The 72,089-nt window shown below is 36.1% G+C and overlaps 3 protein-coding genes and 1 pseudogene across 3 annotated transcripts; 3 read left to right on the top strand and 1 right to left on the bottom strand.

The window, feature by feature from the left end:
• Positions 1-14,716: 14,716 nt before the first annotated feature.
• Positions 14,717-15,671, top strand: LOC147912586 (olfactory receptor 5AN6-like). Its single transcript, XM_087423249.1, is given in 2 exon segments — positions 14,717-14,788; positions 14,790-15,671. Coding segments are annotated over 2 exon segments (945 nt in total). The 5' UTR covers positions 14,717-14,725.
• A 12,139-nt stretch (positions 15,672-27,810) lies between these two features.
• LOC101398134 (olfactory receptor 5B3-like) lies at positions 27,811-28,758 on the bottom strand. The gene has a single exon (XM_014793176.2). It carries the CDS (start codon positions 28,753-28,755, stop codon positions 27,811-27,813), a length of 945 nt encoding a protein of 314 aa, XP_014648662.1. The 5' UTR covers positions 28,756-28,758.
• A 14,087-nt stretch (positions 28,759-42,845) lies between these two features.
• On the top strand, positions 42,846-43,799 carry LOC101401693 (olfactory receptor 5B12-like). The gene has a single exon (XM_014793177.2). The coding sequence runs from the start codon at positions 42,846-42,848 to the stop codon at positions 43,797-43,799; it is 954 nt and encodes a 317-aa protein (XP_014648663.2).
• A 12,198-nt stretch (positions 43,800-55,997) lies between these two features.
• On the top strand, positions 55,998-56,923 carry LOC101401958 (olfactory receptor 5B12-like; annotated as a pseudogene).
• Positions 56,924-72,089: the final 15,166 nt, after the last annotated feature.

Genomic DNA, 72,089 nt, shown 5'->3' with positions numbered 1-72,089 from the left:
TTGAAAGAAATCCATGATGACATAAAGAAATGGAAAGATATCCCATGCACGTGGATTGGAAGAAAAAACATAGTTAAAATGTCTATATTACCTAAAGCAATCTACAGATTCAATGAAATCCCAATCAGAATCCCAATGACATTCTTCACAGAAATAGAAAAAAGAATACTAAAATTTATATGGGGCAATAAAAGACCCCGAATAGCTAAAGAAATCCTAAAGAAAAAGAACAAAGCAGGAGGCATCACAATCCCTGACTTCAAAACATACTACAAAGCAATAGTAATCAAAACAGCATGGTACTGGTACAAAAACAGACACACAGATCAATGGAACAGAATTGAAAGCCCAGAAATAAAACCACACATACACGGACAGCTAATTTTCGACAAAGGTGCTAAGAACATGCAATGGAGAAAGGAAAGTCTCTTCAATAAATGGTGTTGGGAAAACTGGACAGCCACATGCAAAAGAATGAAAGTGGACCATGTGCTATCGCCATTCACAAAAATTAACTCAAAATGGATCAAAGACCTGAAGGTGAGACCTGAAACTATAAAACTCATAGAAGAAAATATAGGCAACACACTGTTTGACATTGGTCATAAAGGAATCTTTTCGGATGACATGCCTATCCAGACTAGGGAAATTAAACAAAAAATAAACAAGTGGGACTTTATCAGATTAAAGAGCTTTTATAAGACAAATGAAACCAGAATCAAGATGAACAGCAACCAACCAGCTGGGAGAGAATACTTGCAAAACATACATCTGACAAGGGGTTGATCTCCATAGTATATAAAGAACTCACACAATTGAACAACAAAAAAACAAACAACCCGATCAAAAAATGGGCAGAGGAAATGAACAGACATTTCTCCAAGGAAGATATACAGATGGCCAATAGGCACATGAAAAGATGCTCAACACCACTAATCATCAGGGAAATGCAAATCAAAACAACACTAAGATACCACCTCACGCCTGTTAGAATGGCTATAATCACCAAGACAAAAAACAACAAATGTTGGAGAGGATGTGGAGAAACAGGAACCCTCATACACAGCTGGTGGGAATGCAAATTGGTGCAGCCTCTATGGAAAACGGTATGGAGATTCCTCAAAGAATTAAAAATAGAGATGCCCTATGATCCAGCCATCCCACTACTGGGAATCTATCCAATGCACCTGAAATCAACAATCCAAAGAGGCTTATGCACCCCTATGTTCATTGCAGCATTATTCACCATAGCCAAGAAGTGGAAGCAACCTAAATGTCCCTCGACTGACGATTGGATTAAGAAAATGTGGTATATATATACAATGGAATACTACTCAGCCATAAAAAAAGACAAAAGCGTCCCATTTGCAACAACATGGATGGGCCTGGAGCGTATTATGTTAAGTGAAATAAGCCAGAAAGAGAAAGACAAACACTGTATGATCTCACTCATATGTGGAATATAAACCAACACATGGACAGAGAAAACTGGACTGTGGTTTCCAGGGGCAGTGGGGGTGGGGGGTGGGCACAAGGGGTGAAGGGAGTCATATATATGGTGACGGACAAACAAAAATGTACAACCCAAAATTTCACAATGTTAGAAACCATTAAAACATCAATAAAAAAAAGAATTATAAAAAAAAAAATTTAAGATTGAAATCATATCAAGTATCTCTTCTGACCATAATGGTATGAAACTGGAAATCAATTACAAGAAGAAAACTCAAAAATCACAAATATGTGAATATTAAAAAACATGTTAGTGGACAACAAATGGGTCAAAGAAGAAATCAAAAGAGAAATCAAAAAATACGTTGAGACAAGTGAAAGAGCGAATACAACATACCAAAAATTCTGGGTTGCATCAAAAGCAATTCTAAGAGGGATGTTCATAGCAACAAATGCCTACAATAAGAAAAGAAAAAAAAAATATTTCAAACAACATAACTTTACACCTTGAGGAACTAGAAAAAGAAGAACAACCTAAGCCCAAAGTGAGTAGAAGGAAAGAAATAACAGAGATAAGAGAGAAGATAAATGAAATAGATACTAAAAAGAAAACAGAAAAGATCAATTAAACTGAGCTGTTTCCTTGAGAAGATAAATAAAACACACAAACATTTAGCTATACTTAAGAAAAATAGAGAATTCAAATAAATAAAATTAGAAATGAAATAGGAGACATTAGAACTAATACTACACAAATACAAAAGATCGTAAAAGACTACTATGAAAATTATGCACCAACAAATTAGACAACCTGGAAGAAATTTCTAGAGACGTAATACCTACCAAGACTGAGTTGTGAAGAAGTGGATAATCTGAACAGGCTGATTACTAGAAAGGAGACTGAATCAGTAATCAAAAACTCCCCAACAAAGATGGGCATGGATGTTAGCCCAGGCCCAGTCTTCCTCAGCAAAAAAAAAAGGAGGATTGGCCGATGTTAGCACAGGGCTGATCTCCTCACAGGAAAAAAAAAAAATTCCCAACAAACAAATGTCCAGGACCAGAGGGCTTCACTGGTGAATTCTACCAAACACTGAAAGAAGAATTAATACCAATTCTTCTCAAACTCCTCAAAAAAATTGAAGAGAAGGAACACATCCAAACTCATTTTATGAGGCCAGTATTACGATGATTCCAAAACTGAACAAAGACACCAGAAGAAGAGAAAAATACAGGCAATATCCATGACCTATATAGATGCAAAATTTTTCAACAAAATGTAAGGAAATCCAAATCAATAATACATCAGAAAGATCCTACATTGTGGTTAAATGGGATTTATTCCAGGGATGCAAGGATAGTTCAACATCAGCAAATCAATCAGTGTGATACACCATATTAACAAAACGAAAAATAAAATCATATGATAATCTCAATAGACAGAGTAAAAGAATTTGCTAAAATTCAACATTCTTTCCTGATGAAAACTCTCAACAAACGGGACCTCAACAAAGTAAAGGCCATATGACAAACTCACAGCTAACACAATAATCAATGGTGAAAAGCCGAAAGCTTTCCCTCTAAGATCAAGAAAAAGACAAGGATGCCGTCTCTTACAATTTATATATAACATAGTCCTTAAAGTCCTAACGAGATTGTCAGGCAAGAAAAATAAATCAAAGGCACTCAAACTGGAAAGGAAGGATTAAAATTGTCTCTTTTTATAGCTAACATGATATTATATACAGAAAACCCCAAATATTCCACCAAAAAAATAACTAACAAATGAGATAAGTAAAGTTGCAGGATACAAATCAATATACAACAATCAGTTGCATTTATATACACTAATGGCACACTATCAGAAAAATAAATTAAGAAAACAATTTCATTTGCAGTTGCATCAAAAAGAATAAAATACCAGGAAAATATATCTGAGGATGTGAAAAACTGTTCAATGAAAACTTTAAGACTTTGATGAAAGAAATTGAAGACACAAATGAATGAATATATATCTCATACTAATGGATGGGAAGAATTAATGTTATTAAAATGTCCATACTATTCAAGCCATCTACAGATTCAATACAATACTTATCAAAATTCCAATGTCATTTTTCACAGAAATAAGGAAAACAATGCTAAATTTTGTTTGAAACTACAAAAATACCCTGAATATCTGAAGAAATATGAGACAGAAGAACAACGTTGGAGACATTACACTTCCTCATTTTAAACTATATTACAAAGATGTTCTAATCAAAACAGTATGGTACTGGCATGAACTTAGACACATAGACTAATAGAACAGAATCAAGTGCCCAGAAGTAAACTTTTATATATGGTCATATATGGTCAACTAATATTTGACAAGGAAGCCAACAATACTCAATGGATAAGATAGTCTCTTCAATAAATGATGCTGGGGAAATTGGATATTCATATGCAAAGAATGAAACCAGACCTCTATCTTACCATCACTCACAAAAATTAACTCAAAATGGATTAAAGACTTAAATGTAAGACCTGAAGCCATAAAACTTCTAGAAAAAAAAAAGCAAAGTGAAAAGCTTCTTGACATTGATCTTGGCAATGATTTTTTGGATATGACACCTAAAGCAAAAGAAACAAATGACATCATACTTAAAAACTTCCACAACAAAAGAAACAATCAACAAAATGAAAAGGCAACCTATAGAATAGGACAAAATATTTGCCAACTACATGTCTGAAAAGGGGTTAATATCTAAAATATGTAAAGAACTCATACAACAACAAAAAACAAATAATCCAATTAAAAAATGGGCAAAGGACCTAAATGAAATTTTTCCAAAGAAGATATGCAAATGGCCACAAGTACAGGAAAAGGTGCTCAACATTACTAGTCATCAGAGAAATGAAAAGCAAAAACATGAGATATCACCTCATGCCTGTTAGGATGGCTATTATCAAATAGAATAGAGATATGTGTGCTGGCGAAGATATAGAGAAAAGGGAACGTTTGTGCACTGTTGTTGGTAATGTAAGTTGGTACAACCACTATGGAAAATATTGTGGCGACTCCTCAAAAAATTAAAAATAAAACTACCATATCATCCAGCAATTCCACTTCTTGGTGTATATCAAAGGAAATGAGGGCTGGCCCCATAGCCTAGTGGTTAAAGTTCCATGTGCTCCACCTCTGCTGCCCAGGTTCATGGGTTCAGATCTTGGGCACAGACCTACACCACTTGTCAGCCACACTGTGGCAGCAACCCGCATACAAAATAGAGGAAGATTGGCACAGATGTTAGCTCAGGGTGAAACTTCCCCAGCAAAAAAACAAACAAAAAAGGAAGTGAAATCATTATCTCATAGAGATATCTGCACCCCCATGTTCATTGCAGCATTATTTACAATAGGTAAGGAATAGGGCTCATGGAAACAACCTAAATGTCCATTGATGTATGAATGAATAAAGAAAATGTGATATATATTTATACAGTGGAATATTATTCAGCCATAAAAAAGAAATAAATCCTGCCATTTGCAACAACATGCATGAAACTTGAGGGCGTTACGCTAGGTGAAATAAGTCAAACAGAGAAAGACAAATACTGTATGATCTCACTTATATGTGGAATCTAAGAAAACTGAACTTATAGAAACAGAGGAGAGATTGGTGGCTGCCAGAGGTGGGAATTGGGGGGTGGGAGAAACAGGTGAACGTGGTCAAAAGGTACAAATTTCCAGTTATAAGATAAATGAGTTCTTGGGACGTAAGGTACACTGTGATGACTATAATTAACAATACTGTATTGTACATGTGAAAGTTCCTGAGAAGGTAGATTTTAAAATTTCTCATCACAAGATAAATAATTTGTAACTGTGTGAGGTGATTGATGTTAAGCAAATTTATTGTGGTAATCATTCCAAACAATTATGTTGTACACTTTAAACTTATGCAATGTAATATATCAACTACATCTTAATAAAATGGGAAAAAACAAACAAAATTTGATATCAGTCAATGTAATTAATCACTTTAATAGAATGAAAGGGAAACACACACATGGTTATCTCAAACATTAATTCAGAAAAGGTATTTGACTAACTCTCTCGTGTTTTCATGATAAAAACAACAAGAAATATAGGAATAGACGTGAACTTCCTCAAACTGATAAAGAGCATTAATGAAAAACTCACAGCTACCATCACACTCGTACCCACTAACATTATACCTGAATGTGAAAGACTGAAATTCTTCTTTGTTAGATCAGATACTAGACAAGTATGCCTGTTTTCATCACTTTTATTCAAAGTACTACTAGAAGCTCTATCTAGAGTAGTTACACAAGAATAAAATAATTACAAGGCAAACAAATTGGAAAGGAAGAAGAAAAAACATATCATTTTCAGATGATATGAACTTATATATAGAAAATTCTAAAGAATGTACAAAAAACTATTAGCTAATAAACTTATTCACCAAACAAAAATGAGTCATGCTTACATACACTAACAATAAAAAATCCAAGAAAAAAAAATAAGGAAAAATCCCTTTTACAACAGCATCTCAATGTTAAAATACACACGAATAGATTTTTTTTATTGATGTTTTAATAGTTTTTAACATTGTGAAATTTTGGGTTGTACTTTTTTGTTTGTCCATCACCATATATATGTCTCCCTTCAACCCTTGCGCCCACCCCCCACCCCCATTGTCCCTGGTAACCACAATACAGTTTTCTCTGTCCATGTGTTGGTTTATATTCCACATATGAGTAAGATAATACAGTGTTTGTCTTTCTCTTTCTGGCTTACTTCACTTAGCGTAATACACTTCAGGCCCATACATGTTGTTGCAAATGGGATGATTTTGTCTTTTTTTACAGACAACCCACCAGCTGGGAGAGAATATTTTCAAAACATACATCTGACAAGCGGTTGATCTCCATAATATATAAAGAACACACACAACTGAACAACAAAAAAACAAACAATCCGATCAAAAAACGGGCAGAGGAAGTGAACAGACATTTCTCCAAAGAAGATATACAGATGGCCAATAGGCACATGAAAAGATGTTCAACATCACTAGTCATCAGGGAAATGCAAATCAAAACAACACTAAGATATCACCTCACGCCCGTTAGAATGGCTATAATCACCAAGACAAAAAACAACAAATGTTGGAGAGGATGTGGAGAAAGAGCAACACTCATACACAGCTGGTGGGAATGCAAATTGGTGCAGCCTCTATGGAAAACGGTATGGAGATTCCTCAAAGAATTAAAAATTGAGATGCCCTATGATCCAGCCATCCCACTACTGGAAATCCATCCAATGAATCTGAAATCAACAATCCAAAGAGGCTTATGCACCCCTATGTTCATTGCAGCATTATTCACCATAACCAAGAAGTGGAAACAACCTAAGTGTCTCTCGAATGACGATTGGATCAAGAAAATGTGACATATATATACAATGGAATACTACTCAGCCATAGAAAAAGGAATAGATTTTGAGTCAAGATGATGGTGTAGGCGGACTTTGAACTCACCTCCTCCCATGGACACAGCCAACTTACAACTACTCTTGGAAAAATTACCCCTGAAAGAGAACTGAAAACTGGATAAGAGGAACCCCTACAACAAACAGCAGTCCTAATTGAGGTGGAAGAGACAGAAATTCCTTCTGCAGAGAAAAAATGCCTCCTTCCAAAGCCACAACACTTCACAGCCACCAAGGAGTAATCTAAAGGTATGCATCCCTCCCTGGAGGAGGTAGAGACCTGAGCCAGGCAGTGTTCCCGTGATAGGCATATTTTGGGCCCAGCACAATCAAGACTAGTGTCATAATATCTGGCTTTTCTGGCTACTGAAAACAAGGGGAAATACCACCAGAAAAGCTAAGATACAAAGAAACTAAAGATGGTTCTTAAAGGGCCCATGTAAAACTTCACCCATTTCAGAAAGCAATCTAAAATCACAAGAAAGAAAGGTTCAGAGTCCTTTGGTGAAAAGAGACTCATCTGATAGGCTCTGGGTGCATCTCGGTGAGAAGTGAGACTTCTCCAGGGCCTGGGACATTGGCAGTGGCCATTATTGTTACCTGGTGTGAGCATGCTGACACAGATGCTGGTAGATGCCATTGGAGTTCTCCCCGGGACCTGCTAGCCCAGGGTCCACCCCACTCACTAGAGTACTGATTTAATCCAGCTCAACCAAGGAAAACAGCCCACCATAGGGACAGGCCCCACCCAACAAGCCTTCAGGCAACTTGTGGGCCTGCTAAGCAAGCTGCCTGGATTCTCTTCAGCCTAGTGAGTGGGTCCACCTCTGTGGGGCAAGGCATGCATGAGGACTTGGTGGAGAGTGTGGGGCACTGGTAGAGTGAGTGGGGCTTCTGCCTTGGAGCACCTGGGTCCACTCCAGGGGGTTTGGGAACATGGGGCAGGACTGAGTTGACTGTGTGTGTGGACCTGTGGGCAGCAGGGCTTGTCAGCTGGAGAAGACTTGTGCTTCTCAAAGAGCCACATAGAGGATGGGACCCAGCTTCCAAAGCCTGAAACAATTGGGTGATCTCATGCCTGAGGCCAGCCCCACCTGGCTGCAATCCTCAGAGAGCTGACAAGGGCCTTAATGGCCAGAGGCTTACAGCAATTTTAAGCCCCTGAGCCTAACAACTAGACACACTGGGGGCCTACTAATTTAATAGAAAAACTGTGACAAGAATGTGCTATTAAACCTTGCAACCAACTGTGCTGGGGCTCCCCACACCCAATAAAGAGACCGAAGGGCCCAACAACTACATGCAGCTAAGCATTACAACCAGCCATCCAGGGGGATAGCTCAGCCTCCCAGGCCACCTATGGCAAGAGCAACCCTGCCACAATAGAAGGACACATGTACCCCACACAGGGGTCACTCCTGGAACATTTGGAACTTGTGATGAGCGAGAAGCACACTGCTGGGCCTCATAAGGCATCACTTATATAACCTCACCTCTCCAAGATCAGGAGACATAGATGACCCACCTAATACATAGACACGAGCACAGTGAAAGAGGCAAAATGAGGAGGCAAAGGAAAACATTCTAAGGAAGGGAACAAGATAAAACACCAGAAAAGGAGCTAAATGAAACAGAAATGAGCAGTCTACCCAATAGAGAATTTCAATAGAGTCGTAAGGATGCTCACTGATCTAAAGAGAAGAATGGATGAACTTAGTGAGAACATCAACAAAAAAATGGAAGATATAAAAAAGAATCAATCAGAAATGAAAAAATACAATACTGGAAATGAAAAACTCACTAGAGGGACTTAATAGCAGAGTAGAGCAAACAGAAGAACGCATCTGATAGCTGGACAAAAGACTAGAGGAAATCACCCAAGCTGAACAGATAAAAGAGAAAAGAATTTAAGAGGGAGGACAGTCTAAGGGACCTCTGGGACAACATCAAGCACACTAATATCCGTGTTATAGGTATTCCAGAAGGAGAAGAGAGAGACAAAGGGGCAGAGAATCTATTTGAACAAATGATAACTGAAAACTTCCCTAACCTAAGGAAGGAAACAGACATCCAGGTACGAGAAGAACAGAGAGTACCAAATAAAATAAACACAAAGAAGCACATACCAAGACACATCATAATTAAAATGTCCAGAATTAAAGATAAAGAGAGAATCCTAAAAGCTGCAAGAGAAAGATAACAAGTTACATACAAAGGAAACCCCATACGGCTATCAGCTGAGTTTTCAGCAGAAACCTTACAGGCTAGAAGAGAGTGGCACAATATAATTAAAGTGCTAAATGGAAAAAACCTACCGCCAAGAATATTCTACTCGACAAGGTTATCATTCAGAATGGAAGAAGAGATAAAGAGTTTCCCAGAGAAGCAAAAATTAAAGGAGTTTAATAACAACAAATCAGTCCTACAAGAAACGCTAAGGGGACTTATTTAAGGGAGAAAGAGAAGATCACAAATAGGAAAAATTGTCTATTTCCATGAGAAGAGGGTAATGGATACAAATGCACAAAAAAGGTGTTAGATATGATATCAAAAACATAAAATGCGGGAAGAGGGGAATAAAGAGTAGAGCTTTCACACAGAGGTCAAACTAAATAGACCATCAACTTAACATAGATTGTTATATATGCAGCAAACTATATATGAAACCCAGTGTATTCACAAACCAGAACTCTATAATAAATAAACAAAAAACTAAGAGAAAGGAACCCAAACATAATACTAAAGAAAGCGATCAAACCACAAGGAAAGAGAGCAAGAGAAGAAGAAAGGAACAGAGAAGAACTACTAAAACACCCAGAAAAAAAGTAAAAAATGAGAGTAAGTACATACTTATCAATAGCTACTTTAAAAGTCAATGGACTAAATACTCCAAGTAAAAGGCATAGGGTGGCTGATTGGATAAAACAAGACCCCTGTATATGCTGCATACAAGAGATACTTTAGACCCAAAGACACTCACAAACTGAAAGTGAAGGGATGGAAAAAGATACTCCATGCAAATGGCAACGAAAAGAAAGCTGGAGTAGAAATACTCACATCAGACAAAATAGACTTTGAAACAAAAACTGTAACAAGAGACAAAGAAGGGCACTACATAACAATAAAGGGAACAATCCAAGAAGAAGATATAACACTCGGAAATATCTATGCACCCAATGTAGGAGCACATAAGTATATAAAGCAATTATTAACAGACATAAAAGGAGAAACGTACAGTAACACAATATTAGTAGGGGACTTTAATACTCTACTTACACCAATGGATAGATCATCCAAACAGAAGATCAATAAGGAAACATTGGCCTTAAATGACACACTAGACAAGATGGACTTAGTGGATATATACAGAAAATTCCATCCAAAAACTGAAGAATACACATTCTTTTCAAATGCACATGGAACATTCTTCAATACTGATCACATATTAGTCCACAGTTCAAGTCTCCATAAACTTAAGAACATTGAAATAATACCTAGTGTCTTTTCTGACCACAACGTATGAAACTAGAGATCAACTGTAGGAAGAAAATCAGAAAAGCCACAAATATGTGGAGATTAAACAAAATGCTACTGAACAACGATTGGGTCAATGAAGAAATCGAAGGAGAAATCAAAAAATACCTGAAGACAAATGAAAACGAAAATATGACATGCCAGAATTTACAGGATACAGCAAAAGCAATTCTAAGAGGGAAGTTTATAGCAATACAGGCCTATCTCAACAAACAAGAAAAATCTCAAATAAACAATCTAACAATGCACCTAAAGGAACCGGAAAAAGAAGAACAAACCAAGTCCAAAATCAGTAGAAGAAGGGAAATAATAAAAATCAGAGCAGAAATAAACAAAATAGAGACTAAACAAACAATAAACTTGAAACCATGAAACTTCTAGAAGAAAACATAGGAAGTATGCTTTTTGACAGTCTTAGCAACATATTTTCAAGTACCATGTCTGACCGGGAAACAGAAACAATAGAAAAAATAAACAAATATTTATACATCAAACTAAAAACCTTCTGCAGAGCAAAAGATGGCATCAACAAAACAGAAAGAGAACCTAACAAGTGGGAGAAGATATTTGCAAACAATATATCTGATAAGGGTTTAACCTCCAAAATATATAGAGAACTCATACATCTCAACAACAAAAAAACTAACAACTCAATTAAAAAATGGGCAAAAGACCTGAACGGATATTTCTTCAAAGAAGATATACAGATAGCCAGCAGGCACATGGAAAGATGTTCAACATCATTAACTATCAGGGAAATGCAAATCAAAGCTACAATGAGATACCACCTCATGCATGTCAGAATGGTTTCTCCCTTGCCCGGAGACCCTGGTCTGTTTTTATGAGAGCACTCAGTTTACCAGATTTGCTCTCACTGCTGCCCTCAGGAATGTGCACAACAAGCCAGTGGCAAGATGAGAAGTGAGGGTTTAACAGTGGGAGGATGGGGTTTCTCATGCATCTGGTCAGGAGATCCTCTGGTGTGTTACTCTTAGAGGCCTCTGAGTGGACTTCCTGCGGAACTCCTGAGTGCAGTCAGCAAGAGGTATGCCTCAATAATACCTTTGATATATTTTTTCCCTTTCCTGATCTTTCTCTCTCTAGTCATGGACTACCTCTTCTCTAGTCTAGGTACTTCTAGAGAGAAACAGGTTTCCGAATGTATCCAGCAAAAGTGGGGTATCCTGGGCACTCAATCACTGTTCTATTTCCCCTGTAGGAGAGTTTTCCACTGCTGAGTTGCTTAACTTCTGCAGTGTTGCCTTGGGGAGGGTGGTGCTGCGAAAGCTCCTGTCATTGTCTCCACTGAGACCAAATTCATAATTTTCTTCTCCTCCTGTAGTGTGCTGGCATCCCCTCTCAGGAAGTGTGGGCTTCTGCAAAGTCTCTTACATTCCTGGGTGGCTTCCCAAGTCACCATCCCCAGACTTTTCTCAACCATGACCAAGATGGTTTGGGGCAGGTTCACTGGATCGTGCTGGCTCTGTAACCCATACAGAGGTCTGTCTGCCTGTTACTTGTGCACTGGTGATCATGATTCCTCCTGGTCCCTTGGCATTTCATGATGGGTACTACAACTCTCACAATGGCAGTGTTTTTCACTGTTAAGAAGCTGATATCACTGTTTACCCTGATAATTTTAAATCTCATCCATCTACTTAGGTAGATATGCAGTCTATTTCATGTGAATATTGTGACACTCAAAAACTCAAGTCAAAATTTTTGTTTCAAGGAATTCTGGGTTGGTGTTGCCCTCAAGGTATCTGACAGAAGTAACATAAATAGTTTCTGAGGGAATGCATTTTATCTCAAACATCAATGTTTCCCAGAGATAAATTTTAAGGGAACATGATTTTAAGATAAAAAAAATTACTGAGCAAACAAATAAACAAGGCACTTGAGGAAGAGTAAGCAATAACATCAAATTATGGAATGGTACTTGGAAAACCATGTATTTATATTATTAGCAAATAATAATTTCAATAAGTATGTTTAAAATGTTTAAATACAGGATATTACTCAAAGTAAGATAAAACAATAAGAGACTATCAAAGCTGACCACTTTGGTAAAGAACAATGTGGAACCTCTAGAGAGAAAAAAAAATGTTAGTATTGAAACTTGAAATTCAATGGATGAGTTAAACAGCCAATTAGCACAACTTATGATAGAGGTAATTTACTCTAAGTGAGATCTGTAAAAATTAAACAGGACACAGTAGAGAAATCCAAACAATGAATGCTAAAGTGATGTGGAAAGTAGAGCAAGAAGATTCAAGATACAACTAACTGGGGCTCCAAAGGCGTATAATAGAAATATAGAGATAATTTTCAGAGTGCTTTCATTGTTTAGCAGGCAGCACACCAGGCTTAGGTTACCATATTGAATGAATGAATATTAGAGGAAGCTGTGACTATCTCCATGAGTGCAAGAAGAACAGTATATATTGTAGCTGCTCAATAAATCTCTTTGTTGTCATGATTCTTGGTTATGATGATGATGTTGATGATGATGAATGCAATTTTCTGCTCTATTCTCAAAATTCTCCCTTCATTCAGTCTCACTGTGGACAGAACCACATCTAAGTCTTGGATGGTATACACATATCTATCTGCTACCATTTTTCCTTCCATATTGATGACAAATCTTGATTTTCTTTTCCAATTAATTTCTTCATTCCTTCAGAATTCTTTACAAAACAGTGCAGCACGAAGCAATGATTGATCTGATTTTGGGAAATGAACCCGTCTACCTTAATTCTCAGGTTATAGCCTTGTTATTCTATGGGTATTTTCTCTTTTCATTCATTTTTGGAACTAGGAGGCTGGGAAATGGTTGGGGAGAAGGAAGACGTTCTGAATGGATAAACTGACAAATATTTGTAGTTCACAGACATAGTTTATTCCGTTAATGTCACAGCCTATTTCCAGGGAAATCTCCAAAACTTCTCCTTTTACCCATCCATATACAATACGTACGCTATATTTGAAATCTATATTATACCTTTCACAGCTTCCTATTATTTTCTTTCCAGTTTGAGTTCATATGAATAAAAATGTGTTTGTATTGGGAGTTGTTCTATGATCATCTGGAGAGATGACAGCTATAGTTTCTTGAAGAGGGCATACAGTGCCTGATGCAAAAACATTCTTTTGGTTATTTACCATTTTGCCTGAAAGCTTGGTGCTTACCTCCCCTGAACTGGCTCCAAGGAGAAAAGGAGAAAGAACTTTCATAAATCCTGCCTGAGTTTCCTAATCCCCATGTCCATTCCCTAAGCATCCTAATCCTTACATGAGTTCAAGTCAATCTACTTTGTAGAAGTTTTTAACCCAGGAACCATGAATGGAGAGTAACTGATAACCTAATAAAATCATGTGCAGAAGTGGTAAGTAGTTGCAGCTTGCTGGGTAAATGGTGTATAATTTCCAACAGATTTTCAAAAGTATCACTGACCCAAAGAAGATCAAGAATCACTGTCCTAGGTAAATGAACCTGTAAGTAATTCTTATTTGAGGAAAGAAAAAAATGCACCTGCAAGGAAAGGAGGATAATTGCTCTTTCAACCTTTCTTATCTAACTTCTCAGGAGCCTTCTAAATGTCATTAAGTTGGATAACTCACAACAACTTCCAAGCTGCTTCTTGGCGTGTGACTTTTTGCACCATCTCATCGCATTATCCTTATATCTCTCCAGGCATTGGGAATGCAGAAAGACAGTTAGAGAAATGTCCATCCTCACTGATTACAGAGTCATTGAATATTAGTTGTCAAGGAGATTTTAAAGAACATGTACTTCACCATTGACATATGAGGCACAGCAAGATTCAGTGGCTTCCTCAAGCACTGAGTTAATATTAAAGTCATGCACAAGCAAATTATTCTGTTTCAACATATAGAGATTTGACAGTGTTTTCCTAGTTTAGTGTATTTTTAATTCTCCTATATTTTTAAAATCTGGAATGGAAAAACATGAAATTAAGACATTTTATGGGAGAATGTACTAATGACACCCATTTACTGCCTTTTGTCCCCAAAGAGAATGACAATACTTATTTGAGAGAAGTTTTTAATTAAGTTTGATGACTATACTTGGAAGACAACAATTAACTCAACATTCATGATTTAAGATGTGTATATAGTCAGCAGTATCACTGGAAAAGAATGAAAAGTGTTTCTTTTTGTTTTTTGAGAATGAAAACATTTCCTTCTCTCATCTTTTTCTCAGCGGATAGTACCACACAGGTCCATGGAAGAGGATAGAAATCACACTTCTGCAGCCATGTTTGTTCTCCTGGGACTGTCAGACGAAAAAAAAGGTGCAGCTTATCCTCTTTCCAATCTTCCTAGGGATCTACCTTCTGACCCTAATCTGGAACCTGGGTCTCATCATCCTAATCAGGGTGGACTCCCACCTGCACACACCTATGTACTTTTTTCTCAGTTTCCTGTCATTTACAGACATCTGCTATACTTCTTCCACCAACCCAAGAATGCTTTCAGACTTCTTAAAAGATGAGAAAACAGTTTCTTTCATTGCCTGTGCTACCCAGTATTTTCTTGCATCCTGGATGGCTCAGGCTGAGTGCTGTCTTTTGGCCGCCATGGCCTATGACAGATATGTTGCTATTGGTAGGCCTCTGCAGTACTCAGCCATCATGGCTCCTGGTTTCTGTCAGAAGATGGTTGTTGGGGCTTATGCGAGTGGTTTCCTGGGTAGCTTAGTTCTAACAGTTTTGTGCTTTCATCTCTACTATTGTGGACCCAATATCATTCCCACTTTCTTCTGTGACATAATCCAGATTATTTCCTTGTCTTGCTCCAATCCCTTCATCAGCCAAATGATTCTTTTACTGGAATCCATTTTTGTTGGATTCAGTTCCTTCCTTGTTATCTTCTTATGCTATGGTTTTATTGCAGCTTTCATGCTCAAAATATCCTCTATCAAAGGTAGTGTCAAGGTTTTCAATACCTGTGCCTCCCACCAGGAAGTTGTGACAATCTTCTATGGCACAGGCTTCTCTGTGTACCTGTCTCCTAAGTCTAACCACTCCAAAAAGCAGAACAAGGTGTTGTCAGTGTTCTATGTTATCCTCATCCCCATGTTAAACCCTCTTGTCTATAGTCTGAGGAACAAGGAGATCAAAGAGGCCCTCAAGAGGGTGATAAAGAGGGCAACACATTTATCTCAGTAAGAACAATATTTGAGCAGGTGTTATTTCCCCTGTAAGAAAGACAGGGGTAAGGATATGAAGTGAACTTTTGTAAGTTACAAGACAGCTAGGTAGAAAGAAGTGAAAACTTGGCTTCCTGGTGCCATTATATTTAGTTGCCACCACCAAGTGATCTGTCTGAGGCAGTGTCACTCACATTGAATTCAGTTTAAAAGGTCTTTTTCCATGATTAGATTCAGTTAGGTAAAACACTATGTTTCGAGAATAGAGGTTCTTAGATGTTATATGTGGAGAAATGACAATACCCAGGAACCCACACAAACAGTTCTTTCTTCTATGACTTTTAAAATGTCCTTTATTTATTTTCAATTGTTAAGCATTTATTTATGTTTTGATTAAAATAAAGCAAAGCCATGTATAAAATTAAATATGTGAAAATTAAAAGTAATTTTAAAATGAATAATTTACTATCTTCATCCCAAAGAGAGAGAGTGAGTGTGAGAGGGACACAGAAAGAGAGAGAAGGAAAGAGAGAGAAAGACAGAGAGAGAGAGAGAGAGAGGAGATGAGAGGAGAGAAGAGGGAAAAGTATTGATCTGGTCTTATTCCCAAATAACATTGTTCCCTCCATCTTACTCCTTGAGCCTCCTTGTGAAGTGAAGTGTGAAAAAGCAATGGGAGAAAGTAATGGTAGAAATAAGGGACAATTTGCAGGTCAAGAGTGGGGAGATTCTCAGAAGCTGGAAAGAAGTCAAAGTCATCAATATCTGGGCATAGGTGGCCTGGATCATGCTCAATGGTAGCTTCCCAGAGACCATGCAAGACCTCTGAAATGAAGATGTCATGGTGGGTCTAGGGAGGCAGGGTTTGAGTCTCCGAGATACGAGACACCCAGAGAGTCCAGGGCCTTAAGTTTGACCAGGGAACATCAGAGCCAGTTGACTTGAGCGTACCATGGAGACTCAGAGTCCAACCAAGAGAATTTAAAGAAAATTTAAAAATAAGTTTTTTTCAGAGAAAAGTTTAAGTACTAAGTTACATACATATTATATTAGTATTTATACAATACTTTAAACTTCATATAGTTACATTGCATAGATGTGATTTTTTCTTTTCCCATGTGAAACGGGCAAGTGAGAGATTATCCCCATTTTATAGATAGAACCTTTGGGCATATCGTGGTCTGCCATGTTCTTCCCAGTGTAGCAACAATCCATCTTGAAGCTCACAGAGTGTCATGTGTGGAACGTAAATGGTTCTTACTGACCAGAAACATGTCCTCCGCCATTGCTTGGCCATGGTTCCCCAATTCTATACTTTTGGTGTTATATTTTTAAAACCACCTTAAGAATCTGTACAATTTAAAATATTAAATTATTATAGTTCTTGCCGGGGGGGGGGTATATGAGTACTAACCTGTTATTAAGAGTCAAATTAAATAATTAGCTCATTGCCCCACCCACTCCTCTCTCTCTAGAATTAATATTAACTAAAGTAGATCAAATCAAGAGTGAAACCTTCCTAAAACATCTCTGTATCTCTAGTAATGGAAGGCTACGTGAGCTCCATCTAAAAGAAAAAAAAAAAGATGAAAGCGTTTGTGTGAATGATCTTAAGCAGATATTTTTAATGAAGGATTAGCAATGCAGCATAATATGTTGGAAAGAACTCCAATTCAGAACACATAAACTAAACCTACTATTAATAGAAGGCATGCTGTGTACTTCACGCTCTGATAAGTGCTTTATAAGCATTATCTATTTTGATTCTATGAAAAGCTACCCTATGAAGCAGCAACTATCAGTCCAATTTAATAGGTGATAATACTGTGGCTTCGAGAGGTTAATTTGCTCAAGGTCACGCAACCAGCAAGTGGAAAGCTGGAATTCCACCCAGATTGGCTGATACCAATGCCTGTGGTATTAACCACAAAAGTTATGGCTGTGTCATGATTTAGTTTTATTTTATTCCTTATTGCCTTTATTTTTCTCCCTTATGCATAGGAAATCATGCCACATTTGCCTCACAGTGCTGCTGAGATGATAGATTCAGGTCAGGTGTATGAGAAAACGTATGTATTTATCTATCTAAAATGAAAGTGTTTTGTAAAGAAGGAAGTGTCCACATATCTAATTTATTGTTATTAGGCTATATTATCCCCCAGCTGTGTCATCTTGGGAGAATTTTTTTTTTGATGTTTTAATAGTTTTTAACATTGTGAAATTTTGGGTTGTACATTTTTGTTTGTCCATCACCATATATATGACTCCCTTCACCCCTTGTGCCCACCCCCACCCCCATTGCCCCTGGTAACCACAATACAGTTTTCTCTGTCCATGTGTTGGTTTATATTCTACATATGAGTGAGATCATACTGTGTTTGTCTTTCTCCTTCTGGCCTACGTCACTTAACATAATCCCCTCCAGGTCCATCCATGTTGTTGCAAATGGGACGATTTTGACTTTTTTTATTGCTGAGTGGTATTCCATTGTATATATATACCACATTTTCTTGATCCAATCATCAGTCGAGGGACACTTAGGTTGCTTCCACTTCTTGACTATGGTGAATAATGCTGCAATGAACATAGGGGTGCATAGGCCTCTTTGGATAGTTGGTTTCAGGTTCACTGGATAGATTCCCAGTAGTGGGATGGATGGGTCATAGGGCATCTCTATTTTTAATTCTTTGAGGAATCTCCATACCGTTTTCCATAGAGGCTGCACTAGTTTGCATTCCCACCAGCTGTGTATGAGGGTGCCTGTTTCTCCACATCCTCTACAACATTTGTTGTTTTTTATCTTGGTGATTACAGCCATTCTAATAGGCATGAGGTGATATCATAGTGTTGTTTTGATTTGCATTTCCCTGATGTTGAACATCTTTTCATGTGCCTATTGGCCACCTGTATATCTTCTTTGGAGAAGTGTCTGTTCATTTCCTCTGCCCATTTTTTGATCGGGTTGTTTTTTTGTTGTTCAGTTGTTTGTGTTCTTTATATATTATGGAGATCAACCTCTTGTCAGATGTATGTTTTGCAAATATTCTCTCCCAGCTGGTGGGTTGTCTGTTCATCTTGATTCTAGTTTCGTTTGTCTTGTAGAAGCTCTTTAATCTGATAAAGTCCCACTTGTTTATTTTTTCTTTAGTTTCCCTAGTCTGAGTAGGCATGTCATCCGAAAAGATTCCTTTATGACCAATGTCAAATAGTGTATTGCCTATATTTTCTTCTATGAGTTTTATAGTTTCAGGTCTGACCTTCAGGTATTTGATCCATTTTGAGTTAATTTTTGTGAATGGCAATAGCAGATGGTCCACTTTCATTCTTTTGCATGTGGCTGTCCAGTTTTCCCAACACCACTTATTGAAGATATTTTCCTTTCTCCATTGTATGTTCTTAGCTCCTTTCTCGAAAATTAGCTCTCTGGGCTTTCAATTTCTGGGCTTTCAATTCTGTTCCATTGATCTGTGTGTCTGTTTTTGTACCAGTACCATGCTGTTTTGATTACTACTGCTTTGTAGTATGTTTTGAAGTCAGGGATTGTGATGCCTCCTGCTTTGTTCTTTTTTCTTAGGATTTCTTTAGATATTTGGGGTCTTTTGTTGCCCATATGAATTTTAGTATTCTTTTTTTCTATTTCCGTGAAGAATGTCATTGGGATTCTGATTGGGGTTACATTGAATCTGTAGATTGCTTTAGGTAATATAGACATTTTAACTATGTTTATTCTTCCAATCCATGTGCATGGGATATCTTTCCATTTCTTTATGTCATCATAGATTTCATTCAATAATGTCTTGTAGTTCTTGTTGTATAGGTCATTCACCTCCTTGGTAAGATTTATTCCTACGTATTTAATTCTTTTTGATGCAATTGTAAATGATATTGTCTTTTTGAGCTCTCTTTCTGTTAGTTCATTATTAACATACAGAAATGCAACTGATTTTCGTAGATCGATTTTGTACCCTGCAACTTTGTTGTAGTTGATTATTTCTAATAGTTTTCCAACGGATTCTTTAGGGTTTTCTATATATAAAATCATGTCATCTGCAAATAGTGAGAGTTTTCACTTCTTCGTTATCTATTTGGATTCCTTTTATTCCTTTTTCTTGCCTAAATGCTCTGGTCAAAACCTCCAATACTATGTTGAACAAGAGTGGTGAGAGTGGGCAGCCCTGCCTCGTTCCTGTTCTCAGAGGAATGGCTTTCAGTCTTTTCCCGTTGAGTATGATGTTGGCTGTGGGTTTGTCATAAATAGCCCTTATTATGTTGAGGTATTTTCCTTCTATTCTCATTTTGTTGAGAGTTTTTATCATAAATGGGTGTTGTATCTTGTCAAATGCCTTCTCTGCATCTATTGAGATGACCATGTGGTTTTTCTTCTTTGTTTTGTTGATGTGATGTATCCTGTTGATTGATTTGCAGATGTTGAACCATCCCTGGGTCCCTGGTATAAATCCCACTTGATCATGGTGTATGATCTTTTTAATGTATTGCTGTATTTGGTTTGCCAATATTTTGTTGAGGATTTTTGCATCTATGTTCATCAGTGTTATTGGTCTGTAATTTTCTTTCTTTGTATTGTCTTTGTCTGGTTTTGGTATCAGGGTGATGTTGGCCTCATAGAATGATTTAGGAAGTATTCCATCTTCCTATATTTTTTGGAATAGTTTGAGAAGGATGGGTATTAAATTTTCTTTGAATGTTTGGTAAAATTCACCGGAGAAGCCATCTGGTCCTGGACTTTTATATTTTGGGAGGTTTTTGATTACTATTTCAATCTCTTTACTTGCGATTGGTCTATTCAGATTCTCCATTTCTTCTTGGTTCAGTTTTGGGAGGTCGTATGAGTCTAAGAATTTCTCTATTTCTTCTAGATTGTCCAATTAGTTGGCATAAAATTTCTCATAGTATTCTCTTATAATCCTCTGTATTTCTGTGGTATCTGTTGTAATTTCTCCTCTTTCATTTCTAATTTTATTTACTTGAGCCTTTTCTCTTTTTTTCTTAGTAATCCTGGCTAAGCGTTTGTCGATTTTGTTTATCTTCTCAAAGAACCAACTCTTTGTTTCATTAATCCTTTCTACTGTTTTTTTGGTCTCAATTTCATTTATTTCTTCTCTTATTTTTATTATTTCTCTCCTTCTGCTGACTTTGGGCTTTGTTTGTTCTTCTTTTTCTAGTTCTGTTTGGTGTAATTTAAGGTTGCCTATTAGGGCTTTTTCTTGTTTGTTAAGGTGGGCTTGTATCGCTATGAGTTTCCCTCCAGGACTGCTTTTGCTGCATCCCATATGGTTTGGTATGGCATATTTTCATTTTCGTTTGTTTCCAGATAGTTTTTGATTTCTCCTTTAATTTCATCAATGATCCATTGGTTGTTCAGTAGCATGTTGTTTAATCTCCACATTTTTGTCACTTTCCCAGTTTTTTTCTCCTAGTTGATTTCCACTTTCATACCCTTATGGTCTGAAAAGATGCTTGTTATGATTTCAATCTTCTTAAATTTATTGAAGCTTGCTTTGTTTCCCAACATATGGTCTCTCCTTGAGAATGTTCCATGAGTGCTTCAGAAGAATGTGTAATCAGCTGTTTTTGGATGTAGTGCTCTGTATATGTCTACTAGGTCCATCTCGTCCAGTTTTTCACTTAAGTCTACTATTTCCTTATTGACTTTTTGTCTGGATGAGCTATCCATTGATGTAAGTGGGGTATTAAGATCCTCTACTATTATTGTGTTGTTGTTAATGTCTCCTTTTAGGTTTGTTAATAGTTGCTTTATGTGCTATAATTAACAACACAGGAAACAAAAAGTGTTGGAGAAGATGTGGAGAGAAGGAAACACTCATACACTGCTGGTGCGAGAGCAAACTGGTGCACCACTATAGAAAACAGTATGGAGATTCCTCAAAAAATCAAGGATAGAACTACCATATTATCCAGTTATTCCATTGCTGGCTATTTATCCAAAGAACATAAAAACACCCATGTGTGAGACATGTACACTGTGTTCATTGCAGCATTATTCACAATAGCCAAGACTTAGAAGCAATCTAAGTGCCCATCAAGGGATGAACGGATAAAGATGTGGTATATATATACAATGGAATAGTACTCAGCCATAAGAAAGAATGAAATCCAGCCATTTGTGGCAACATGGATGGACATTGAAGGTATTATGCTAAGTGAAATAAGTCAGAGGGAGAAGTTCAAATACCATATGATCTCGTTCATAAGTAGAAGATAAAAACAACAACAAACAAACACATAGAGACAGAGATTGGATTGGTGGTTACCAGAAGGGAAGGGGGAGGGAAGAGGGGGAAAATGATGATTAGGCACGTGTGTATGGTGATGGGTTGTAATTAGTATTTGGATGGTGAACATGATGTAATCCATGCAGAAATAAAAGTATAATGATGTACACATGAAATTTACACAATGTTATAAACCAACATTACTGCAATAAAAAAAAATACACAGAAATAAATGTAACCAAGGGATGAAAGGGCTGTACACTGAAACTACAAAACAAATTCTGAAATTCAAGAAAACTTAAACAAATGGAAAGATATCCTGTGTCCTTGGATTGGGAAACACAATATTGCTAATGACAATACATTCCAAAATGATCTACAGATTTTATGTAAACTCTATCAAACTTCTAATTGCCTGTTTCCAGAAATGGAAAAGTTATTATTAAAATTCATATGGAATTGCAGGGAACCATCAATAGGCAAAACAATCTTGAGAAAGAAGAACAAAGTAGGAGGACTCATATTTTTTTTATTTCAAAGCCTAAAGTGAGCAAAACCATTTGTTATTACCTTAAGACTAGAGACGTAGAGCAGTGGAATAGAATTAAGAGGCAAGAAATAAACCCACATATTTATTGCCAATTAATTTTGGTAAAGTTTTCAAGTCCTTCAAAAGGAAAAGAATTGCCTTCAACAAAGGGTACTGAGACAACTGGATATTCATATGCAAAATAATGATGTTGGACCCTTACGTTACACCAAGTACAAAAATCTATTCAAAATGATTATCAAAATTTGAGACCTAAAAACACAAAACCATTAGAAAATGAGGGTAAAAATAGAGACCTTGGATTTGGCAATGCTTTCTTATATATTACACCAAAAACACAAGCGACAACAATAAAAAGAGATAAATTGGATTTCTTCAAAATGAATTTTTGTGTATCAAAGTACATTATCAAGAAAATGAAAAGAAAACATACAGAATGGGAGAAAATATTTGCAAGTCATATTTCTGGTAATCACTTAATAGGCAAAACATATAAAGGACTTGTACGACTCAACAACAGAAAAGCAAACAGTGCAAATGAAAAATGGGCAAAGGACTTGAATAGACATTTACCTAAAGATGATTTGTGATAGGCCAATAAGCACATGAAAATACGCTCAAAATTGTTTGTCATTAGGGAAATGTAAATGAAAACTACAACGATTTACTATTTCACACCAATTAACATGGCTATTATAAAAGAAAATGGAAACTAACAAGTTTCCCTGAGGATGTAAATAAATTTGAATGCTTGTACATTGTTAGTGGGAATGTAAAATGAGATAGTTGCTGTGGAAAATGGTTTGGTGGTCTTCAAAAGTTAAACATAGAATTACCATATGAACCAGCCATTCTACTCATAATTATATAACCAGAGGATTAAAAACAGGTCCTCAAACAATACTTGTACACCAATACAAGTACTTATGCTGCATTATTAACAACAGGCAAAAGATGAAAACAATCAAAGTGTCCATCAATTAGAATGTATGAACGAAATGGGGTGTATATACATACAATGGAATATTATTCAGTAATAAAAAGAAGTGAAGTATTGACATATGCTGCAACATGAATGAGTCGTGAAAATAGTATACTAAGTAAAAGAAGTAAGATATAAAAGGTCATATATTATATGATTCAATTCATGTGATATATTCAAAATAAGTGAATTCATACTGATTGAAGGCAGATTATTGGTTTCCAGTGATAGGGGCCTTAATGAGTACAGGATCTTTGTGAATGAAAAAGTCTTTTGGAACTAGATAGATGTGATGATTGCACAACATTGTGCCTATACTAAATATGACTGAATTATACACTTTAAAATAGTAAAATTTGTTATGTACATTTAGTATAAATTAAAAAGGGAGAAGCAGAGAGAAATTAGACAATAAGAGGAAAAAATAATGTGACCATAAAGGCAGAGATTAGATTGATGTAAAAAAAGCTAAGGAATACTGGCAGCCACGTGATAATATATACAAGGGACAGAGCTTCCTCTAGGGCCTCCGGAGATGGATACTTTGGTTTCATCGCAGTGAAACTGATTTCCAACAGCTGCCTCCAGAACTGTGAGGAAATAAGGGTGTGTTGTTTTAATTCCTCAATGTCTGCTAATTTGTTGCACCAACCATACGAAACTAATGTAAACTCTTTGTTGTGTTAAACTATTGTGTTTTAAATTTAATGTGTTACTGCAGCATGACCTAGCATGTTTTGTTGACTGGGTTCTCTTTTCCACAAACAGATGATGAGTTTTTCTGTTCAGTTCCTCTTGTCATTCATTTGCTCATTAAAATTTTTTACTGAGCCCCAACTCTGATCTAGGCATGAGTATTTGTTAGTGAAAAAATCATACATTGTTCCGGTATACACAGAACTTGTATTCTAATTAGAAGACAAATTAAAGAAGTAAACACACACAAAAATGAATATACAATTATATTTTGCTCAGTATGATGAATGAAAAGATGGTAGAGATAAAAATTCGTGGCCTAGTTAATAGTGAGGTCAGCCCACGTAAGTTTATTGCTGCACTAAATCACAATTTTATTAGACACTCTTGAGTTCTTCTGTGGAATAAACATTAGATTCTGAGAATAGATACCTAAAACATCTTTGGCCACAAAGGACCCACAATTCAGTAATACAGCTAAATCTGTAAATACAAACCAATAAAATTCATAAGTATACTAATAGTTATATGAAGAAAGTTGACAAATTAGATGACAGAATGAAAGAAGGACAGGAAAAGGCATGGAAGGGACAGGATACTAAGATATTTTGAGCAGCTATTCTGTTTCAGGCTTGTGCTATACTCTGGCTCATTCAGTACCCATTTAATGTAATTCTTTGATAAAGGCATTAGTTTCCCCAGTAGAAGCTGGGAACACTTAAATAACTTGCCCTATATCACAAAGTTTGGTTAGAATAGAATTCAAATTGAATTTCTTCAGTCTCCAAAACCTGTGCTAGCCATACTAGTTATGATTCAGAGGCTGGGTGAGGATTCACAAATAAACAACCATAGAATTAAATTGTGTTGGAGAGATTTGATAGCCTTTTCCAGCATATATGCACCGCACCACCACCAAGAGCATCCAGATTGCCTTATGAGAATCTCTCTATATTAGTTAGGGGATATAATACTAGCTGCCATACAAGCAAACCTCAAAATTGCAGTGGCATGGCTAGGGAGGTTTTTCATGCTCTTATATTGTTGAATTAGTTGTTCTATGAGAACTTATACAAAGATTCAAGGACCCAGATTCTTTCCATTTAGTGGTTTTGTCATCTCTTGTGGTCTGAATACTCTCCATCAAGCTGATGACAAAGAAAGAGAAGAGGCAGAGGATCACATGAGGAGTCTCATGGGCCAGACTTGGAAGTGGCACATATGACATACTCACATTTCATTGACAAGAACACAAGGACATGGTCACAATTAACTGTTTGAAGGCTGAGAAATAGAGCCTACATATATTCCGAGGAGAAAAATGAAAATAATTGGGAAATTATCTAACCAGTCTTTTCCATTGTAATGCTCAGGATAATCAAATATTCATTTTACACATCCTCTCACACAGAAAACTTATTATCCACCTCCACCAGGGAGACAACACAAATTCTAACTTATCTACATTGAAGTTCAATGTCCAGGCTTTCGAGGAGGTTAAATGGTCCTCTCCACCCAGTCCAGATGTGGCTTCTTGTTGTCTAGCAACCTATGCACTAAAAAGAAAACAGCTCATTCTCCATTCACACCCAATAAATAATGTTGGACCAGAGTAAAGATAATTAGATAGAAAAACTTCCATTCATAACTGACAGTAATGGAAGACACACAAGATTTCAGTTTAGAAATCTTACTAAATTAACAATATGAAGGCCCCTCAACCCTGGTGTTGGGAAATATTTCTTTATGATAATCTGATTATTCTCTCTGGGTAAAACTCAATTTTCCATTGTTTTCCTTGATGCCTGGTCCAATCTCCTAAATATTTGTTTTTTCCCTTAGTAATTCTTCATTACCTCTTCTGAAGGTGTTGGAAAGGTTAAGGAAAAAACTACGTCCAACACAAAATTTAAAGAGAAAGTTTATTCATAAACTTGTAGCAAGGGAAATCATCTTCTACCACTTTCATTTCAGCAAGAGTTCAAGGGTGTTAGAAAGGAATGTAAGTTTATTGAGTATAACAAATAAATACTGAGTCAATGTATGATTTGCAAACATTTTATTAGGGTGTGATTTGGGGAAGTGGGAAACATTATTTTAATTTGTCTTCAGATATATTTGTCAGTCCTTTGTAGGCTGCCAGGAGGAAAGCAAACAGTTTGGAGAATTTCAAAAGAGGAAAGATTGTTCAATGATTTTTGTTGTTAGTGCCGTTGAGTCCATTCCAACTCCTAGAGACACTGTGTACAGCAGAGAAGAACCCTACCTGGTCTTTTGTGCCATCCTCTCATCTTCTGCTGCTATATCACAGAATGCTCCACTGCTATTCAGAGTTTTCATGGTCAATTTTTTTGGAAGTGGGTGGCCAGGTCCTTCTTCGTAGGCTGTCTCAGTCTGGAACCTCCACTGAAACCTGTCCAGCATGGGTGACCCTGTTTATATTTGAGATACTAGTGGCATCACTTTTGGCATCACAGCAAGACCCAGCTGCCACAGTATGAGAACCCACAGACAGGGGTTGTGGTTCCTTGACCAGGAAACAAAACCGCCACTCCAGTGAGAGCACCAAATCTTAACCACTAGACCACTAGGGCTGGCTGTTCAATGCTAGGGGTGGAGAATTTTTTGAGGCTTCCAATTTATTGCAAAGGTTGGAGTCATTATCAAATGGATGTTAGGGAGTATGTTCCCCTTGAAATTTATAGTTTTTACAAGTTACTTCCACCCATACAACTTGGAAATTCTTGAGTTGTTTAATGCTCAGTAAAATAATTTTTAAATCAAGACTCAAAGCTCTATTTCCAATGAAATAACCAGATTAAGCTACTACTCACGAGGAGTTTCCATTCCAGCTGAGGGATATAGATGAACAGGAGACCAAATAAATGTAAGAGCTGAATGTTGATAACAACTATGAAGAGTGAATCAGGCTGAGGAAAGATGATCCAAGAAGAATGGAGTCACTATTTTATAAAATAGTTCAGGGAAGGCCTGTATGACTTCTCTGAGAAGATAACATTTAACCAGCAATCTGAAATGATTGTGGGGGTATTCCAGGCAGAAGAAATAGCAAATGCAAAGCTTCTGAGACAGGGTCATGCAGGGAGTTGTCCAGGAATAGCAAGATATCAGCGTAAATGAAGTGGGGTGAATGAGTAGGAGAGTGATAAGACATGATACAGCTCAACTAAAGTAGCAATAATAGAAGTAACATTTCAGAGCCTTTCTTCTAAAAAAACAAAATAGCACTATTAATATCAGTGCACTATTTTTAGCATAATGTGAAGAGTTGCTGGTTATAAGGTTAAGGTAAAAAATGACTTATTCTCCCCACTTTAGTCTAAGATGGCACATATCTTTCACAAATCATCGCCTGAACTTGCTTTTTCTACAAAAACATTCTGTAATTACCAAAACATTAATTTATTAAGATGCTGCAACTATTTATGTCTGGATAAAATGTGCCCCAAAACCACATATACTTTGTTAAGTAAGTTTTATTAAAAAAAGTTATCATATTTTTCTTCATTTTGGATCTTTGACCTGTTCCAAAACTAAAGAAGTATATAATACTAGAAAAAATTTTATCTTCTACTATCCTATGTGGCCACAAACACTGAGTTATGACACGGAGTAGATCTAAAGGGATGAAACAACTTTTGTGGATTCTACGTCATTAAAAGACTAAACCTACAGAATATTTTTCCTTCTCAACAACCTTCTTGAATGCATCCTTCACCTCCTTGTTCCTCAAGCTATAGACCACAAGGTTCAACATGGGGATGAGCATAGTATAGAACACAGATGCGATTTTGTCTGTGTCCATTGAATGACTGGAGCTGGGCTGGGAGTACATGAAGATGACTGTCCCATAGAAGATGGAGACTGCAGTGAGGTGAGAAAAACAGGTGGATAAAACCTTCTTATAGCCCTCAGCTGAGTGCATCTTCAGGATTGTGACAAATATGAACAAGTAGGAAATCAAAATAACCAGGAGAGCAAAAAGGATATTGAAGCTTGCCACAGCAACAAGAATCAGCTCACTAATATGTCTATCAGAGCAAGACAGAGCCATGACTGCTGGAACATCACAGAAAAAATGATGTATAAGATTGGACATACAGAAAGAGAGACTGAATGTGTCCCTAATGTGGATGGAGGCATTCAGGAAACCACAGAAATAGAAGCCTATGGCAAGACGTGCACACACTCTTGTCGTCATTATGGTGGTATAATGTAGGGGTTTACACACTGCTGTGTAGTGGTTATAGGCCATTGATGCCAAGAGTAAATTTTCCATAGTGGAAAAAGCTACAAAAAAGAACATCTGAGCAGCACATGCATTGTAGGAGACGACATTGTCTCCTATAAGGAATCCAGCCATGACCTTGGGAGTGACAGCTGTAGAGTAACAAAAGTCCCCCAGAGACAGGTTACTAAGGAAAAAGTACATGGGAGTGTGGAGATGAGAGTCCAAGAGAATCAACAGGATTATCCCTAGGTTTCCAACTACATTGACGAGGTAAATGAGAGTGAACAATATAAACAATGGGACCTGTAGTTCTGGGGCATCGGTTAGTCCTAGCAGGATGAACTCAGTCACTTCTGTATTGTTCTCCATGGGTGATATTTGGGAATCACAGGGTGCCCTGTAGCAGTGAGAAATAAAAGAAAAGTGATAAAACAATAAGAAATTGAAATGAAATTTATTCAAAATTGTGTGTGTCTATATATATATATATACACAATATTTCATTACAGCAATAATTTGTACTTCAAGATGTCCAGATCTAAAGTATCATCTAGACAATAAAATTTAAGACACAAATTCTCTATAGAGTTACACACTGTTGATGCTAAAAGATTTTCATGGATCATACTCAAACTTTTAAGTTTTATAAATTTGTAAACAGAGATGTAGAAAATGTAATGACTTGATTAAAATGAAATGTCTTGAACAAATATATCTGTCAATTCCATTTTTCTGGGCATAGTAAATGCTTAGATCTATATTGCTCATGTGTCTGGAACCGCTTTAGACGCTTTACATGTATATTCATTTATTACTTTCAACAACCTTATGAGATTGATTAATTGCTGTCCCCACTGAACTTAAGAAGCGCAGAGATTGAGTAATGCATTTTATCTTACAAAATTATTACTGTGAAAGCCAAGCTTTGTATCCAGGTAGAGTGATTCCCAAGTCCACTGGTCTTAACTGAATTTAAGTCAAATTGAATTTAATTCAATTTACAATTTTTCCATGTTTCCAAAGTTCTAAACTCAGTGTTTGGAATTTCACAGTGAAGTAACTGAGAGATGTATGCACAGTGTGTGTGGTGGTACAACAGGAGCAGCAGGGGCATGTACAACCAGCAGAGGCAATTCTGAGGGGAAGACATAGCACTGTGTATAAAGCTTGGGTTCTGGGATGAGGTACATATCAGCCCAACCATTCACTACCTAGGAGTTATTGGTCCTATTCTAACTCCCATGAACATGATTTTCTTCATCTACTAAATAAAAATAGTAATGAGACCTAACTCAAGGTGTTATTGTAAGAAGTAAATGATAGTGCAAAAAAATGAGTAAAATGCTAGGTATTTAGCACAGTCTAGTTAGCATTAGGTATAACATTAAAATTAGGATTAAGATTAAGATGGAATGATAACCTCCATGTTTGTTTGAGAAAGATGGATACTGAAACGCAAGGCTCCAGTGTGGATGAGTTTTTTAGTTTTGCAGGCTTCCTCTTCAGTTTGCTTTTTTTTATACATGAAGTCCACTGAGATTTTCTGTGTCTGCAGTGTTGCTCAGTATGTCCCTCCACTCTCTGCACGAGTGGATGTACTAGCCAACTTATGTGAGCCATCCTTTTCCTTAATTTCTTCTTTAAAATCCATGTTTTACCTTAATTTGAAAGAATTTCCTTTCTTAAATTCATTCTTTCTTTCATTACTGTTATCACATAGTTGAATCACAGAGGCCAGTGGATGAAAGTTCCCAGTTTGTTGGCCGCAGATCTGTTTTTTTGGACAATTAAAGGTTTTAAAATTTTCTATTTGAATCTATTCTACTGTAGTAACAGTGTTTTTAATATTTCATTTGGCTTTGACACCTTTAGAAGGGCATCTATTATCTGCTAATTTATGTTTTACTGCCATCCTCCTTAATCCTTTCACAACTTCACTTTACATGCCTAGCCCACAAAGTCATTATGTTTGCCAACCTTTGACAATCACAACCACTTGTAGAATATACTGTGTTCTACGATCCATAATAAGATCTATATGCATTTATAATTATGTGTGTGTATGTATAAATATCTTTTCATTTAATCCCCACAGTAATGTTATGAAGTAAGTACTATTGTTATTCCCATTTTACCATTAAGAGAACTCATGATTTGAGAAACTATGTAAACTGTACAATTAACATCTAGTATGAGGAAAATTCAAGATTTAAGATTCAAACCCAGTTTTGACCAAATCAAAACCGTGTGTTTTTAGATACCTCACTGTCAGCATTTACAGATGTGCTAGTAATAATAAGAGTGGAATTATGGGGAAAGGTTAAAGCAGAATATGGAATCAAGAGGATTATTTTACACTCATTTTTTTTTAACCTTCACTGAGAGGTAAACAGATAGTGAATAAGATGAAATTGATATCTACTCAATCAGACTATCACCTATCCATATTTTTTTACTAATCACTTTTAGGAAAGCAGCGTGATAATGTTTCAGAAATATCACTAAACTTCCTATGGAAGCTTAGATACATATGTCCAGCCTCAATTCACTGCTGTAGCAAAATATTCAAAAAATCTCTCTATGCTTAAATGACTCATAGTAGGTATAGCTTCCCCATTGTTTTTCCATGAATTACATTTCTCACTAAAAGTGTATATGGATTATAGAAGCTTACCTTGTTGCTGGAAAAGAAAGGGCGGTTAATCCTGAATTGTGTGCCCAAAATCAGAAATTCAGCCACATAATAATGCACACTTACTGTGAGAGACGTTCTCTATCAGGTACTAGTCAAAAATTTCTGAAGTTTCTATGACAAGTAGAGATGAGGGGAAGAATACATATGGAGCCAGGAACTGGTGTTCAAAAACTGAACCCACAATGCATTCTTTGTGTACCCTTGGAGGAGTCTCATGTCATCTTCTTATTTGCAAAATAAGTAATAAAATTCTCTCTCACATAATTTGAGGAGTTGTGTCTATGAATAACACATGAAGGAAATTCTATAAAACATCTTGTTGATGGGTTATCATTTTAAAGTCAATCAGTATGATTTTCATCTCAATTGTTTTTCCTGGACATGATTAGGGGTTCATAGCAAATCCTCAGGTCAGGATTTCAAAGTGGGAGGAAGAGCTTCACGTACTAACAACTATTTACATTAAGATGAATAAATAATGGCCAAAGTGACTCAGCACACTGTCTAGTCCTTCAAAAATAATGTCACATTAAAATATATCATGATACTAGGGGCTAATTCATGGGAATCAAGAGGAAGTTTTAGAGACATGGAGCTCTATAAGGATGTCCCCCATGAGTATATCTATAGCTTTTATTCCACTTTCCTAGGGAAAAAGCAATTAAATTGCCTGTGGGGACCTAGCTGGATACGTTGAGGATGCACACATATTTTTGTATTACTTGTTATTTCTTTTTTCTCCAACATTCTAATTAAAATATAATTTACAAACAGTATTATCCTCAGTTTGTAGTGTATAGTTCTAACAGTTTGGTCAAATTTATATCATGTAACCACTAACACAATCACAATGTACAAGAGTTCCATCATCTAAACAAAACCTCTGGGCTTCTTTGTGGTCAACCCCTTCTCCTACTCAATGCCCATGGCAACCACTAAACTATTTTCTGCTCATATTTTCTTGCCTTTGCAAAAATGTCATTTAAATAAAATCCTAGAAGATGTAGCCTTTGGCTCACTTCTTTTTGTTACCATGGTGTATTTGAGGTCCATCCATATTGTTACCTGTATTAATTTCCTAGAGCTGCAATAAAAAATACCATAAACTAGATGGCATAAACAACAGTAATAGAGGGATTGAGGAAAAAAATGATTGAACAACACACAAAACAAATTTCTAAGAGACAAAAGAAAGATGTTCCTTAACAGTAATTACTTTAATTGGATTGGAAGAATTAACATAGTTAAGATGTCCATACTTCCTAAAGCCATCTATAGATTCAATGCAATCCCTATCAAAGTTCCAAAAACATTTTTCACAGAAATAGAACAAAGAATCCTAAAATTTATATGGAACAACAAAAGACCCTGAATAGCTAAAGGAATCCTGAGAAAAAAGAACAAAGCTGGAGGTATCACACTCCCTGATTTCAAAATATACTACAAAGCTATAGTAACCAAAACAGCATGGTACTGGCACAAAAACAGACACACAGATCAATGGAATAGAATCGAAAGCCCAGAAATAAACCCACACATCTATGGACAGCTAATCTTTGACAAAGGAGCCAAGAACATACAATGGGGAAAAGAAAGTCTCTTCAACAAATGGTGTTGGGAAAACTGGATAGCCATATGCAAAAAAATGAAAGTAGACCCTTACCTTACACCATACACAGAAATTAACTCCAAATGGATTAAAGACTTGAATGTAAGACCTGAAACAGTGAAACTTCTAGAAGAAAACATAGGCAGTACGCTCTTCGACATCGGTCTTAGCAACATCTTTTCAAACACCACGTCTGACCGGGCAAGAGAAACAATAGAAAAAATAAACAAATGGGACTACATCAGACTAAAAAGCTTCTGCACAGCAAAAGAAACCATCAACAAAATGAAAAGACAACCTAACAATTGGGAGAAGATATTTGCAAACCATACTTCTGATAAGGGCTTAATCTCCAAAATATATAAAGAACTCATGCATCTCACCAACCAAAAACTACCAACCCAATTAAAAAATGGGCAAAAGACCTGAACAGACATTTCTCCAAAGAAGATATACAGATGGCCAACAGATACATGAAAAGATGTTCAAAATCACTAGCTATCAGGGAAATGCAAATTAAAACTCAATGAGATATCACCTCACGCCCCTCAGAATGGCTATAATTAACAAGACAGGAAACAACATGTGTTGGAGAGGATGTGGAGAGAAGGGAACTCTCATACACTGCTGGTGGGAGTGCAAACTGGTGCAGCCACTATGGAAAACAGTATGGAGATTCCTCAAAAAAGCAAGGATAGAACTGCCATATGATCCAGCTATTCCACTGTTGGGTATTTATCCAAAGAACTTGAAAACACCAATTTGTAAAGGTACATGCACCCCTGTGTTCATTGCAGCGTTATTCACAATAGCCAAGACTTGGAAGCAACCTAAGTGCCCATCAAGGGACGAATGGATAAAGAAGATGTGGTATATATACACAATGGAATACTACTCAACCATAAGAAACGATGAAATCCAGCCATTTGTGACAACATGGATGGACATTGAGGGTATAATGCAAAGTGAAATAAGTCAGAGGGAGAAGGTCAAATACCGTATGATTTCCTTCATTAAGTAGTAGATAATAACAACAATAAACAAACACATAGGGACAGAGATTGGATTGGTGGTTACCAGAGGGGAAGGGGGGAGGGAGGAGGGTGAAAGGGATAATTCGGTACGTGTGTGGTGATGGGTTGTAATTAGTATTTTGGTGGTGAACATGATGTAATCTATGCAGAAATAGAAGTACAATGATGTACACCTGAAATTTTTACAATGTTATAAACCAATGTTACTGCAATAAACAAAATATTTAAAAAAAAAGAAAATGTTTTATATTAAACAATTCAAAAAAAGATAGATATAGGCAGAATAGACAAGAAAACATGATTAAACTGTACAACTAATGGGTCAAACAAGAAATAAAAAGAAAAATCAAAAAATAGGTAAATGAAAATGGAAATACAATATACCAAAACCTATGGGATGCAGCAAAAGCAGTTCTAAGAGGGAAGTTGATAGCAATAAATGCCTACCTCCAGAAGCAAGAAAAATCTCAAATAAACAACCTAACTTTACAACTCCAGGAACTAGAAAAAGAAGAAGAAATGAAGCCCAAATTTAGTAGAAGAAAGAAAATAAATTCAGAGTGGAAATAAATGAAAGAGAAACTAAAAAACAATAGAAAAGATCAATGAAATCAAGAGCCAGCACTTTGCAAAGATAAAATAATTGAAAATCTTTAGCTAGACTCACCAAGAAAAAAGTGTGAACTCAAATAAATAAAATCAGGAATTGAAAGAGGAGATGTTACAACTGGCACCACAGAAATACAAGGGATCATAAGTGACTACTATGAACAATTATACAATAACAAATTGGACAACCTAGAAGAAATGGATAATTTCCAAGAAACATACATTCTTTCAAGACTGAATCTTGAAGCCATAGAAAATCTGAACAGACAAATTACTAATAAGGAGATTGAATCAGTAATCAAAAACCTCCCAACAAACAAAAGTCCAAGACCAGAGGGAAACATTGGTGAATCCTACCAGACATTCAAAGGAGAATTAGCACCACTCTTTCTCAGATTATTTTAAAAAACAGATGAGGAGGGAAGACTTCCAAACACTTCATCTTATGAGGTCAGCATTACCCTGATACCAAAACCAGACAAGGACACGCCAGGGAAAGAATTTTACAAGCCAATATCTCTGATGAACCTAGATGCAGAAATTCTCAAAATAATATTAGTGAACCAAATTCAACAACACATTAAAAGCATCATACTCCATGATCAAGTGATATTTATTCCAGAGATGTAAAGATAGCTTAGCTCAACATCTGCAAATCAGTAAATGTGATACACCACATTAGCAAAATGAAGGATAAAAATTATATGATTAGCTCAACAGATGCAGAAAAAGCATTTGACAAAATTCAGGATCCATTTGTGTAAAACTCTCCACAAATTGAGTATAGAGAATATAACGTCAACATAATAAAGGCCATATGACAAACCCACAGCTAACATCATACTCAATGGTGAAACACTGGAAGTGTTTCCTTTAACATCAGGAACAAGACAAAGATGCCAATGTTCACCACTTTTCTTCAACATAGTATTGGAAGTCCTAGCCACAGCAATTAGGCAATAAAATGAAATAAAATGCATCCACATAGGAAAGGAAGAAGTAAAATTGTCAGTATTCATAAATAACTTGAAATTATATATAGAAAACCCTAGAGACTCCACCAAAAAATGGTTACAACTACTCAAAGAATTTAGTAAAGTTGCCAGAAGAAAATAAATATACAAAAATCTGTTGTGTTTCTATACACTGATAATGAACTATCAGAAAGAGAAATCAAAAAGCAATCTCATTTGCCACTGAATCAAAAAGAAAATGCCTCTTACTAAATTTAACCATGGAGGTTAAAGACCTGTACATCGAAAACCATAAGACATTGATGAAAGAAATTGAAGATACAAATAAATGGAAAGATAGTTTGTGCTCATAGATTGGAAGAATTAATATTGTTAAAATGTTCATCCTTATCTTATTCCTGATCTTAGAGGAAAAGCTTTCAGCTTTTTACCATTGAGCATGCTGTTAGCTATGGGCTTGTCATATATGGCCTTTATTATGAGGTATCTTCCTTCTATACCCAGTTTGTTGAGAGCTTTTATCACAAATGGATGTTGAATTTTCTCAAATGCTTTTTCTGCATCTATTTGCTGATCATATGATTTTTAGCCTTCATTTTGTTAATGCAGTGTATCACATTGATTTATTTGCAGATGTTAAGCCATCCTTGCATCTCTGGAATAAACCCCACTTGATCTTGGTGTATGAGGCTTTTAATGTATTCTTTAATTTGCTTTGCAAATATTTGTTAAGAATGTTTTTTGTGTGTCCACATTTTATATCCCCGTTTAAAGTGTAAGTATCTGTATTTCTTGAGGAAAAAAAAGAGTTTAATACATTATGTGTTCTCAACAAAAGTTTTTGCATTAATAGAACAACAAAAATCACTTTAATGAATATTTTCAGTGATTAGCACTTTAGGCACTGTAGCATGATTATATGTATATGCCTTAATATACATCTCACAATATATCCCTTCGGAGTATATTATGATATGATGATGTGTACAGTACTACTATACCAGCTTTATTGCAAGTGTTTGCTGAAGGTTTCATAAGTGCAAGGTGGAGAATCTGGTACTTAAATCCATATATGTTTGTCTGCATGTTATACGCTTATAACCACCACACTACCTAAATACTGGTAACAGCATGCATTCAGAGGAAAGAAAGATTCTCATTCATTTCCAGTAATAAGGGCAGCAGGTGTTTCTGCGAGGACAAGACAAAAGGCATTAGTAGTGTAAGATGGTGATGAATGAGAAATGAACAGGCTGAATATCTTGGTGTATGAGTATTCTATCAGTCATGCCTCAATAGTGTAGAGGTTAATTATTCCAATGATTTAAGGTAAATACAAGGAAGTACTCTCTCTATGGTGGCTTTGAAAACCCATAGGCTCTTAGGAATATTTTTGGGATATGATGGATTGTCCTTGAGAAATATGTTATGACTCTGCTTACAATGCTATAGATTCCCAAATTAATGGGAATAAAATGGACTCCAAAATGAAGTTAATTGGCAATCCCAGTGGTTTTTGCTTTAGGCAGGACAAGATTTGAGTTATTCTTACAACCTGCCCATTCTGGTCCTATGATCCATACATGTTATCACTGCTGATAGTTTTGGTGTTTGTGATGAGCATTTTTGTTTTGTTTTAATTTGTTTAAAGATTTTGTCCTGGACTGGACACTGAAAACAAACTTCCAAGGAAGTTGTCTTGCTAACTATGCTGCAGTCCCTCTGGTTTCTTTAGATTCAGCCAACTTGTTTAACAACTTGAGGCCTTTACCGTAACTTTTCACTTTTCTTGGGCAATCTTCCCCCTGCTGCTTCTTGTCATCCTTTACACGTTGGCTGAAATATTGATTCTCCTGAGGAAACATTCTGACCAATCAACTGAAAGTAGATTTTTACCATTTTCTCTCATATCTGCACTTTGTTTTATTTATAACTATATGCTTACTTGTGATTGTTTTGTGTTTATCTTCTTTATTAAATTTAAGCACATGAGACTAAGAACTATGTTTGTTGTGCAAGGATATGTACACTCAGGTCTCAAGACTGTGGTTGACACTTATTTGGAACTAATAAATAGTTAAATGAAAGGATAATTCTTATCAATGGTACAAATATGTAAGGTGAATTAAGGAATAAAATAATTCTTGGGATTTACTTGGCTTGTTTAATGAGAGAGCCTGTGTCCCTATCCCCCCATGTTTGTGTGAAATTGGTGCCCTAGAGGTAACGCTGTAACTTGATTTTTGCATTATCAAAGAGAATTAGTACAAGTAATGTAAACACACTCATGATTTCCCTCAACAAACACAGCTGGATCCCCATGGACATTTTAACCACATTTTCTCTAGTTGTGTGAGGTAAAGAGTTGTTGTTGCTCTCATGGGGGCTTTGTCCCCCAGGAGGTGCATGATTATATGACTCCTTCCTGGTTCCCAGTCTTAAACCTTTCAAGTCCCCATAGGACTCCATTGGGCCTCATATTACAGGTACCAGGTCAAGTACCAGATCCCCTTGACCATTCATTCCTTCACCGATTGTTAATAATTATCTAGTATCAACAATGACCATTCCCAAACTGAGATTTACTGAGAGCCGAAAATAATGACCAGGACAAATACCTTCTAATAATACTGGCCTCCATTATGGTTATGATGATCACCCCTTTTCAGGCATAAAACATTACAAGGACTCTTATTTTCTCATGACAGCAGCAGCCTTTCAGGGAGGATGTGGTTGGGTGCTACTTTTCTAATATTTCCATTTTATAGAGGAAGATATAGAGGCTCAAAGGAATGAAGTGACTTATCTGATAAGAGGGATTAGCAGATCTAATAATAGAATTCATGTTGGCTACTTCTGAGGCAAATAAGTATTTTCTTTTTCTCAATATCTCTGCTGTGGAAAACTTTTACCCTTTTGACCAAACACTAAAGACAACAGCTCAACGTGGTATCTATTTTCTTTCATGGACTGAATTTCTGATTTGAGACTCATATGTGAAAGTGCTGGATTTGCCTGTTGCATTGTTCAGGGAGCAAGTGTAAGACTCTATATCAAATCTACAGTCTGTATAGATTTGCAGCAACAGAGGTAACAAGGGAAACACATCAAGGCAGCCATTTCTCTCTTGGTTTATCAGAACTCAATATTGAAGGTTTTGAACATTTTTATGTGTCTGTGATTCATAAGGAGAGAACATACATCATAAACACCATGGAGACCCTTAGGGAACATAAGTATTTATCATGTGACATAAATTAAAGGAACAGGAAGGCCTTGAGTCCCTGCTTTGCCATGTGTGAGCTTGTATAACTTGGACAAGTTTTTAAATCTATCTCAATCTTAGTTTTCTCTTTTAGAATTTGGTAACATTAGCTATTTTGGCTAATCTGGAGGTTGTTGAGTGCATCAAATAAGATTTTGATTTTAAAATTTGTTATGATGTGTAGATCATTTAACAATGTTAATAAAAAGAGCATAAATGGAGAGGAATAAATGAGGAGGAGCCAGGCTAATAAACCAATTACAAAATTCACTGAAAGAAGTGTAAATATCACACAGGAAGAACAATTTATAGCAATGAGGAGACTGGAACTCCAGTTCTCACTCTGAAGTTTTACTGTCATTGGGCACTCAGATTAATTAACTATTAGATAAGTTCATTGATAGACTAGGTGTAAATGAGATCATCTTCCCATCCCACTGGCTTGAGGGACTGAAAAACAATGCTCTCTTCTTAGAAATAGAAAATAAGAATATCCCATAATAATCATCAGTTTATATGTCAGTCTTGGTCCACTACACATCCTGAGGTCAGGGAATGTATTCCGTATATTATTGTAAGCCTTAGAATTAGCACACTACCTGATATACCATAAACACTTACTTAGCACTTGAAGAAAGAACAAATGTTAGATGAATAAATGAACAGATTCCAGCTTTCTATGTGGCTTAATGATTAGTGTTACTAAAAAATTATGTTCCTTTTAACTGTAGAAGGATTTTTTGGGGAGACGGAAGGGAGAGAAAGTTAACTGTAAACATTTGTGGATATAGTTATTGTCATTCAACCAGGATTCAGAAAGATGGGTTATCTGCTCAAATTCACACTAGCTAATAAGTATATTTGATTCCCAAGACCATGATTTTTAATTCCCCACATTGGCTCAGAATGGCATTCAATACATCAGTCAGTCATGAATAAGGCAATATAATGAGTAACTTTTTTGTGTCCAGGGCTGGGGTAGGCAGTTTAGATTATACATAAAATATTAAGGGAGAATTTCTTAATGATTAAGCGCTCGGGCTTTGGTTCAAAATGACATGGCTTCACATTCCAGTTCTATTATTTCCTAGCTTTATGGACATCAGTGTATAAATCATTCTCAGGAAACTTCAGTTTCCCCACACATGAAATGGGCATAGTATCTCACATGGTTGCGTGATAAATTAATGGAAGTATAGCATGAATGTGGTGGCCCCAAAATAACAAGTACACAATAAATCCTAGCTGTCATAGTTTAAGTCACTATTAAAGTTCTGATATCCACTTATACAATATTGATCATCTATATGTAAAGATGAAGATTAAATTAGATAAAGCAAATTATTGTGAGTAACAAAGTGATAAATGGTTGTCTACAGATTATGATGGCAAGCCAGTGTCTAAAGAGGAACAGCTACTAAAGACTTCAAGGAAGCTTTGAAACTTGTGTTATTCTTTAAAGAATAAATGAGATTTGTACTGAGGGCACAAAGCTTCTTGTCAGGAAATTTCCCTTTTTAATTATTTCCTGAGCACCAATTACATGGTGGTCTAATCCATAAAAAGTTCCCCATCTTGGAACAAAGAGTGATAAGAGGTCCGCAAATGCTTCAAAGACCAAATTAATTTATTCTTATCAATAGATTAATTTGATCTCAAGAATGACCCTCAAACTAGTGTTTTTCCCCAGGAAAATGTTATATTAAGATCCACTTCTCCACCGTGGAGAAGAGAGATGGTAAAAAAAAAAAAACCATGCTTTTCAGTTCATTGTTTTTTCCAGGTTTAAGACTGTCTATAATTCCGTGTGTTGATTGAGATAAATAGTTTGATAAGAGACCAAGAAGTTTCCCTAGTCACTCTGCTCTGGATAATACTGCCTCTCCAGTGCCCTCCACACCACCAATAGCAGGAGTATAGAGGGAGCAGAGAACTCTGCATGCTTCTATCAAAGACCCTCGCCTTCCCTTTCCCACTCCGAACCTCATAGCCTGGTTGTCATTGGCCACCTGGAGGCCTTAAGACTAATCTCATTGTTCTAATTATAGCTTTGTCACTCATCGTGAAACTGAGAATCTCAGATAAGCCCTCAAACCCTACTAAATATTATCCATATCTCTTTATTTCCTTTTTTCATCTCCAAACTCAGTCCTACCCAAACTGTAGAAAACTTTCCACAGTGCCCTCTGGAATTTATAGTCAGTCATCAACATAACCAACAATATACACTTAATTTTTCCTCTGAAAGTTCCCTTTACCTATTTGGTATAACTGAAATCCATGTTCTGGGATAGTGTTTCCCTTGAAATCACCTCAAGTGGTAGCAATTTTCTCTCCCACTTTCCTTTTAACACTGTATTGCCTCATGTTCTTGACTTTGTTGACTGTATAATACTCCGATTTTTTTTTTTCTCCAAACTCTTTCCTTTGGTGATGTTATTTAGTCTTGTGAATTTAATATGATATATATTTGTTGAAAAATTAGAAATTGCCAATAGACTTCAAATTAATATAATCTAATGCTGCCTGTCCTCTCCTCTGAACTCTAAACTTGTATATTCTGGTGTTTATGCAACATTTCTACTTGAATGGTAAAAAGAATCTCAAACCCAGCATGACTAACCTGCAATGGCCTCTCTTGGTTTTTTTTTCAAACGCCTGCTGCTTCTACATCATCCCTTCTATCACTATACAAAAAAATGGAGTCATCATTCTTCTCTCTTTCTCTAATGCCCTATATTCAATATATCAGGAAATCCAGCCAACTCTACTTTTGAAATATATCCAGAATTGGATAATTTATCATTACATCTCATATATTAATGAGGTTAACACAAAGGAACACGCAATGGGTGAGATCACAGGATCCCAGTTTTTCTTTTTTTTTAATTTATTGTTTATTGCAGTAACATTGGTTTATGACATTGTAAAAATTTCAGGTGTACATCATTGTACTTCTATTTCTGCATAGATTACATCATGTTCACCACCAAAATACTAATTACAACCCATCAGCACACACATGTACCGAATTATCCCTTTCACCAGAGGGGAAGGGGGGAGGGAGGATCCCAGTTTTCATCCTAACATGGAAGCCGTCCTTAACATCACCTATGATTTGGATCGCTAGATAGAGCCTGTCACTCTTTTCAAAAACTGTACATTAAACTAGATTTTAGATATAACATTATCTACATTTAAATAATGTGTTTAAAGTGTCAGACAATATTATCTCCATTTTAACAGCTGGTGCAACTGAGACCCAGACACATTAGTTAATAATCAAGGTGATTCAGCAAATAAATGGATTCTTACTTGACATAGCTGGACTAGTCACTATATAGGTAGAAGAAGAATATCGTGTGAAAAATAGAAGGAAGATATGGAAGGAATATGAGAGTGGAAGGAATTTGGGACAAAGGCAAATGGAATGGGTGAGGACATAGGACATTAGATTTCACACTTATCTGGAATCCCTCTGTTACAGCATCCACTTCTCAAATCCGTTCACAGATCAATCACTCTGCCCTAGTCATAACGTGTGAGAACTTACAATGTCCGTTTGTGTGGTCAATCCAGTTCGATGATGAGTTCAAGGGAAAATTGATCGCCAAGTAATATTGAGCAATACCCAACGACAGTCATCCAGTATATGGTGGAGCCAAAGTTTGCATCCAGATATCTCTAGTCTCGACTCATACTTTTAACTTTTATTCTCTAGATGACTTTACTCCTGTATATGATTTTCTATAGTATCCCACTGTGTGGTAATTACACATTCTATGTATCTTATTCTCCTGTAAGATATTGAAGGCTAGAACATGATATATAAAACTATCTTTTGCTAACATATAATACTAAGCTTGATACAATGGAGATTATGGCAAAAGTGGTGATTCAAGTGAAATGAATTAAATTAGGCTAAATCTACTTTATTACGTGGATATTTTTTGTTAATGTTTGAAAATCTGAATTGAGAGGCTAACATAAACCCATCAGGAACAATCCTGTCATTTTGCATATCGTTCCATCTCTGCACTCTAGTTTAATAACTTATGAAGTTAGAAGAATGGGTTATATTATATCCAAAATACTTTGGGTTAGGACCATCTATAGTCTATCATTTTTTTAAAATTACATTTTGTTGTTATTCGCCTGTTAAATTCAGAGAATACTGATATAAGTTATATATTGGACATAATGATGGCTCTAATCACAATTACTATCCAGATCCTCTTTTCTCGTTGCTATAGGGCCTTCACATAATCCACAAATGACCCCAATGGAGAACAGTACAGAGGTGACTGAATTCATTCTTATAGGGATAACTGATGACGCAGAACTGCAGATCCCACTCTTTATAATGTTCACTCTCATCTACCTCATCACTGTGATTGGGAACTTGGGGATGATCATGTTGATCCTGCTGGACTCTCGTCTCCACATTCCCATGTACTTCTTCCTTAGTAATCTCTCTCTGGCGGACTTTGGTTACTCCACAGCTGTCACTCCCAAAGTGATAGCTGGATTCCTTATAGGAAACAAAGTCATTTCCTACAATGCATGTGCTGCTCAAATATTCTTTTTTGCAGTCTTTCTCATTGTAGAAAATTTTCTCTTGGCCTCAATGGCCTATGACCGCCATGCAGCAGTGTGTAAACCACTACTTTATACCACCATCATGACAACAAAAGTGTGTGCATGTCTAGTCATAGGCTGCTACGTCTGTGCTTTCCTGGATGCCTCCATCCTCACTGGGGACACATTCAGTCTCTCTTTCTGTAGGTCCAATGTGATTCATCACTTTTTCTGTGATGTTCCTTCTCTCCTGGCTCTCTCATGCTCAGACAACTACAATAGTGAGATGGCTGTATTTGTTTTGGTGGGCATCAACGTCATCTTTTCTGTCCTGGTCATCTTGATCTCTTACCTGTTTATATTTATCATCATCCTGAGGATGCGCTCATATGAAGGAAGCCGGAAGGCCTTTTCCACCTGTGCTTCTCACCTCACTGCTGTCTCCATCTTTTATGGGACAGGTATCTTCATGTACTTACAGCCAAGCTCCAGCCATTCCATGGACACAGACAAAATGGCATCAGTGTTCTATGCCATAGTCATTCCCATGCTGAATCCACTTGTCTACAGCCTGAGGAACAAAGAGGTCAAGACTGCCTTTAAAAAGGCTGTGGGGAAGACTAAGTCTTCTATAGGATTCATATTTTAACTGTATAGAATCGACAATAAGACATTCATACAGTTCAGATCCATCTAGGGAAAATATTAACTTCGTAGGCTAGCAAGTTTATAAATTCCTGAAGTATTTTTCCCCGGTTCTCTATTCTGTCTACAAGTTGTCCTGACAAATATGAGATTTCAGGAATAATAGCTTAGGAAGAATCAACATGAACTTAGAATTCTTATTTTAAAATTTCTCCTTAATTATGTTTTACTACTTGTTTACATAATCATCCACACCCCTCTATGCACATTTATAGTTGCATATATAGATACGTACATGCCCACAGATACCTCATTCATGCAAAGCCCATGTAACTTGCATACCCATGAATGGACAGAGGAATGAGTTCAAGAGATAAATGGAATTATTCTATTTATATGATAATTTAAAACAATGATTTTGTTGTCTGATAATACATCCTTCAATATGAACTTACAAAATTTTAATAGAAATAAAAGTCCCTACTTGTGTGATTTTTTAATTTTATTTTTAAAAACTTTTTATATGAAAGTATTTCATTTTAACATACTTAAAATTGTTTCAAACATCCTCGGTATAGGTTTATTACTGCAAGTTTTTGTTTGTTTTGTTCCTTTTCAATGATTATTAATGTCATTATATGGGCATCTTTATTTAGCTCAATTTCCCACCTTTATTGACTCATTATCCAGAATCAATACCTTTATGTGGCAATTTTAATAAAGGAAGCAAACCAGAGTGAAAGAAAAGGGAAACAACAATAAAAGTGTATTTTCGTTCACTGAAATAAAAATAATAACATTTAATATTAAGGTAAGGCTTGACTCTTTGTCTTCAGATGCTCAGCCAAGGACACATTTCATATTCCTTCCTTCACATATACAGCCAGGTCGCCAACTTACAGGTCCACATTCACCTAAATTAGAGGTGGACCTGACTGTCCTTGTTGGTCTCTAAGAATTATCTAGCCTAGCTTTTATAATTTCAGTCTCTTAGCACACTAAGAATCATTCAGAGGTGTGATAACAATTATGAAGATGTCTTTTAAAAAGGAATATATTGGGCTGGCCTGATGGTGTAGTGCTTAAGTTTGCACACTCTGCTTCTGCAGCCTGGGGTTCATGGGCCCAGATTCCGGGTGTAGACCTACACCACTCATCAAGCCATGCTGTAGTGGTGACCCACATACAAAAAATAGAGGAAGATTGGCACAGATGTTAGCTCTTGGACAATCTTCCCAAGCAAAAAAGAGGAAGATTGGCAACAGACGTTAGCTCAGTGTCAATCTTCCTCACCAAAAAAAAAATAGGAAAATATTATCTTATTTTATTGAGTCTAAGAAAGATGTCTTTGAATTATCAATACTCTGCATATTGGTTATTCTTTGAATATCCCCTTCCCATCTAAATGAGTTAGAATACATTTAAAACACATATAAAAATATATTATTTTAAACCTTAGACTCCTATGTGGGAAGAGTGAAGTATACTTTGTTCCATGTGGTGTCTGGAAGCTAGCATTTAGGACTTCTGTGGTTTGACATGAAGTGCCTACACACCTTGTTATGACGTGGTAGAGATATTTAAATATATTGGACATATTCTTTAGAACCAAATGAAAGATCAAAGCAAGAAAACGTCTCTCCTCATAAGGAAATTTTTTCCTTTTGTAGAATCGGAACTGGGATCTCCAATCTCTCAAAGTTATTCTCATAAAATGCTAAAACGTGGGGAAGTTTATGTCCAAGATGGTGATATAAGAGTCTCCTGAACTTGCTTCTTCACATGGACACACTGAATCTACAGTTACACATTAGGTAATTTCCTCTGACAGAAATACAGAAATTAGCTGAGCAAGTCCTTCAAAAAAGTGAGAAGGAGAAAATATTCACATCATCCACATTGAAATGGATTTTGAGACACACTCTCATCTTTAACTCCCACCACCAGCATAGCGCCATAAAATCAGGAGGGAACTCTCAAATCCCAGCTTCTTCCTGAGGAGCAAAGCGTTTAAACCCCACATCTAGCACCCCAATTTTTAAGATTCCTTTCTGAGGGGCAGGTGCCCCAAGCACCTAGATTTGAAAGCCAAAGGAGCTTGCATCCACAAGACCCACTAGACTATAACAAGTAAAGAAACAGTTCTTAATGAGCTCATGAGGATTTGCGCTGGCTCTCCCCAAAGGGCTCAATACAGAGGGAGCAGGCAAAGAATGCTCATGTCCCAGGATGCCTATTTGCATACTTTAAAATCTGTTGCCTTGGGGCCGGCCCAGTGGAGCAAGCAGTTAAGTGCACGCACTGTGCTGCAGCGGCCCGGGGTTGCCGATTTGGATCCCGGAAGTGCACTGAAGCACTGCTTGTAGAGCCATACTGTGGCGCATCCCATACAAAGTAGAGGAAGATGGGCACAGATGTTAGCTCAGGGCCAATCTTCCTCAGCAAAAAGAGGATGATTGGCATCAGATGTTAGCTCAGGGCTGATCTTCCTCACTAGAGAAAAAGAAATCTGTTGCCTTAGGGTCAGTCTTCTAATTTAGTACACATCTAGGGCCTGACCTCAATCCTCCCTGGAGACCAGGGAAGCCAGCAGACACCACCTGCTCCCCTTTCTCTAGGCCACTACAAATCACCAATATCTCCCTAGAAGGTGCTCATACACATGTCCCGTGCTCCATATTTTGCAGCTACTGCCCAAGAAACAGACCCCTAGATTGCCTAGCTCTGATACCCAATGGTGCCTGCATTCACAAGTCCCACAGGAGTGTAGCAAAGAAACAGCTTTTAACCAGCTATCCTCCCAGGGCTCAGTGCACAGGGAACAGTTGGAAATGCACATCTCCCAGTCTTTCCCTGAAAGAGGTCTATTTACACACTTTAAAGGCTGCTTTCTTGGGGTCAGACTTCTAATTTAGCATGCATCTAGGAACTGACTGATTCTCCCCAGAGACTGGGGAAGCCAGCAGATACCACCTTTGCCTTCTCATTCAAGATAGCTACAAATTGCCAATATCTCCCTGGAAAGAGCTTGTACACACATTTGGTGCCCCAGTTATTGCAACTGCCACCCAAGGGACGAGCCCCTGGATCATCATGCATTCATGAGTCTCAAAGGACTGTAGCAAAAAAAGAAGCAGTTATTAATGGGTGCAGGAGCACTCCCTCCCCCAACTATACACCTGAGTCTAGCACAAAGGGAGCAGGCAAAAAAACCCATCTCTCAGTTTCTACCTGGAAGTGCCCTGACTATATACTTTTCCAGCTACTGCCTGAAGGATTGGCTTCCGATAGGCCTGCATCTAGGTGCTGACTGAGATCCTCCCCTCTGAGACACTGACAGATTTTGGCACACCATCAGAAACAGGGAACCACTAAGAACAAAGAAGGCAGCTTGGGCGATCACAAAGGTTTGAAAGACAACCAGGAGGTCATGCTGGGCTGATTAATAAGGTTCCTCTTCTACGTGAGACCACTCAAAACAAGACTGGGAGAGACGGTTATTTTATTTTATGTGCAGGAAACAGCAAAGAAAGCCAAGAAAAATGAAGAAACAGAAGAGTATGTTCCAAACAATATTATAAGATAAAACTCCAGAAAAAGACCTTAATGAAATGGAGATAAGTGTTTTACCTGATAAAGAGTTCAAAATAATTTTCATAAAGATACTCACCACAGTCAGGAGAACCATGCATGAACAAAGTGAGAATTTCCACAAAAGGATAGAAAATATAAGAAAGTACCAAACAGAAATCACAGAGCTGAAGAATACAATAGCTGAACTGAAAAATTCAACTGAGGGGTTCATCTGCAGACTAGATCAAGCAGAAGAAAGGATAAGCAAACTCAAAGACTGAGCAGTGGAATTCATCCAATCAGAGGAGCAAAAAGAAAAAAGAATAAAAAAGAGTGAAGATAGCATAAGGGACTTGTGGGACACCATCAAGTGGACCAATATATACATTATAGGGGTCCCAGAAGGAAAAGAGAGAGAGAGAAGGGCAGAAAGCTTATTCAAAGCAGTAATAACAGAAAAATTCTCTAACCTGGGGAAACAGATGTCCAGATTAGGAAGCTCAGAGAGTTCCAATTAAGACACATCAAAAGAGCCCCACACTGGGACACATTATGATTAAATTGTCAAAAGTTAAAGACAAGGAGAGAATCCTAAAAGAATGAAGAGAAAAACAGCTTGTTACATACAAGATAAATTCCGTAAGACTATAAGCAGATTTTTCAGCAGAAACTTTGCAGGCCAGAAGAGAGTAGCGCAATAAATTCAAAGTGCTGCAAGAAAAAAACTGCCAACTCTACATAGCAAAGTTGTCCTTCAGAATTGAAGGATAGGTAGAGTTTTCTAGATAAGCAAAAGCTGAAGGAGTTGATCTCCACAGACCAGCCTACAAGTAATGTTAAACAGTCTTCTCAAGCTGAAACTCTGTATTTTTAGCCCCCACACTCCCCCACACACACGTCAGTTATCAGTGAAGTTGTTTTAAGTTGTTAAAATAGACAGTTACAAATACAAGATGTTTTATGTAAGCTTTATGGTAACCACAAAACAAAAGCCTATAGTAGATACACAAATGATGAAGAGGAAGGAATCTAAGCTTACCATTATAGAAAACCATCAAATCTCTAATAAAGAGACAAAGAGAAGAAAGGACTCACTGTTATTTTTTTTGACAATAATATTTAGTTGTTTTCTGGCTGCTTTTTAACTATTTTAATTGTTATTTTTATTGATGTTCTTAGGTGTATTTTAATTCTTTTATTGAGATAAAATTAACATAACATTGTCTAAGTTTAAGATATACAATGTGTTAATTTGATACATTTACATATTGCAATATGATTACCACTATAGCATTAGCTAACACTTCTATGAGGTCATATAATTATCATTCTTTCATTACCCTTTTGTGGTGAGGACGTTTAAGATCTAGTCTCTTAGCAACTTTGAAGTATATAATAGAGTTTATGAACTATAATCGCTATATGATGCATTGGATCTCCAGAATTTATTCATCTTCTAATTGCAGGTTGGTAGTCTTTGAATACAGAGCTCTCGAAAAATCCCATTTAATAAAGATGTCTTTTTTTGTTTTGTTTTGGAAAAATATTATCAGGTATCTCTTTATGTATTGTTTCTACCATATTATCTTTTCCCTTCCTTTCTTAGTCTTCAAATCACGTACAAACAACGTTTTCACCATGTCTCTCATGCCTCTCATGCTCTTTTCTTTGGTTTCTATCTGTGTTTTGCTCCATTTTTTAGCTTGGGTATTCTCTACTGAGCTCTTTACTACTTTACTCTTCTGCTGTGCCTAATATGCTTTAAAGCCAAATATTGAGTTCTTATATTTAGTAAGAAAATAAGCAGTTTACCTCAATCCATTTCTCTTTTCCTGGTACTTTGGTTCCTCAATTAATGACTGCCTTGGTTGTTCTTAAATGTCTTTACACAACCATTTTTTTTTAATGTATTTAGTTTCTACAGTTGTACTCACTGGCAGAATTAGGCTATTGCCATCTACATGGTTATAAGCCCTGATAGTCCTTTTTACCAAATTATATGCCAGATTTCTTGGCCATAAGCTGACCCATGAAAGAGCTAAGATCAATGTATATACATCCTGTAACTTAACCTACTTCTCTTTTTAATGACAATTATCACAAATCTATTTACTATGTAACATCTTATTAATTGCTCTACATTAGATTATAAATAGGTTCATGAGGGCAGTTAGTTGATACATCTGTCCAGTGACTTTTGAAATGAATTGATTTGAAAATTCCCTTATATCTGAAGGAAGGAGAGATGGGACACTTTTTTAAATTAACTCACTGGATGACTAAGTATTCCAGATTATTGCCTTCTTTATTTAGCAAATATAGAGTTTCTGAAGCAAACTGAATTTTCTCGTACTACTAGACATTATATCTATATTACCTGCCTATCTGTATCTCTCTCTCTCTCTCTCTCTATCTCTTCCCAACCATATCTCGTCTCATTTGATCCTCCCCACTCTACCCTATATTATCATGCTCTGATGTAGATAGTACTATTATCTCTTCTTTACTATAGGTGTTTTACAAAGATGTCATAGGTAGAAAATTGAAAAGTCTGATGTTTAAGATCAGAAGTATTTCTGTGCACAATCTATGCTCACAATCATCACACTGTATAGATGCTGGTGACAACATGGACCTAAAGGAAAAAAATGTTCTGATTGATTTACAGTAGTAAGAACAGCAGGTATTCCTGTCTGGAAAAGACAAAAAGACATTAGCCACATGGGATGGTGATGACTGAGACATGAACAGGCTGAATACCTTGGTGTAGGAGTATTCCACTCAGTCATGTCTCAATAGCATAGAGGTTATTTATTCACAACCTCTAGGTAAATCACAGGAACTACTCACACTCTCATTGGTTTTTAAACCCACAGACTGTAAGTATTTCTTTTTGGATATGATGGATACTCCTCAAGAAATGGCAATGGCTTTTCTCATAATGATACACGTTCCCAACAATTAGTTTCCAATTTGAAGCTAATTTTGAATCTCAACGGTCACTGCTTCTGCCAGGACAATATTTGAGCTATCCTCATGACGTGCCTATTCTGGTCATGTGATCCAGACCAATAAACCTGGTATCGAGGATAGGTGTATTTGGTTTTATTCATGTTTTATTCTGAGCGGATGCTGAAATGGCAAGTGCCAAGGAAGAGGCCTTGCTATATATGCTGCAGACACATTGGCTTCTTTTAGATTCTGCCAACTTTTTTGAGCTTTGGAGCGATTATTACATACTTTCATTTTCCTTTGAATGATTTCTCACACTGGTTCTTTGTCATTTGTAGGCTTGGCTGAAATGAAAACTCTGGACTTTTCCTTCCGGCCTGAGGCTCACCTAACATCAGACACAGGCCACACTTAGAAGTTTGCTTCTTTTTTTTACTATAATTGTGCAACAGTACAGTTTTGTTTTCCTAAATATATTATACATGTAAAATTTATACATGAAAATTCGTGAGTCAATTGTGATAATTTGAATGATATTTTGAGTATAAATAAACTGTTCAATCAGTCATCCAATAAAGAGATTGATCACGCCCTCAAAAAAAAAAAAATTCCTGAGAATGAGAAAACATTCTGTCCAGCCAATATAAAGTAGATTTCTCTTCTCTCTCATTTTTCTATGTATACTTACATGCTTATTTTATACATAATTATATATATGGAATTTTGTTCTACATATAACCACATGCTTCTTATTACATTTCCTTGTTCAGTGTTTATCTTCTCCATTAGCCTTAAGCAACATAAGTGCAAGAATGTTTATTTTGCATGAGTCTGTATTCCTGTGGTTCATTATTATGGCTGAAACACATTTGAGATCAATAAACAGTTAAATGAATTGATATTTCTTATAAACGGAACAAATATTTAAGGTGAATCAAGGGAAGCACTAATTCTTGGGGTCCACTTGTTTAATGACAGAACCCTGTCTCTGTTCCCCAATATTCGTGTAAAATTGCAGCCCTTAGGTAAAGCTGTGGCTCGATTTGTGCATTATCAATGAGAATTACTGAAAGTAATGTAAATATCTCCATGATCTCCCTCAACAAGCAGAGCTAGATTTCCTTAGACACTTTAATCACTTGTTCCCAAGTTAGTTGAGATAAAGAGTTTTGTTACCCTCATAGGGTATTCGTCCCCTGAGAGTTCCATAACTGTACAACTGCCTCCTGGATCCCATTATTTAACCTTTCTAAACCCCACATGACTCCATTTGGCCTCGTATTAGAGGGTACAGCACAAACACCAGATTACTCTGGCCATTCATTTATGTTGTTAATAGTTGTGTAGTAACAGCAAGACCTTGTCCCAAACTGTGATGTTACTAAGACCATGCAACAATGTCCAGGGAAAACAATCCCAAATAATAGTGATATTAATTGTGATTATGATGATCACCCCTTACCAAGCATAAGACATTTTAGAGATTTTTAAAATTTTCTTATCATACCAACAGTCATCAGGGAGAATGTTGCTGGGGCTACTTTTTTATTATGTCCATTTTGTAGATGAAGATATCAAAGCTCAAATAGTTTAAGTGACTTATCTAGAATAATGAGCAGCATATCCAGGACAAGAATTCTTGTTAGCTGATTCTAAGACCAATGGCATTTTTTTTTCTTCAATTTCTCCCTGCCTCTAGAGAACTTTAAACCTGTTGGCCAAACACTAAAGAAGAACATCCCAATAAGTTGTTTACTTTCTTTCACCCACTGAATTTCTGATTTGAGATGCACTCACATAAGATGGTGCTGGACTTGCATGTTGTATTGTTTGGGAGTAAGGTAAGCTTACAAATTTACTAGGTCAAACCTACTGTCTGCATAAATTTGCATGGATGGAGGTAATCAGGAAAATGCATCAAGGAAGTGATTTCTTCTTTGATTTATTCAGAGCTTGGACTTGAATTTTTTGAATATTTCCTGTATCTTTTTTATAAACCAGAGGTAATATGTCTAAACACTTTAGAGATCCTATTGGAACATATATATTTATCATGTAACATAGAGAAAAGGACAAGAAGACATTGAGTCTCAGCTTTACTAAGTGTAAGCTTGTATAACTTTGAAGAAGTTATTTAAACTATTTCATCTACAGTTTGCTCTTTTGGGGAATGTGATAATGATAGTTATCTTGACTATCAAGTTTAACTTTATTTTTCCTCCAGGAAGATGTTGTATGTAAATTTAAGATTTCACATGTGGAAAAGAAAGTTGCCAAAAAATTTTGAAATGATTCCTAGCACAATGCTGTTTTTGTTTTTTTCCCAGAATTTGAGAAATCTGTATCAGTGTTATTGATTCAAGTGAGCAGTTTTTTACAGAATCAAGAGGGTATCCTAGTCACTCTGCTCTGATAAGTGGCCCTCATTCCACTAATAGAAGGAGTGAACTATGCTCAGAATCTCCATGCTTCTGTCATTACCCTCTCCTGTCTAATCTCCTTTCCAACCCCTATCCTCACCTTGAGACCCAGAGAACTAATCTCATTATTATATTTATCGTTATGTCACTCACCATGAAGCTGACAATTGTCATATCTGCCCTGAGCTCCTACAAAATTATGTCCATACATCTCTGTATATCCCCTTTACTAATCCCAACTTACACTCCTACCCAATTCCTGGAATCATTCCACACCAGAATTTATATTCAGTCATCAACATGACTCAATATTCACTTAACCTCTCCTCTGCAAGTCTCTTTTACCTACTTGGTCTAACTGAAATCTGTCTGAGTCCTGGGACAGGGCTTCCTTTGTATCCACCTCAAGTGGTAGAAATTTTCTCTCTCATGTGCTACTTACCATTGAATCTCTTCATTTTTTTGACCTGGTAACAAAAGAGTATTCTGATTTTTGTCTAAATTCTTCCTTTGGTGGTATTATTTATTCTTGTGGATTTAATATGTTATATGTATATTGAACCATTAGAAATTACCAACATAGTTCAAGTTAATATAATCTGTTGCAACCAGTCCTCTCCTCTAAACTCCAGATCATATATCCAATTATCTATGCAACACTTCTACTTGGATGGCCAAAAGGGATCTCAAACTCAATGAAATGATCTCTTTTCCCCCTTTTCCCAAACATCTGCTTCTTTTACATGATTCCATGTATTGCTATACAAAAACTGGAGTCAGCATTGTCCCCTCTTTTTCTCTCATGCCCTTTTTTCAATACATCAGGAAATATAGTCAGCTCTACTTTTGAAATATATCCAAAAGTGGGTAATTTCTCATTATCTCTCTCATCACCATCTTGGTCCAAGCAATCATCATTTTTACCTAGAATATTATAATGGCTTCCTAATTTTTTAGCACCTTTCATCCTTACTCTGCTAAATTCAATTATCAACAGATTTACTAGAGTGATTCTTTAAAAAAAAAAAATCAAGTTATGTCACCTTTTTGTCTAAATTCTGTAGTGCTTTCCAATCTTTCTCAGAATAAAAGCCTAACAACTTAAAGTAGTGTATGAGGTCATTACAGCTTTGCCTTGCTGTACCTCTCTGACCTAAATTTCCTTCCCTCTGCAGCCTTATTGGGTTTCTTGCTGTCCCTAGAACCATCTTGACAGGTTCAAACCTCAGCACCACACATTTTCTATTCCCTCTGCCTAGAATGCTCTTTCCCCAAATATAATCAAGGTCTACTTCCCTGCTTCCTTCAGGTTCTTGCTCAAAAGTCTCATTTTATGGATAAGGATGTCCCAGATCACCATATTAAAATGATACTCACCTATTTCTAACTTTACTTACCCCCACTCAGCTTTTTAAAAATTTTCCATTCATACTACATATTTTCCCTAGTCATTTTATTTTATATCTACCTTCTTTTTCAAAATAGAAATTGCTGGGTTTTTTCCAGTGTATATGGCAGTGTCATGCTTATAGTAGCTGCTCAACAAACATTATTGAAAAAAATGTACCACTGTATCAAATATCTAATTGCTGCAGTAGGAATTAATCTCTTAAAGATTTTTAGTCTCTAAACTATTTAGTTAAAATTTTAGCATGGATACAATTTTCAAACTCCATTTTGGAAAGATTCTTGATTTAGAAAAGTAAGTGGAAATTCTGTAATAAGATTTTATGAAGGTTTCAAAAAGTGCGCTTATATAGTTCATTGCATCAATGATAATGTTTCAAAATTTGTATTGTTCTTACCTGTAATGGTTGCAGCCAAGTGTTTTCAGGTTCTGAGAAGAAAGTATAATGAGACAAAAGAAAAACTCACTTACACTTTGAATTTCCCAAGAATGGATACGTTTGTTGAATATTTGTTAAGTTCCAGATGGCATTATTATCCCCATTACATAGAAGGGAAAACTAAGCCTGGACACATTAGTTAATACTCAAAGTGACTCAGAGAATAAATGGAGTATTACTGTCACAACTGGAATGGCCACTCATATAAATAGAGAGAAATCTTGTGTGAAAAATTGGAGAAGGGTGTATGAAAGATAGTAAAGTAGAAGAGTTTGAGAGGAAAGCAAATGGCATGAGTGATGTTATCAACTCTTTGATTTTACTCTTATCTAGAACCTCTATCTTATATTATCCACCCCTTCAATACCAGATAAATCAAGTCTTTGGTCCAGATCATAATATCAAACAACTTACATTGTTCTAGTTTGAATTATCAGCTCAGTTTGATAACTGATGGCTCAGTGATGTTGCTGATTACCCAAAGTTCATCCATTTTGCACATGGTGGGGTGGGGTTTGTATCCTTTTACCATGGCTTTAACATGGATCCAGATCAAGGACAGCAGAATGCAAAATTTAAAAACTGTAGGGGCCGGCCCGGTGGCATAGAGGTTAAGTACACGCGCTCTGCTTTGGTGGCCCAGGGTTCGCAGGTTCGGATCCCGGGTGTGCACCGATGCACCGCTTGTCAAGCCATGCTGTAGCAGGCATCCCATATAAAGTAGAGGAAGATGGGCATCCTCACACACAAAAAAGTTAAAAACTGTATTAATGCAATGAAAATTAAAAACTTTTCTAGATTATTTTATTCCTTGTATGAATTTCTACTGTTTCCCACTACGTGGTGAATTACACATTCTGTGTACTGTACTGTACTGAGATCATTTTGGGCCAAGGACATATTTTATTTAATTATATTTTACTGTCATATAACACTGTTCTTCACACAATGGAAAATACAAAAACAAGTCAGTTGAAATAAAATTAACTCAATTTCACATTAATTTTACTAAGACATTTTAATATAAAGGATAATTTGTGATTGTTTTCTAATCTTTGAATTGGGAGTCTGAGCTGTTCCAGTTAGCAACTAATCTGATGATCTTGCATACATCCTTTATTTTTTTCTCTTTACCTTAATTCAGTCTTCTACGAAGTTAGGAGATTGGGGTGCATTATCTCCAATTCCTTTTATCTGAGATGTTCTATGATCTATCAATAATTTAAAATTGCATTTAGTTTCATGGTCATGCTTTAGATCTAGAGACTGCTGGAAGCAAGTTATTGCAATACTGAAATAAGGCAAAGAGTGATCATGCTGATGGATTTCAGCAGAGGCTCCCCTCCATTTATCATTCTGATTCTATTTTCTTATTGCTACAGGACAGCCACATATTCCCAATTGATCCCCATGGAGAACAGTACAGAGGTGACTGAGTTCTTGTAGGGTTAACCAATGACCTGGAACTCCAGATCCCACTCTTCATAATCTTCTCTTTCATCTACCTCATCACTCTGGTTGTGAACCTGGGGATGATCAAGTTGATCCTGTTGGAGTCTTGTCTCCACACTCCCATGTACTTTTTCCTCAGTAGCCTCTCTCTGGTGGACTTTGGTTATTCCTCAGTTGCCACTCCCAAGATGGTGGCAGGATTCCTCACAGGAGACAAAATTATCCCCTACAATGCTTGTGTCACCTAGTTTTTCTTCTTTGTAGCCTTTATCACTGTAGAAAGTTTCCTCTTGGCCTCAATGGCCTATGATCATGATGCAGCAGGGTGTAAACCCCTGCATTACACCACCACCATGACCACAATTGTGTGTGTATGTCTGATCATAGGCTTCTACTTCTGTCGTTTCCTGAATGCCTCTATCCACAGTGGGAACACTTTCAGGCTTTTCTTTTGTAGGTCCAATGTGGTTGATCACGTTTTCTGTCATGCTCCTCCTCTTCTGACTCTCTCATGCTCAGATAACTACATCAATGAGATGATTATTTTTTTTGTGATGGGTTTCAATGACCTCTTTTATGTCCTGGTCATCTTGATCTCTTACCTGTTTATATTTATCACCATCCTGAGGATGCACTCATCTGAAGGACGCCAGAAGGCATTTTTCACCTGTGCTTCCCACCTCACTGCCGTCTCCATCTTCTATGAGACAGTCATCTTCATGTACTTACAGCCCAGCTCCAGCCATTCCATGAACACAGATAAAAAAGCCTCTGTGTTCTATAATACGGTCATCCCCATGTTGAATCTGCTGGTCTACCACCTGAGGAAGAAAGACTACAAGGGTGCCTTTGAAAAGGCTGTGGGTAAGACAAGTCTTCTATAAGACTCACATTTGTATTACATAGAATGTACAATAAGGCAGTTTCGTCCATCTCAAATCTATCTAGGGAAAATATTTCCCTGTCTATCCTCCAAATTTCTAACTTGTGTGGTATTTTCCTCAGCTATTGATTAATTCTACAAACCAAACATCTTAAAAAATATGACACCTAGGGATAATAGGTTAAGAGGAATCATTCATGACTATGGAATTCTTATTTAAAATATTTTTTAATAAACATGTTCATGACACTCCCGTGTGAATACGTACACTCTCATATACATATAAGTGTATTCACACACTATATCACTCATGAGAAACTCATGAAACCCACACACCTATAGAAGGAGAAATTAGTTCAAGACATACATGAGCTAGGTATATTGTTATAGTAGAACTTAAAACAATTATCTTGGTGATTGAGAAGACATTCTTAATATAAATATTTGACTTAAAGGAAATATATATATACATATATATATATGTATGTATATGTATATACACACACACACAAACTAGCATATATGTTTTGGTTTTTAAAAATTAGATTTCCTTTATGTTGTCCCTGTCTGGTTTTGGTATCAGGGTAATGTTGGCTTCATAGAATGAGTTAGGGAGCTTCCCTTCCTCTTCAATTTTTTGGAAGAGTTTGAGAAGGATAGGTATTAAGTCTTCTTTGAATGGTTGGTAGAATTCACCAGGGAAGCCATTTGGTCCTGGAGTTTTATTTTTGGAGAGGTTTTTGACTATTGTTTCAATATTATTGAGTTCAATATTTATTGATACTATTTTGGAAGGTTGTATGATTCTAAGAATTTGTCCATTTCTTCTAGATTATCCAATTTGTTGACATATAGCTTTTTCTAATGTTCTGTTGTAGTCTTTTGTATTTCTGAGGCGTCCATTGTAATATCTCCTCTTTCATTTCTGATCTTACTTATTCGAGCCTTCTCTCTTTTTTTCTTGGTGAGTCTAGCTAAAGGTTTGTCAATTTTGTTTATCTTTTCAAAGAACCAGCTCTTGGTTTTATTATTTTTTTCTATTATTGTTTTAGTCTCTATTTCATTTATTTCTGCTCTGATTTTTATGATTTCCCTTCTTCTATTGATTTTGGGCTTTTTTTTTTTTCTTCTTTTTCCAGTTCCTTTAGGTTCACTGTTAGATTGTTTACTTGAGATTTTTCTTGTTTGTTGAGATAGGCATTGCTATAAACTTCCTTCTTGGAAGCACTTAAGCCAACATTACCATGATCCAAAACCAGACAAGGAAAAAACAAAAAAAAGAAAATTATAGGCCAATATCACTGATGAACATCGATGCAAAAACCCCCAACAAAATACTAACAAAGTGCATACAAGAATATATTAAAAAGATTATACACCGTGATCAGGTGAGATTTATTCCGGGGATATAGGGATGGTTCAACATTTGCAAATTAATCAACGTGATACACTACATTAATAAAATGAAGAATAAAAATCACGTTATTGGGGCCGGCCCGGTGGCACAAGCAGTCAAGTGCATGTGCTCTGCTGCAATGGCCCGGGGTTCGCCGGTTCGGATCCCGGGCGCACACTGACGTACCGCTTGTCAGGCCATGCTGTGGCGGCGCCCCATATAAAGTGGAGGAAGATGGGCACGGATGTTAGCCCAGGGCAGGTCTTCCTCAGCAAAAAAAGAGGAGGATTGGCAGATGTTAGCACAAGGCTGATCTCCTCACACACACACACAAAAAATCACGTTATCATCTCAGTGGATACAGAGAAAGCATTTGACAAGATACAGCATCCATTTATGATAAAAATGCTGAATAAAATGGGTAGAGAAGGAAAGTACCTCAACATAATAAAGGCCATATATGACAAAGCCTCAGGTAATATCATCCTCAATGGTGAAAAACTGAAAGCTATCCCTCTAAGAACAGGAACCAGACAAGGATACCCACTCTCACCACTCCTATTTAATATAGTATTGAAAGTCCTAGTCAGAGCAATCAGGCAAGAAAAAGAAATAAAAGGCATCCAAATGGGAAAGGAAGAAGTGAAATTGTCACTATTTTCAGATGACATGATTTTATATATAGAAAACCGCAAAGAACCCACAAAAAACTTTTAGAAGTAATAAATGAATATGGTAAATTTGCAGGATACAAAATCAACATACAAAAATTACTTGTGTTTCTATACATTAACAACGAAGTATCAGAAAGAGAAACTAAGAATACAATCCCAATTACAATTTCAACAAAAAGAATAAAATACCTAGGAATAATCTTAACCAAAGGGGTGAAAGATCTGTATACTGAAAACTACAAAACATTGCTGAAAGAAATTGAAGAAGACACAAAGAAATGGAAAGATATTCCATGTTCTTGGATTGGAAGAATTAACATAGTTGAGACGTCCATGCTTCCTGAAGCAATCTATAGATTCAATGTAATCCCTATCAAAGTTCCAAAAACATTTTTCACAGAAATACAACAAAGAATCCTAGAATGTATATAGCAAAACAAAAGACCCAGAATAGCCAAAGGAATCCTGAGGGAAATAACAAAGCTGGAGGTATCACACTCCCTGATTTCAAAATACACTACAACGCTATAGTAACCAAAACAGCATGGTACTGGCACAAAAACAGACACACAGATCAATGGAATAGAATCAAGAGCCTGGAAATAAACACACATCAGTGGACAGCTAATTTTTGACAAGGGATCCAAGAACATACAATGGAGAAAGGAAAGTCTCTTCAACAAATGCTGCTGGGAAAACTGAATAGCCACATGCAAAAAAATGAAAGTAGACCATTATCTTACACCATACACAAAAATGAACTCAAAATGGATTAAAGACTTAAATGTAAGACCTGAAACAATGAAACGTCTAGAAGAAAACATAGGCAGTATGCTATTCGACATTGGTCTTAGCAACATATTTTCAAGCACCATGTCTGACTGGGCAAGAGAAACAATAGAAAAAATAAACAAATGGGATTACATCAAACTAAAAAGCTTCTGCACAGCAAAAGAAACTATAAAAAAAATGAACAGACAACCTAACAATTGGGAAAAGTTATTTGCAAACAAAAATATTTGCAGTCTCTTATGATCCTTTGTATTTCTGTGTTATCATTTGTAATATCTCTTGTTTCAATTATTTTATTTATTTGGGCTCTGTCTGTTTTCCTTGGTAAATTTAGCTGAAAGTTTGTCAATCTTTTTTATCTTTTTTTTTTTTTTTTTTTATTGCAGTAACATTGGTTTATAACATTGCAAAAATTTCAGGTGTACATCATTGTACTTCTATTTCTGCATGGACTACATCATGTTCACCACCAAAATACTAATTACAACCCATCACCACACACATGTACCCAATTATCCCTTTCACCCTCCACCCTCCCCCCTTCCCCTCTGGTAACCACCAATCCAATCTCTGTCCCTATGTGTTTGTTTATTGTTGTTATTATCTACTACTTAATGAAGGAAATCATACGGTATTTGGCCTTCTCCCTCTGACTTATTTCACTTTGCATTATACCCTCAATGTCCATCCATGTTGTCACAAATGGCTGGATTTCGTCGTTTCTTATGGCTGAGTAGTATTCCATTGTGTATATATACCACAGCTTCTTTATCCATTCGTCCCTTGATGGGCACTTAGGTTGCTTTTATCTTTTCAAGAAACAAATTCTTAGTTTGTTGATCTTTTTTATTTTCTAATTCTCTATTTCATTTATTTGGCTCTGCATCCTTCTGCTACCTTTTGGCTTAGTGTGTTCTTGTTTTTCTCATTCCTTGAGGAGTAAAGTTAGGTTGTTTATTTGAGATTGTTCTGTTTTCTTAATGTAGGTGTTTATTACTATAAACTTCCCTCTTAGACCTGCTTTTACTGCATCCCATATGTTTTAGTGTGCTGTGTTTCCATTTTCATTTGTTTAAAGATATTTTTTGATTTACCTTTTTAATTCCTTCTTTCTCCTATTGGCTGTTCAGGAGTGTATGGTTTAATTTCCACATATTTGGGAATTTTCCGGTTTCCTGCCTTTTTTCACTTCCAGTTGTATAACATTTTTGTCAGAAAAGATACTTAATATGATTTCAATCTTTTTGAATTTGCTGAGATGTTTTTTGTGATCTAATATATGACCTATCCTGGAGAATGTTCTGTGAGGGCTTGAGAAGTATTTGTATTCTATTGCTGCTAGATGGAATGTTCTGAATATATCTTTTAGATCCATTTGATCTAAAGTATAGTTTAAGTCCAACCTTTCCTTTTTGATTTTCTGTTGTATGATCTATCCAATGTGGAAAGCGGGGTATTGAAGTCTCCAACAGTTATTTTATTGTTGTTCATTTCTCCATTCAAATAAGTTAGTATCTTCTTAATATATTTAGGTACTCCATTGTAGGGTGATTATATATTTACAATTGTTATATTTTCTTAATAAATTGACTCCTTTATCATTACAGTCATGCACCAGGTAATGATGTTTTGGTCAAAAATGGACCACATATACAACAGTGGTCCCCTCAGATTAGTACCATATAGCCTAGGTGTGTAGTAGGCTATACCATCTAGGTTTGAGTGAGTATACTTTATGAAGTTCACACAATGACAAAATTACCTAATGATGAATTTTTCAGAATGTATCCTTGTCATTAAGCAATGCATGACAGTATACAATGACCTTCTTTGTCTTTTGTTACAGCTTTTGATTTGAATTCTATTTTATTTTATCTAATATAAGTCTAGCTACCTGTGCTCTCTTTTGGTTTCCATTTGCATTGAATATATTTTCCATCTCTCCACTTTGAGCCTACATGTGTCCTTGAAGCTGAAGTTAGTCTCTTGTAGCCAGGATATAGTTGGGTCTTGATTTTTTATGCATTTAGCCACTTTGTGCCCTTTGATTGGATACTTTAAGCCATTTACATTTAAAGTAATTATTGATAGGTAAGAACTTACTACGGCCACCTCGTTCATTGTTTTCGGGCTGTATTGTAGTCACTTTGTTCCTTTCTTCCTCTCTTACTGTCTTCCTTTGTGAATTTATGCTTTTCCATAGTGGTATACTTTTATTCCTTTCTCTTTTTCTTGTGTATATCCATTATAGATTTTGTTTTGTGGTTATCCTGCACGTAATTGAAATATCTTTTAGATATATTATTCTATTTCAAGCTAACAACTTTACTTTGAATGCATACAAAAATTCTACCCTTTTTTCCCACCCTTACCATTTTATGTTTTTGATGTCAAAATTTATATCTTTTTAAATTGTGTATCCACTAACAAATTATTGTAGCTATAGCTACTTTTAGTAATTTTATCTTTTAATATTTATGTTAGAATTAAGTGGTTAACTAACCCCCATATTATGGTTTTAGATATTCTGAATTTTACTATTCACTTACTTTTACCAATATGTTGTGTATTTTCATACATTTGCATGTTAATGGTGAGCACATTTTATTTTTAAGCTTTAAGAACTTTTATTTTAAGCTTTAAGAACTACTTTCAGTACTTCTTATAAGGCAGATCTAGTGGTGATGAACTTCCTCAGCTTTTGGAAGCTTTATCTCACCTTTATTTCTGAAGAACACCTGTTCTGGGTAAAGTATTATTGGTTGGCGGGTTTTTCTTGAATATATTATCCCATTTCCTCTTGACCTGCAAGGTTTCTGCTGAGAAATCCACTGATACAGCCTTATGGGGGTTCCCTTGTATAAGAGAAATTGTTTTTCTCTTGCTACTATTAAAATTCTCTTTTTGTCTTGATTTTAGACAGTTTTATTATAGTGTGTCTCAGAGAAGATCACTTTGAGTTAAAATTTTGGAATGATGTATTAGTTTCATGATCTTGGATGTCCAAATCTCTTACCAGGTTTAGGAGGTTATCAGTCATTATTTTTTAAAATTAATTTTCTCCTTTCTTCCTTTTTCTCCTTCTGGGACTTCAGTGCATTGTTTCTCATAATAGCATCAAACAAATCCCTTAGGCTTTCTTCATTTCTTTTCGTTCCTTTTTCATTTTCACCCATCTGACTAGACAATTTCAAATGATCTATTTTCGAACTCACTGATTCTTCATTTGGTCCAGTCTGTTGTTGAAGCTCTCTATTGATTTTTTTCAGTTCAGTTCTTGTATTTTTTAGTTCCAGAATTTCCGTTTGATTCTTTTTTGTGTTTTATATTTCTTTGTTGAATTTCACATTTTGTTCCTATATTTTTTTAAATTTATTAAATGGTTTTATCTGGGTCTCTTATAGCTCTCAAAAAAATTTAATGAAATTTGGAAAACAATACGAAATCAAAATGTTTTTCTTCTAAATTCCTTATGTTCCAATATTTTATACGTGATGCCACATAAGGAAATAAAAATGGTTATTGTTTTATGTCATTGTTTTATAAGCAGCATATAAATGATAAATCTGCTATTAAATTGAAAGAGAAAGTCATAGGGGTAAGGAAACAAAGAAAGCTAAATAGTTATGTCTAAGAAAAAATTTTGGATACGGCGACTAACATAGGACCAAGTAGTAGCAATTGAAAAGAAACCTTCAGCTTATTGAGGGAATTGCATTAACAAGAAAGGTATGAGACTTGATTTTAAAAGTCTTTGGCTGAGCATTAAAACAACTCTAGAAATTCAAAATTGCATGTGTGGAAGTAAGTTGCAAAAACTGAATATTCCTCAAAAGGATCATATTCCCCAACATGTACTTAAACTGCTTGGCATAGCCATTATCTTCACATAAAAACATTACATAAACAGCACTAGATATAGTCCCATTGTTCCAGGAAGTGGCCAGACTCTAAAAACCCCATGTTCCTAACACTGAGCAACCTTCCTCTTTTGAAATGTCCCAGAACAGTTCCCTTGAACCTTGCAGCTAACCAATACCCATCAAAGAAATCTGAAGACCAATTAGAAAGTCTCCTCATCTTCCCAAAGTCCCATCTTAATAAAAAGCTTGTGAATCCCTCTCTGTCTCAGTAATTTCCTCTTTTCACTCTATGAAATTTACTCTCTTTTATAACACCTTTGGATGACTGCTAAAACTCAAGTAATGGCAGATTGGTTATCTTGTGGAGGGAAAAGAAAACGGGCTCTGTTAATGTTGTCTGAGATTTCATTTTGTCTTTGATACTCTTCAGAAATGGTCATAGGGAATAATGGATAAGGGAAAGAAACACCTAATGAGTGGACCAGGAGCCAAGAAAAACAATGGAAAATGGAGTTCTCAGAAAGAAAAATCAGGATCTTGTAAAGAAACATCTCCCAAAGCTAACAAACAAACACAAAGATATGGAGAACAGATTGGTGGTTACCAGAGGGGAAGGTGGTGGTGGAGGGCAAAATCAATAAAGGGGTACATATGTATGGTGATACATGGAAACTAGACTTTTGGTGGTGAACACAGTGCAATCTATGCAGAAGTCGAAATATAATGATGTATACCTGAAATTTATATAATGTTATAACCAATGTGACCTTAATAGAATAAATTAAAAAATAAATAAATTTAAAAAGAAATGACGTGTTAGAAAGGCATCTGATCCACAAAAAAAAAAAAAAAAAAAGAAACACCGCCTATCACCAGGGTTGAGGAGGCCTTCCTAATGCTAACTCAGCAAGATTTCAAAACTGACCAGTGTATCTTCCATTCTTCTCTTTCATGAATGAGAACTTTTTTTTTCTAATTATCTTTACTCTGTTTCAACATTACATATTGGGTGTAAATGTAGAATGAACAAAGGTATTTTTTTTAGTTTATAAATTGTTGGATCACAAGGAACCACATTTGGACTAGATAGAGAGGAGCTTTAAACCATTTTGATATTTTGGACATTGAGCTTTTATAGTGATTAGTTGGGATTTAGGTTGTCTCCCTAGTGAAGATAAATAATATGTTCTCTGTGTGTGTGTCTGTAAGAGTTCAATGGATATTTGATGATCTTAAACATTATGATGGAAGACACTTGTCAGTTGTGAGCCAAACTATATTCGTTTTCCTCTTGGGCACATACCCACACAATGTCTCAGGTTTCATGCAATTTGTTGTGGTCATGTGATTGTATTCTTGAAAATTAAATGTAAATATAAGTTATATGTGTCACTTCCAAGTCTGGTCCATAAAATCTCCCAGGTGACCCTCGGCTTATTCTCTCATTCTTTGTCACCAGTTGGATGAAGAATCCAGGCCATATGGGATAGTGGAGCCACTAAAGAAAAGAACTTGGATTGCTGAATCACTGTATGAGTTCCCATAGAACAACCAACTAAATGATATATAAACAAGAAAAATCTCTGTGGTTAAGCCACTGGGATTTTGGAGTTTGCTTATATGGCAGCTAGTATTATTTACACCAACTAATAGAGAGATTCTCATGAGACAGTCTGGAAGTTGTTGGTAGGAAGCAGAGGTATATACGATGCGAAATACTGTCAAATGCCTACAACACAATTTAATTCCACATATTTTTATTTGTTAATCCCCACTCAGTTTCTAAAATGTAGCTAAAATGGCTAGGAGAAATAACATTAGCACATATTTTGGAGGAAAAAAATAAAAGCCCATTCCAACCAAATTTTCTGATCTAAGAAAACTTACTAAAATCCTCTGAGTTTATACTGGAGATAATAATGCCTATCTCACAGAATTGTATTACATGAATACTGAATGAGCAAGAGCTTAGCACAGTGCCTGACAGAGAATAGCTGTTCAATAAATGTATCCTTTCCCTTCTCTTCTTCTCCCTAATCCTTCTTCCTCTTCCTCATCTGTACAGTCATCCTTCTCTATCTATCCAAATGCTTGTTAAATATATATTTAATATTTTAGTATATTTATTAATTGTATATTATATTCTTAAATATTAATAAATAATATTATAGTAATAATTATGTAGTCTATGTTAATATTAATATTTATTAAATATATGTTATATTACATATATTTATTACATTTTTATTACATTATTACATATATCTAATATATACATTTACATTTACAACTGTAGCTCTGCTATTTAATTATGAACGCTTTGAGGACAAAAGTGCTGTCTCATTTAGGTCAGTATTCTCAGAATGTAGTCCAATGTTAGTCAAGTAGAACAATATAATACTCATAGAAAGTCAATGTGATTGAGAGGAACTGAGATGACTTCAATGTCTTCTGAGAGCTAGGCAGCAGTGTGTAAGCGTCTACATTATACCACCATTGTGACAACAAATGTGTTTGGTCATCTTGCCATAGACTGCCAGGTCTGTGAGGTTTCCTGACTGCCTCCATTCATACTGAATTTCACCTTAAGTCTCTTCTTTTGTATGTCCAATATGGTGCATCACTTTTTCTGAGAGAGCGAGAAGTCATGGCTCTCTCTTGCTCTCGTAAACCTATCAGGGAGCTGGTTCTTGCTTTTGTGATGAGTTTCGATATCTTTTTTGTTCTCACCTTAATCTTCTACCTTTTCAAAATTATCACCATTTTGAGTATATTCTTAGCTAAGGGATGCCAGAACACTTTTTCTACTTGTGCTTCCTATATCACTGAAGTTTCCATCTTCCATGGGACAATCATCTTCATGGACTTATGGCCAAGCTCCAGGAATTCCACGGACACGGAAAACACAAAATTGTCTCTAGAGTTAGTGTTTTGATAATGTAGGATCCACAGTAACCCAGTTGAACCCTCTTAGATCTGCTTGGCACAGTGACTTCCCTGTAAAGGCCCACATTGCACTTTGCTTCTTGAAGTGATATCTTCATTTGCTCAAAAGCGTGTTTTTTATTAAACAGTAAACATCACAAAGAGAAATGTAATAGCTTAAACATAAGAGTTCACAGTGAGCTTAAGGCATTTTGAGGTCTGCATTTAAAAATCATTACTAATGACATTTGATTTATTCGTTTGTTCTACATACATTTTCTCTATCACTTGCCAGTGTAAAGCTTCATGAAAACAGGGACACACAGAAGCCTGGGAATATGCTTGAGTTCCATTTGTGCACATTCACATGGAGTACGAAATTTGTCAGAGATAAATAAAATGTGGCTAGTATTTGATTAAAAAAAACAATTTAAAAAGTCAGTTGGGGTATCAGAATATAAACTTATGTTGAACCTTATGTGTTTATTTGATTGAAAAACTAAGTCCCAAATGCAGAAAAAAATTGTTATAGTTTTTTTTAAATGAAGGTATGTGTTTTTTTATTGGGACATTTAATGGAAAGTTACATAAGTATATCACTTATGAACTAATATTTCCATCTTGACTGAGTCATTTTTTAGAAACAGCATGTTTACATGATAATTTTCAAAAAGATAAAGTGACCAGAGTAAAAGAGAACTGGAGAGATAATAAAGCCATTTTTTCATTTAGTTATATGACTACCAACTCCTCACACTGAGTAAAAACAATGCACTGAGAATAACAAATATACACTTTTTTTCTGTCTGTAAATGCTTTGAAATGGTTATTGCCCCTCATTCATTCATACTTTAGTTGATCTGCACCTTCTATTATCACTTTCCTACTCACAACTCTACATCATTCACACTGATTTCCCTGTTATTCTTTAACAACTTCAAGCATGCTCCTACCTCAGGACCTTTGTACTTTCTGTTCCCTTTGCCTGGAATGTTCCCTCACTTCCTTCAGGTCTCTCCTTAAATGTTACCTATCACAGAGTCATGACACCCTTTACAAAATGGTCACGTCCCTCCTCATGGACTCTTCCTCCTCACCTTACTTTATTCTTCATAGTTCTTACTAACGCTCACCTATTTTTATTTGTTCACCTCTTCATCTATATCTGCTAACTAGAATATAATCTCCCTGAGAGCTGTAGTTTCACCTGCTGTGTTCACGACTCTATCTCCCACACCTATTAGAGTGTCTGGCTCAAGGTTCTCTTGTGAGATGAATGAACTAATTCAGTTGTGAGTACAACCATATCAATATGTTGAATCTTTGAACCACTGATACTTATATCAAATCACCAACAAATAATCCTTCTAAATATAATTTAGAACATTTCCAAAGACATAGCTGGTTTTCTGCTTTGCTGATTTTTTTTTCCTGAGGAAGATTCACCCCGAGCTAACATCTGCTGCCAATCTTCCTCTATTTTATACACAGGTCACTGCCACAGCATGGCTGCTGATGAGTGGTATAGGTCTGCACCTGGGAACCAAACCCAGGCCACCCAAGCAGAGCACCCAACTTAACCACTAGGCGACCTGGCTGCCCCCCTTAATATTTTTATCTACAATCTCAGTGCTTGCACTCCAACTTTTGGATGCAATGATCTTTTGGAACCCGCACCATCCAATGGGTCATCTGAAACCATCTTGTATTTTTTCCTTAGGAATTATGTCTCACTAAGTGGCAAGTAAAACGTTAAGTAAATTCTATTTAGCAAATCACAAAATGACATAAAATAAGAAACAATTAGAAGTTTAATGTCTGATTCAATTTGGAAAATTACTTCATTCATAGTGAATGTACAATTAAATCTAATGATTTTAAACATCCTAAACATGAATGTAAGTATAATCTCCATTCGATATGCTGGTATGAAATACAATAATTATAATTTGATTTTGGTGCTCCATTTAGCTGTAATAAAGCTACGCAAGGGTGTTTTCACCTTATTCTCATTCTATTTCTATACAATTAGAGTCATTCAACATCTCGTGATTTGTAAAATTGTGCTTGAATGTCTTAAGGTAGTCATGCTGATACTAGTGGGATATCAGTAAATATTCCCTTCTGCCTCTAAAGTCTATGGAAATGGTGACATTTCTCCTGCTGGAACCATTTTATTATTATTATTTTAAATATTTTAGAATGATGTAAAATTTTCAGAAATTTAGAGACAGTTCCCATTTACTCCTGACCCAATTTCCCTATTGTTAATGTCTTACTTTACCACGTACATTTGTTAAAACTAAGAAGGCAACATTGGCATTACTATTATCTAAATGTTTAGGTTTTATTTGGATTTCACTATTTTTTCCACTAATGTCCTTTTCTCTTCTAGGATACAATCCAGGGACAATGCTGAATGGATTTGTCATGGCTCCTTAATCTCCTCTGGCCTATGACAGTTTCTCAGTCTTTCCTCATTTTTCATGACTCTGACAGTTTTGAGGAGTACTAGCCAAATATTTCATAGAATGTCTTTCAATTTACATTTGCCTAATTTTTCTTTGTTATGGTTAGATGAAGGCTATGGGTTTTATGCAAAGAATAAGTTCCTTTTCATCATATTATATCAGGGGTTTATGGTAACAACATGAGTTAACACTGTGATATTAACTTCAATCACCGGCTGAGATAGTTTTACCAGGTTGTCCAGTGTGAAGGAACATTCTCCCCTGTCTATATTCTACATTTTTTAAGCAACTCACTAAGTCTAGTTGCTACTCCAGTAAATGGAGGACTAAGTTCCACCTCTTGGAGTGGAGGAACGTATATAAATAGATTATTTAGAATTCTTCTGCAGGGAAAATTTGCCTCTTCTCCACCATTTATTTATTTATTCAGTCATTTGTTTATGTAAGTATAGGCTTACATATTTATTGTACGCTTTGGATTATAATCCAATATTACCTTATTTATTTATTTTTTGTTCAAAAAGTTCCATGTTTGGGGACCGGCCTGGTGGCGCAAGTGGTGAAGTGCGCGCACTAGGCTGCGACAGCCCGGGGTTCACCTGTTCGGATCCCGGGTGTGCACTGACGCACGGCTTGTCAAGCCATGCTGTGGCGGCATCCCATATAAAGTGGAGGAAGATGGGCATGGATGTTAGCCCAGGGGCAGTCTTCCTCAGCAAAAAAAAAGAGGAGGATTGGCAGATGTTAGCTCAGGGCCGAACTTTCTCAAAAAAAAAAAAAAAAAAGTTCCGTGTTTGGAGGTTGGGAGCTCTTTCAGTTTGTCTCCTGTTTTCTTTTGACATGCCCCTTATCCTTTTATTTTTGAACACTTCTTTATGTTTGAGCATTACAAGGTGCTCAGGCTCATCTTGCATTTAGCCTGCCCCAGCTCAAGAGTCAGTTGATTCTCCAAAGAAGCTTGCTTCCATTTCAGAGAAAAATATATAGAAAATAGGATCTAGAAGCTGTGTAGGCTCATTCCTACTGGGATATTACTTCTAGGTTAGGAGACAAAAGTAGGAAATGTATATATGTATGCTACCCCATGTACACATGAATATTTATGCTTATTTCTAAGTCTATCCATCTATATCTATACTAAGCTGAATATGAATTTATACTGACGTCTCTGACTATAATTCAGTTCTTTCCAGCCTTTCCCATTTACTTATCTGTAACTTCTTTCCCTCTCTATTCCTAGTTTGTTGGTAGTTTTTGTCATAAATGGATATTAGATTTTGTCAAATGCTTTTTCTGCAACAATTGATACGATCATGTCATTTTTCTTTACTAGCGCATTGATATAGTAGATTACATTGATTGATTTTCAAATGCTGGATCAGCCTTACATACCTGGAATAAATATCACTTAGTCATGGCATATAATTTTTTTTATACATTGCTGGATTTGGTTTGGTAATATTTTGTTGAGGATTTTTGCATCTATGTTCTGGAGAAATATTGGTCAGTAGCTTTCCTTAGTTGTAATGTATTTATCTGATGGTAGAATAAGGGTACTTTTTATACTTTAGCTTTTTTTTGTCATTTTCTAGTAAAAGAAACCTTTATAAATTTGTATTTAAATATAGTTGAATTAGGAAACTTGAGAACTGATTCAAATATGTTCCTCCTTCATAACTTTTATTTTTATTATCTTTCCCAGCCATTTGAGTTTGAACGGCTCTGCTAGAACAAAGTTGATACAAAGCCATGGTTAGTGAGTAATTAGGCCAAGATAACACGAGTAAGGAGAGATCAAAAGCATGTCTGTCTTCCCCATATTTAAGATATAAAATCTATGGCTTAAGATTCTTGATGCTTGGCATGTTGTATCAAGGAATCTAGTCAAGGCCCATTTGGGAGTTAAAGGATGAAACAAGACAAGTCAGGACATACAGCAAGTGTGGTAGTAGCAAACTGCTTTTCCTGATAAGGTTCCCTCCACCAACACCATCCCTGCCTGTCACATAGATGTGGGTGGTATGTGGAGGAAAGAGATGCTCTTGGATATACACAATAGAAACCAATTCTGGCTAACTTAAGCTGAAAAGGGATTTACTGGAAGAAAAATGGTGTGCTCACAGAACCAAGGAGAATATTGGATAATTAGGCTAAGAAAATCAGTGTTAAAGAAAGGAAGCCAGAAAGCAGGAATCACAGACAAGATAAATCCCTGGAATAGTTTTGTTAAGACAATTCCTCTGGCACATTCATTACTTCCGCCTCTGGACACTACTGTCTTTGGCCACCATTATCACAACTGTTGGACCCTTGCTAATGTCACACACCACAACACCCACTGTAACTAAATTCTAACTATGCTGTCTTCTGTATGGTATTCATTGCATCTCTTTGATTTAGATAAGTTTTTTTGCTGTTGGCTGAGCTGTAAGCATGGTAAGCATAATAACAATAATAGTAGCTTTCCTTTGTATAGCTTCCTTGTATGCTGACACTATTCTTAGTGCTTTACATGTCTTATCTCATTTAATCCACACAACAGCTCCATGAATGGGTACTATTATTATTCTCATTCTACCTATGAGGAAACTGAGGCTTAGAGACATTAAAAAACTTGTTCAAGTTCAAGGAAGTTTTGGACAGAACTAGGATTTGCACTTGTCTCATCCTCTAGAGTCTTCTCTAGAGTGCCTCTTGAACATAGCACTGTACACATTTCCACAAACTTTTACGTAGTAGGTAATTATCAAAAATAGGAAGGGTTTGGGTAAAAGACATCTAGAAAAATGTCATATGTCATCTCCTGGTGACCATGTTATAGTTTCTACATAGAAATATATCTGGAATTTTTTTTTGGTGAGTCCCAAGGTTGTTCAGCTTTGTCTGTAACTCAGTGGGCAAACCAAATATGCTACATATGAATCTTTGCTTCCAAATTTGCTTTGTCAGCTGAAGCATCTCGTATTTTGATTCTCTTCTGTCTTATTTCTCAGTTTGTTAACTGTTAACACACACCCCAACCTCACAACCATGTGATAGGGTGTTT

The sequence above is a fragment of the Ceratotherium simum genome, chromosome 34 (assembly GCF_057802395.1).
Source record: "Ceratotherium simum simum isolate JZ-2026a chromosome 34, ASM5780239v1, whole genome shotgun sequence".
NCBI classification, from domain to species: Eukaryota; Metazoa; Chordata; class Mammalia; order Perissodactyla; family Rhinocerotidae; genus Ceratotherium; species Ceratotherium simum.
Note: the sequence above shows the minus strand (reverse complement) of the source record. Positions and strands in the feature narration are given on the sequence as shown.

Bases quoted from the DNA above. Each gene is read 5' to 3' on its own strand.
- LOC101398134 (XM_014793176.2), bottom strand. From the start codon at position 28,755: ATGGAGAACAATACAGAAGTGACTGAGTTCATCCTGCTAGGACTAACC.
- LOC101401693 (XM_014793177.2), top strand. From the start codon at position 42,846: ATGACCCCAATGGAGAACAGTACAGAGGTGACTGAATTCATTCTTATA.